Raw genomic sequence first — 60,948 nt, forward strand, 5'->3', positions numbered from 1 at the left:
TCTAGTGGTATGGCTGCTCGTTGGAGTTAGCTGTCATCAGCTGCCTCCACTTATCGTCTCTTCTGCTCGGCTATTTAGGTCTGGCTCTTTCTTCAGCCAGTGCCACTTGTAAATGGTTCCTGGTTGGATTTACATCTCTTTGGATTTCCCTGTTATCCTGACCAGTTCAGCTAAGTTTTTGCTTGCTCTTTTTTGTCCATAGATTGTGGACTTATCCATTCTGTGCTTTCTATGTTTGTCCAGCTTATCAGTGTGAATTCTGTCTTGCTGGAAGCTCTGGGAGGCAGATTTGCCCTCCACACCTTTAGTCAGGTGTGGAGATTTTTTGTAAACTCTGCGTGGATTTTTGTAGTGTTTTATACTGACCGCACAGTATTCCATCCTGTCCTATCTATTTAGCTAGACTGGCCTCCTGTGCTCATCCTGATTTCATTCTGTGTATGTCTTTTCCCTCTCCACTCACAGTCATTATTTGTGGGGGGCTAATCTATCCTTTGGGGATTTTCTCTGAGGCAAGATAGTTTTCCTGCTTCTTTCTTTAGGGGTAGTTAGCTCTTAGGCTGTGACGAGATGCCTAGGGAGAGTTAGAAGCATTCCACGGCTACTTCTAGTGTTGTGTTGAGCTTAGGGACTGCGGTCAGTACAGTTACCACTTCCTTCAGAGCTCGTTCCATGTTGCTCCTAGACCACCGTATCATAACAGGGACCCCCCTGTGTCTTCTCCCCGCAACACCCCCTGCCACGGGATGTTGCCTGGTTCCAACCCAGTCAGCTTCTGACTAACTTCCTCCCCAGCCCCTAGTTTTACCAGTGTGAGGAGTGGCCCAGTAAATAAAGCCTTTTGCTCCCCCTAGTGGCCGGAGTGTGAAGTGTAATGTGTTCTGGTGATACCTGGTCAGGAGAACTCTTTAGTGCCATCGGACGTACCGCTACTTGCCTTGGGGCCATACTACAACGACCAGGTCTCTGGGGCGCTGCACTCCCCCTGGTTAAATCCAGTACTCCTGGACTGGGAAGAAGAACAACAATATAATACAGTGAAAGACATACAAAATTTTTGGATGCTAAGAACAAATAAATAGAAAAGGTGCTTCCCTTTAAGGGAGGTAAGGACACTTGAACATTACAAACAAAAATAACAGTAAAATATTTTTTTAAATAACATTATGACTATAAATAACTCTCTGTACCCAGCCGGGTATTCTACTAAGTGCAAAATTTTCGAACATTAAACTAACTCTTCCTTTAAGGGCGTATAAGCTGAACCCACTAAAGGCCTACTATCAAGTACTACAACAACTCAACTTTCTTTTCCGTTCTCACTTCACCAATGCAGGACCGCCTAGCTCCTTGGCTGAGCCTACTGCCATTGTGCCGACCATCTTTCTACGTTTCCCAGGAGGACTCTCTCTCTAACCCCTACAGGCTCACTTCAGCGTTCCTGTCCTCAATCTTTATTAACATTATCAAAACTTTCTAAATCCTTCAACATTATTAACGTTTTAGTAAAACAATCATCAAACATTCCCTATAAGAGGGACCCAAGTCTCTGGTGCAGATTCTCTTTACAGCAAGCAAGTCCTTCTGCAGCAAGTCTTCGCAAAGTCTTCGCAAAGTCTTCTTCGACTTAACTAACCCGGATATTAACCCGGATATTAACTGGGAAACAGAAACCTGTGAAACCCGGATATTAACTAACCCGGATATTAACTGGGAAACAGAAACCTGTGAAACCCATAAAGGCAACAGGTTTCTGCTAATAACCAAGAAAAATTATCTTTCACAATTGGTGCAGAATCCAACCAGAGGAGCAGCACTTTTAGACCTAATACTATCTAATAGACCTGACAGAATAACAAATCTGCAGGTGGTCGGGCATCTAGGAAATAGCGACCACAATATTGTACAGTTTCACCTGTCTTTCACTAGGGGGACTTGTCAGGGAGTCACAAAAACACTGAACTTTAGGAAGGCAAAGTTTGACCAGCTTAGAGATGCCCTTAATCTGGTAGACTGGGACAATATCCTCAGAAATAAGAATACAGATAATAAATGGGAAATGTTTAAGAACATCCTAAATAGGCAGTGTAAGCGGTTTATACCTTGTGGGAATAAAAGGACTAGAAATAGGAAAAACCCAATGTGGCTAAACAAAGAAGTAAGACAGGCAATTAACAGTAAAAAGAAAGCATTTGCACTACTAAAGCAGGATGGCACCATTGAAGCTCTAAAAAACTATAGAGAGAAAAATACTTTATCTAAAAAACTAATTAAAGCTGCCAAAAAGGAAACAGAGAAGCACATTGCTAAGGAGAGTAAAACTAATCCCAAACTGTTCTTCAACTATATCAATAGTAAAAGAATAAAAACTGAAAATGTAGGCCCCTTAAAAAATAGTGAGGAAAGAATGGTTGTAGATGACGAGGAAAAAGCTAACATATTAAACACCTTCTTCTCCACGGTATTCACGGTGGAAAATGAAATGCTCGGTGAAATCCCAAGAAACAATGAAAACCCTATATTAAGGGTCACCAATCTAACCCAAGAAGAGGTGCGAAACCGGCTAAATAAGATTAAAATAGATAAATCTCCGGGTCCGGATGGCATACACCCACGAGTACTAAGAGAACTAAGTAATGTAATAGATAAACCATTATTTCTTATTTTTAGGGACTCTATAGCGACAGGGTCTGTTCCGCAGGATTGGCGCATAGCAAATGTGGTGCCAATATTCAAAAAGGGCTCTAAAAGTGAACCTGGAAATTATAGGCCAGTAAGTCTAACCTCTATTGTTGGTAAAATATTTGAAGGGTTTCTGAGGGATGTTATTCTGGATTATCTCAATGAGAATAACTGTTTAACTCCATATCAGCATGGGTTTATGAGAAATCGCTCCTGTCAAACCAATCTAATCAGTTTTTATGAAGAGGTAAGCTATAGGCTGGACCACGGTGAGTCATTGGACGTGGTATATCTCGATTTTTCCAAAGCGTTTGATACCGTGCCGCACAAGAGGTTGGTACACAAAATGAGAATGCTTGGTCTGGGGGAAAATGTGTGTAAATGGGTTAGTAACTGGCTTAGTGATAGAAAGCAGAGGGTGGTTATAAATGGTATAGTCTCTAACTGGGTCGCTGTGACCAGTGGGGTACCGCAGGGGTCAGTATTGGGACCTGTTCTCTTCAACATATTCATTAATGATCTGGTAGAAGGTTTACACAGTAAAATATCGATATTTGCAGATGATACAAAACTATGTAAAGCAGTTAATACAAGAGAAGATAGTATTCTGCTACAGATGGATCTGGATAAGTTGGAAACTTGGGCTGAAAGGTGGCAGATGAGGTTTAACAATGATAAATGTAAGGTTATACACATGGGAAGAAGGAATCAATATCACCATTACACACTGAATGGGAAACCACTGGGTAAATCTGACAGGGAGAAGGACTTGGGGATCCTAGTTAATGATAAACTTACCTGGAGCAGCCAGTGCCAGGCAGCAGCTGCCAAGGCAAACAGGATCATGGGGTGTATTAAAAGAGGTCTGGATACACATGATGAGAGCATTATACTGCCTCTGTACAAATCCCTAGTTAGACCGCACATGGAGTACTGTGTCCAGTTTTGGTCACCGATGCTCAGGAAGGATATAATGGAACTAGAGAGAGTATAAAGGAGGGCAACAAAATTAATAAAGGGGATGGGAGAACTACAATACCCAGATAGATTAGCGAAATTAGGATTATTTAGTCTTGAAAAAAGACGACTGAGGGGCGATCTAATAACCATGTATAAGTATATAAGGGGACAATACAAATATCTCGCTGAGGATCAGTTTATACCAAGGAAGGTGACGGGCACAAGGGGGCATTCTTTGCGTCTGGAGGAGAGAAGGTTTTTCCACCAACATAGAAGAGGATTCTTTACTGTTAGGGCAGTGAGAATCTGGAATTGTTTGCCTGAGGAGGTGGTGATGGCGAACTCAGTCGAGGGGTTCAAGAGAGGCCTGGATGTCTTCCTGGAGCAGAACAATATTGTATCATACAATTAGGTTCTGTAGAAGGACGTAGATCTGGGGATTTATTATGATGGAATATAGGCTGAACTGGATGGACAAATGTCTTTTTTCGGCCTTACTAACTATGTTACTATGTTACTATGTATGACTTTTAATACCAGTAGGGGGCACCTTTAAGAAGGAGCAACTATTTACAAAGCCAGTTTGTGAATCATTCACCGTCCATGATTCGGCAGTCTTTAGAACAATGATGAACAGTAGAAAAACAAACAATAGAAAACAATAGGGATCCCAGGTCAACAAAGGGATCCCTAGGAGTTAACCCTGGACGGGTTGGAAGTAGCAGCAGGTAACAGTTAACTATTTACATATGTTGAGGTCTTCGAGGTTTAGTGTTGTGGAGGTTGTGGCCTTACCTCACAGACCACACCTTTCCGTTGGGCACTGGTGGCATCCGCAGCTGTTCGCGGGACCGGGCTCACTTGGTGATCAGGCACAGGGGCTCCTTCCTCTGGAGCTCCAGCTTCTACCTGTAGTGCCGCGCACAACTGGACACGTCTGGCCACCCAGCCGGCTTCTCTCCGCCATCGGGTACACGTCACCGCATCGCCTGGCCTCAGTTCACGAGTCTCCTCCCTCGTCCCATAGCGGGGTTCCACTTCCCTCCGATCCACACGGACCTGCAGGGGTTCTCCGATCTCTTGGATCACCCCCATCTCCTCTCTGGGGTTGTAGAAGACCACCACTCCCCAGTGCGATGGCGGGACCTTCTCCTATGCAGTGAGGTCTATTACCTCCTCAGGCCGCGGCTGTTTTCTCCAAGCCGCCACTAGGCGTCGCTGGTGCTCCATCATCGGCAGGATCCTTAAGTCCCGCTCCTGTGGGACACAGCTTCCTGGTCGGGTGTAAAGTTCCGACGCAGCCGGTGCGGGAAGAGGAGGAGACACAGGGGACAGACGGATCTCCATCGGGTGGCCCAACCGGGAACTCACTCGGGCACGGGCCTCCAGATAGCGTGCCAGCCGCCGAGCCTCAGCGGCGGCCACCCAGCCGTCAGGCATCCGGCCTCCGGGCTTCCCTTCGTGCAGCTGCACGGCAGTGAGGTCCTGCAGCGGCGGCGACTCCGGGGCCGCTGCGGGCGATAGAGGCCTGCGCCTGGCCGAGTCGTCTCCATGCGGTCGCCTGGGAGTCGCCATCTTTGTCCCTTCCTTCTGTGTCTTCTTCTCGGCCTCTCTTGCGAGGGTGGCTCCGTCCCCACTGTCCCCACCCTCCGTAGAGGATCAGAAGGCGGACCTCAGCAGCTGACGGGCCCGCCCTCAGGACACAACAATACTTAGATTGGGCGGCCATTATCGTTCGCGCTCTTCAGTTCTTTCACACCCACTTCCACGCCCTTCTTCTTCTCCTGCGCTCCTCGTGGCGCAGCAATGGCGGCTGTTTTGGCGGGAAGCTTGCGGCAGATAGCAATACACAGTCCTTGCAATAAATCACAGTCCAACACGTTTCAATCACAGTTCCAAGGCACACATGACCTGCTTCTCAGGCTTAAGTACGATCCTGTTCGTGACGCCAAGTTGGAGCGCCCCCAGACACAGGGCCACAAGTCACTCGGTACCGGTCCCTTCTCCTTCTGTTCTGCGGTTGTCACGGTGGTTGGACCCGGTCGTGACCCTGCTAAGGGGCGTCCAATGAAGATGGTAGTACAGTCTGTCAGTAGTTCGTGACGCCACCTGTGGTGTTCGGTCAGGGCGACCGACGCTGCTGTGGGGTCCGCTGGGGTGATGGAATGGCAGCTGGATGGTATACCTTCCCACAGGTGGAGTATGTCCCTAGGGCTTCCCAGTAAGGTGGATGGTGATGGTGTGAGGTGCAGGCAATAACGAGGACACAGGGTTGCAGTCTCTTTACCTTTTACTGAAGGCATCAGTACACTCAGTCCAGAGCACGTTCAACTGGGCTATCAGAGACCGGCCGGTCCGATGGGCACATCCAGAGTTTCCCTCGCAGATGGAAATCGTTGCCTACCAATAGCGCCTGTGTGTTGTAGTCCTACCCTGCTGAGCATTCGGAATAGTCCTCACAACTGCTGTTCTCTTTCATTCGTTCTCTACAGCTTTCTCTCTCTCTATCGTTCTTTGGTTCCAGATGTTGCTAGTTTCTAACGTCCCCCAGATAAAGTATGGCTAGGACGCCACCCGTTTGACGGGAAGGCTTGGAGGTCTTCCGGGACCCTAGAGATGCCCCTCTCCCAATGTTGCCCCCTATATCTTCGTAGGTGTAAAAGGTAGACAGCCAACCTATAACCAACTGTCCAGCGGAATTTGAAGTAAGGCTTGAAGTTACTCCTACGGTGATACGGCCACCGACTACGCGCCTCAGTAAGATGTTGCCTTCCTCTCTCGGCACGACTCTTACTGGCTCTCCTTTGTGCTGATCTCGTTTACACTGTTCCACAATATTCTTCCCCTCTTGTCTCTTCCTTAGGATACCGCCGCAAGGTGTGCAGGCGCGGTTCCATTACGTTCTGCTCTGTCGCTAGGCACCTGCCAGGTTCCCACGCCTGACAGGGACCCCCCTGTGTCTTCTCCCCGCAACACCCCCTGCCACGGGATGTTGCCTGGTTCCAACCCAGTCAGCTTCTGACTAACTTCCTCCCCAGCCCCTAGTTTTACCAGTGTGAGGAGTGGCCCAGTAAATAAAGCCTTTTGCTCCCCCTAGTGGCCGGAGTGTGAAGTGTAATGTGTTCTGGTGATACCTGGTCAGGAGAACTCTTTAGTGCCATCGGACGTACCGCTACTCGCCTTGGGGCCATACTGCAACGACCAGGTTTCTGGGGCGCTGCACTTACCGAGCCTCCCGTGGTCCGTCCGTCTTCTTTCCTGGGCACCGCTATCTTCCAAAATGGCCGGCAGATTCGTTTCAAGTGCATTTTGATCACTGTGACCTATCACAGTGATCAAAATAAAAAAAATACAAAGTGACCCCCCCCCCTTTGTCACCCCCATAGGTAGGGACAATAATAAAATAAATAATTTTTTTTTTTCTTCCACTAAGGTTGGGGTAAGAACTAGGATTAGGGTTAGGGTTTCGGTATGTGCACACGTATTCTGGTCCTCTGCGGATTTTTCCGCAGCGGATTTCATAAATCCGCAGTGCTAAACCGCTGCGGATTTATCGCGGATTCACCGCGTTTTTTCTGCGCATTTCGCTGCGGTTTTACAACTGCAGTTTACTATTGGAGCAGTTGTAAAACCGCTGTGGAATCCGCAGAAAGTGACATGCTGTGGAATGTAAACCGCTGCGTTTCCGTGCAGTTTTTCCGCGGCATGTGTACAGCGATTTTTGTTTCCCATAGGTTTACATTGAACTGTAAACTCGGGAAACTGCTGCGGATCCGCAGCGTTTTCCGCAGCGTGTGCACATACCTTTAGAATTAGGCCATGTGCACACGTTGCGAATTTGGCAGCAGTGTTCCATCAGGTTTACAATACCAAGTAAACTTATGGAAAACCAAATCCGCTGTGCCCATGGTGCGGAAAATACCGCGCGGAAACGCTGCGTTGTATTTTCCGCAGCATGTCAATTCTTTGTGCGGATTCCGCAGCGTTTTACACCTGTTCCTCAATAGGAATCCGCAGGTGAAATCCGCACAAAAAACACTGGAAATCCGTGGAAAATCCGCAGGTAAAACGCAGTGCCTTTTACCTGCAGATTTTTCAAAAATGGTGCTGAAAAATCTCACACGAATCCGCAACGTGGGCACATAGCCTTAGGGTTAGGGTTGGAATTAGGGTTGTGGTTAGGGTTGTGATTAGGGTTATGGCTACAGTTGGGATTAGGGTTAGGGGTGTGTTGGGGTTAGTGTTGGAGGTAGAATTGAGGGGTTTCCACTGTTTAGGCACATCAGGGGTCTCCAAACACAACATGGCGCCACCATTGATTCCAGCCAATCTTGTATTCAAAAAGTCAAATGGTGCTCCCTCACTTCCGAGCCCCGACGTGCGCCCAAACAGTGGTTTACCCCCACATATGGGGTACCAGCATACTCAGGACAAACTGCACAACAATTATTGGGGTCCAATTTCTCCTGTTACCTTTGTGAAAATAAAAAATTGCTTGCTAAAACATTTTTGAGGAAAGAAAAATGATTTTTTATTTTCACGCCTCTGTGTTGTAAACGTCTGTGAAGCACTTGGGGGTTCAAAGTGCTCACCACACATCTAGATAAGTTCCTTGGGGGGTCTAGTTTCCAAAATGGGGTCACTTGTGGGGGGTTTCTACTGTTTGGGCACACCATGGGCTCTGCAAACGCAACGTGACGCTCGCAAACCATTCCATCAAAGTCTGCATTTCAAAAGTCACTACTTCCCTTCTGAGCCCCGATGTGTACCCAAACAGTGGTTTACCCCCACACATGGGGTATCGGCGTACTCAGGAGAAACTGGACAACAATTATTGGGGTCAAATGTCTCCAGTTACCCTTTGGAAAATTAAAAAATTCTGGGCTAAAAAATTATTTTTGAGGAAAGAAAATGTATTATTTTCACTGCTCTGCGTTATAAACATCTGTGAAGCACTTAGGGGTTCAAAGTGCTCACCACACATCTAGATAAGTTACTTTGGTGGTCTAGTTTCCAAAATGGGGTCACTTGTGGGGAGTTTCTGCTGTTTAGGCACATCAGGGGCTCTGCAAACGCAACGTGACGCCCGCAGAGCATTCCATCAAAGTCTGCATTTCAAAACATCACTACTTCCCTTCCAAACCACGACGTGTGCCCAAACAGTGGTTTACCCCCAGACATGGGGTATCAGCGTACTCAGGAGAAACTGGACAACTTTTGGGGTCCAATTTCTCCTGTAACCCTTGGGAAAATAAAAAATTCTGGGCTAAAAAATTATATTTGAGAAAAGAAAACGTATTTATTATTTCCACGGCTCTGCATTATAAACTTCTGTGAAGCACTTGGGGGTTCAAAGTGCTCACCACACATCTATTTAAGTTCCTTTCGGGGTCTAGTTTCTAAAATGGGGTCACTTGTGGGGGGTTTCTACTGTTTAGCCACATCAGGGGCTCTGCAAACGCAATGTGACGCCCGCAGAGCATTCCATCAAAGTCTGCATTTCAAAACATCACTACTTCCCTTCCAAACCCCGACGTGTGCCCAAACAGTGGTTTACCCCCACATATGGGGTATCAGCGTACTCAGGAGAAACTGGACAACAACTTTTGGGGTCAAATTTCTCCTGTTACCCTTGGGAAAATAAAAAATTGCGGGCTAAAAAATCATTTTTGAGAAAATAAATTTTTTATTTTATTTTCATGGCTCTGCGTTATAAACTTCTGTGAAGCACTTGGGGGTTCAAAGTGCTCACCACACATCTAGATTAGTTCATTTGGGGGTCTAGTTTCCAAAATGAGGTCATCTGTGGGGGATCTGCAATGTTTAGGCACACAGGGGCTCTCCAAACGCGACATGGTGTCCGCTAATGATTGGAGCTAATTTTCCATTTAAAAAGCCAAATGGCGTGCCTTCCCTTCCGAGCCCTGCCGTGCACCCAAACAGTGGTTTACCCCCACATATGGGGTATCAGCGTACTCAGGACAAACTGGACAACAAAATTTGGGGTCCAATTTCTCCTATTACCCTTGGCAAAATAGGAAATTCCAGGCTAAAAAATAATTTTTGATGAAAGAAAAATTATTTTTTATTTTCATGGCTCTGCGTTATAAACTTCTGTGAAGCACCTGGGGGTTTAAAGTACTCAATATGCATCTCGATAAGTTCCTTGGGGGGTCTAGTTTCCAAAATGGGGTCACTTGTGGGGGAGCTCCAATGTTTAGGCACACAGGGGCTCTCCAAACGCGACATGGTGTTCGCTAACAATTGGAGCTAATTTTCCATTCAAAAAGTCAAATGGCGTGCCTTCCCTTCCGAGCCTTGCCGTGTGCACAAACAGTGGTTTACCCCCACATATGAAATATCGGCGTACTCGGGAGAAATTGCCCAACAAATTTTATGATCCATTTTATCCTATTGCACATGTGAAAATGAAAAAATTGAGGCGAAAAGAATTTTTTTTTGAAAAAAAAGTACTTTTTCATTTTTACGGATCAATTTGTGAAGCACCTGAGGGTTTAAAGTGCTCACTGTGCATCTAGATAAGTTCCTTGGGGCGTCTAGTTTCCAAAATGGGGTCACTTGTGGGGGAGCTCCAATCTTTAGACACACGGGGGGTCTCCAAATGCAACATGGTGTCCGCTAAAGAGTGGTGCCAATTTTTCATTCAAAAAGTTAATTGGCGCTCCTTCCCTTCCAAGCCCTGCCGTGCGCCCAAACAGTGGTTTACCCCCACATATGAGGTATCAGCGTACTCCTTACAAATTGGACAACAACTTTCGTGGTTCAGTTTCTCCTTTTACCATTGGGAAAATAAAAAAATTATTGCTGAAAAATCATTTTTGTGACTAAAAAGTTAAATGTTCATTTTTTCCTTCCATGTTGCTTCTGCTGCTGTGAAGCACCTGAAGGGTTAATAAACTTCTGGAATGTGGTTTTGTGCACCTTGAGGGGTGCAGTTTTTAGAATGGTGTCACTTTTGGGTGTTTTTAGCCATATAGACCCCTCAAACTGACTTCAAATGTGAGGTGGTCCCTAAAAAAAATGGTTTTGTAAATTTCGTTGTAAAAATGAGAAATCGCTGGTCAAATTTTAACCCTTATAACTTCCTAGCAAAAAAAAATTTTGTTTCCAAAATTGTGCTGGTGTAAAGTAGACATGTGGGAAATGTTATTTATTAACTATTTTGTGTCACATAACTCTCTGGTTTAACAGAATAAAAATTCAAAATGTGAAAATTGCGAAATTTTCAAAATTTTCGCCAAATTTCCGTTTTTAGCACAAATAAACGCAGAATCTATTGACCTAAATTTACCACTAACATGAAGCCCAATATGTCACGAAAAAACAATCTCAGAACCGCTAGGATCCATTGAAGCGTTCCTGAGTTATTACCTCATAAAGGGACACTGGTCAGAATTGCAAAAAACGGCAAGGTCATTAAGGTCAAAATAGGCTGGGTCATGAAGGGGTTAACCCCAGTGTATTCACATAAGGGCACCTCACTGCATTGTATGTTATTATTGTGATGATTATTTGTTGTTAAACCTGTAAAAAACAGAAAAGAAAAAATTGGCGAATAAGAAACCAACTTCGTCCTCGTATGGCTAAGTAAGCACCATTATATGTGCGGGCAGCTGAGGTTTGTCTGCCAGGGACGTATTTTCATTCCAGCAAATAATACAAAACCCGGCACTCAACTTTGTGGTGTGAAGAAACGAAAGATGACTTGCTATTCAGCGGTGGACGCCGCGATGACAGCACCCATATAGGCTGTAACTTTTCTCTCTGGATATCCAATACTATATTGGTAGCTACCTCCGGGCAGGCCATATAGCCACTTGAATCTATATATTGTCCCAGTAAACGTTACTGATGAAGGTCCAGTTGTGTGACCGAAACGTTTTCTGATTTGGGATAATAAATCTTTCGTTTCTTCACACCACAAAGTTGAGTGCCGGGTTTTGTATTATTTGCTGATTACGGTTTGGGAACCTACCCGTGCACCTCATACGGTTGTGCACACGTGTTTCTAACTACGTATTTTCATTCCAGTCCGGAACCCATTGTGCCTGACCTGATGTTGCCTGGCATGGCGGACGGATTTACATGGTGCACAGGTGAGGCGTTTAGGATTGAGGGCTAAAGGACCTGGTCCCTCATCCCACATGGAAATAACCATCTCTGTGCTTGCTCAGCATACGGTAGAGGCTAAAGGACCTCTGCTTACGTCATGCCCATGTGATTCAAAGAGGTCACCGGAAAGGGCGGGGTCTCGTCGCCGAGTGCAAGCCTGATACAGGGAGTCGCCTTCTGCTGTGCTCCTGCTGAGGCTGCGGCGCCACCACACTGAGGAGCTGAGAGACTCTTGGGGAGCAGATAAGGGGATGTTACTGCTGCAACCGCACTTCAGTGGATGAGGCCACGCCCCTTCCGGTGACATCACTCCCTCAAAAAAAATCAATTCCTTCCCAGACGCTACCTTCTACCCTGTGTTTAGATCACGTGTTCGTTGTAGCCGGAGCTCGGCAGCATGGCGGAGGATTCCACACCCCCGCAGCCGGGTGGCGGCAGGAAACGTCCACGGGAAACTAAGCCAGGCAAGTGCGACCCCGACTGCCTGCCCTGTCCTGCCGGTGGCCGCGGCGCTGCCGGGGATATGTGGCATCTACTGCAGTGTTTGTTCCTAGTGCGCTGCCATTGCACTGCACACAAGTGATACAGCACGGTTGTGTCCCCCATGGTCATAGGCTGTAATGTGTGGGGTCATCAGCAGGTCCGCTGTGTCCAGAGCAACTCGACCTATGGCTTGGCCTGTGGTCCGGGACTGCCGACCTGTCGCTGACCTTTATGGCTTGGCCTGCGGTCCGGGACTGCCGACCTGTCGCTGACCTTTATGGCTTGGCCTGCTGTCCGGGACTGCCGACCTGTTGCTGCCTGTATGGCTTGGCCTGTGGTCCGGGGCTGCCGACCTGTCGCTGCCTGTATGGCTTGGCCTGCGGTCCGGGGCTGCCGACCTGTTGCTGCCTGTATGGCTTGGCCTGTGGTCCGGGGCTGCCGACCTGTCGCTGCCTGTATGGCTTGGCCTGTGGTCCGGGGCTGCCGACCTGTCGCTGCCTGTATGGCTTGGCCTGTGGTCCGGGGCTGCCGACCTGTTGCTGCCTGTATGGCTTGGCCTGTGGTCTGGGGCTGCCGACCTGTCGCTGCACGTATGGCTTGGCCTGTGGTCCGGGGCTGCCGACCTGTCGCTGCACGTATGGCTTGGCCTGTGGTCCGGGGCTGCCGACCTGTCGCTGCCTGTATGGCTTGGCCTGCGGTCCGGGGCTGCCGACCTGTCGCTGCCTGTATGGCTTGGCCTGTGGTCCGGGGCTGCCGACCTGTTGCTGCCTGTATGGCTTGGCCTGTGGTCCGGGGCTGCCGACCTGTCGCTGCCTGTATGGCTTGGCCTGCGGTCCGGGGCTGCCGACCTGTTGCTGCCTGTATGGCTTGGCCTGTGGTCCGGGGCTGCCGACCTGTTGCTGCCTGTATGGCTTGGCCTGTGGTCCGGGGCTGCCGACCTGTCGCTGCCTGTATGGCTTGGCCTGTGGTCCGGGGCTGCCGACCTGTTGCTGCCTGTATGGCTTGGCCTGTGGTCTGGGGCTGCCGACCTGTCGCTGCACGTATGGCTTGGCCTGTGGTCCGGGGCTGCCGACCTGTCGCTGCACGTATGGCTTGGCCTGTGGTCCGGGGCTGCCGACCTGTCGCTGCACGTATGGCTTGGCCTGTGGTCCGGGGCTGCCGACCTGTCGCTGCACGTATGGCTTGGCCTGTGGTCCGGGGCTGCCGACCTGTCGCTGCCTGTATGGCTTGGCCTGCGGTCCGGGGCTGCCGACCTGTTGCTGCCTGTATGGCTTGGCCTGTGGTCCGGGGCTGCCGACCTGTTGCTGCCTGTATGGCTTGGCCTGTGGTCCGGGGCTGCCGACCTGTCGCTGCACGTATGGCTTGGCCTGTGGTCCGGGGCTGCCGACCTGTTGCTGCCTGTATGGCTTGGCCTGTGGTCCGGGGCTGCCGACCTGTCGCTGACCTTTATGGCTTGGCCTGCGGTCCGGGGCTGCCGACCTGTTGCTGCCTGTATGGCTTGTCCTGCGGTCCGGGGCTGCCGACCTGTCGCTGCCAGACTCTGTTTTGTGTGGAGTAGTTATACAGTGATTCTTCTGGTTGCAGTGCAAAGGTTACGTTCCCATTTGCCATATAGCTCTGTGGAAAGTCTGCAGTGAAATCCACAGTGGCAAATGTCTAATTATTGCTCATTTCAATCTTTGCTGTGAGATCCGCAGTAACATCCGGTCTGCAGCACTACTCATTACTCTGCTGATTTTCTCTGCAGCACATGAATGCGATTTCATTCACATTAGTACTTCTGTAATAGGCTCAACACTCCGTAGCAGAAGATTTGTTGGGTTTCTGGGTCTGTAATGAGCCCCACTTACTATGTTAATTTAATGTACCTTGTTTTTTTTGTTTTGTTAATTTTCTGCAGCTGTGAATGAATCTGAACTACTTACAGTTCCTGATGGCTGGAAAGAAGAGCCTTTCACTAAAGAAGATAATCCAAAGGGGCTTCTGGAGGAGAGTAGCTTTGCCACGTTGTTCCCCAAATATAAAGAAGCCTACCTCAAGGAGTGTTGGCCCCTAGTCCAGAAAGCACTGAATGAGTATGTAAGTATCTGCAGAAATACCGATCTATGAACTGATGGCAGGGTCATAGTGTGACCGCTCTTATAAGGGAAGCATCAGTGCCAAGGAGTGGAAACAAATGTTTCTTTGGTGCTTAATATTGATGTGTCAGCTGTCAAGGTATAGTTGCCTATGAGCATTTGCATTTATGGGTTATCAAAATGTGCATTAACCCATTCCCGACAGGCGATGTACTAGTACTGCTCTGCGGGAACTGCGTTCCCGTAAACAGCAGTACTAGTACGGCGGCACGATCGTGCTGTGAGCGCCATGGCAATCACGGGCGTGTGTCAGCTGTATGTGACAGCTGACACCCCGCAGCAATGCCCACGATCGGTGCTAGCGCTGATTATGGGCATTTAACCCCTCTGATGCTGCTGTCAGTAGTGACAGCGGCTTAGAGAACAATCGCGCAGGGAGGGGGCTCCCCGCGCTCTCCAATCGGAACATTGCGATGCGATGGCTGCGGGGTCCTTCAGTGAGGTGGCTTTCAGCTGTTGCTGAGAGCAGGTGGCGGCAAGCCTCCTGCACTGCCTGTCAGATTGCTGATCTGACACAGTGCTATGCAAAGTGTCAGATCAGTGATCTGACATATAGTGATGTCCCAACCTGGTCTAGGGGGCTTGCTGTAGCCTGGTGACCCGCATGTTGTCATTTAGACATCGGGTCATCATGGCAACAGTCGGCCCCTGTGATGACTTCATGGGAGTGCCGATCATAGAGGAGTGGAGGCTCCCTCTCCCTGCCTTCTAATGGCGCTACAGCGCATAGCACTATGGACTGCGCTAACGCAATGTCCCAAAAGGGATCACGTTTGCCGATCCTGCTAGCACAGATGCCCGATCTGCGCTAGCGAGGAACGGACCTCGGACGCTGCAAGCATCGTCTTCGGTCCCTCCTAAACTAACGGGACATCGCTAGCGCGTGCCAAAAATGGCATGCGCTATCGATGCGCTAGAGATCCGTTAGAACATTGCAGTCAATGGGTGCGCGAACGGATCCGTTGCATGGCGTTAATTGCGATTATTTCGCCATGTAACTGAGTCCGCTAGCGTTAACCCATTAACGCAATGTGAACCTAGCCTAAATGTTGTTGACGCTATCCTTTGCAGCATTTAGGGGGTTAAATTGCACCTGGCAGCGAGTGCCGGTGTCAGCTGTAATAGCAATTGCACACCTGGCGGCAATTGCCAAGTACTTCCCAACCATGACATAGTGGGTACATCAGAGGTCGAGAAGGGGTTGAACCACTAAAAAACACAGATGGAAGGTTTCAAACAAATTTCTTGAGCATTTATAGCTCCATATTAGGCGTTCATTTGCCAAAAGGGTCTATATTTATTTTTTGTGAGGTATATTTAGAATTAATATGTTTGCGTGTGCGATGATAACAGGGTTTAGGATGCCGTTGAAAACTGACATGCAAATATTCTGTAAAGATGGAGGCTGGGCTTTCAGAATTTCCTCAGTTGTGCCCAGGGAATCCCAGTTAGACCCTGGATTTGCACCAGGCAGAGCATCTATAAAGTGTACTGATCCCACTATGAAAGGAGGTGATTATGTAGGACTTATAAAGGTCTACATGTATTTCACAGCCATTGAATAATATGTGATTTTTCTTTGTTTTCAGTTTGTGAAAGCAGAATTAGATTTAATTGAAGGCAGCATGACTGTTACCACTACCAAAAAGACATACGATCCTTATATTATTGTACGAGCGAGAGACTTGATAAAACTACTAGCCAGGAGTGTGCCCTTTGAACAGGTGAGTTATTTCTTCATCATTTATTCATACTTTCTAGTGATTAAATGAAAATATCTCCAATCCCACGTGAACTCTATAGGAAGGTAATAAATGTGTAGTTCCAACATGACAACCCCTGTATGGCATGAAGCCAGCCCAGCATTCAACAGATTTCTAAGGCTACGTTCACATTAGCGTTTTGCGTGTTTGCGTTGGGCGCAGCCGCGGCGACGCATGCGTCATGCGCCCCTATATTTAACATGGGGGGCGCATGGACATGCGTTGTGCTGCGTTTTGCGACGCATGCGTTTTTTTTGCCGCAAGCTTGGGGTGCAGAGGACGCAGCAAGTTGCATTATTTTTGCATCCAAATTTCGGCAAAAAGACGCATGCGTCGCAAAACGCAGCATTTTAGCGTGCGTTTTGTTGCGTTTTTGTGTGCGTTGCGTCTCCGACGCAACATCGCACAACGCAAATGTGAACATAGCCTTAGAGTCCGGCTTTTCTAACATTTGGCGGCATGATGTGATACCTTTTCCTATGATCAAGGGCTTCTTTTTTAAAGTTAGAGAATAATATGTCGTCGTACCTTCTATGTGGTACTTATGGCAAGAGGCACATTGTTTCTAGTTAATAAATGCTGTTCTGAGAAATTGAGCTGGCAATCGGCCCTATGTGTGCTATGAACACATCCGGCATCATCGCGTCCCAGAAAGGGGGCGGAGCTTAGCGCAGAGCGGGTTTGCTGCTCCGACGAAACCGCCGGCCATCCTGATTGTGGACACATACCCTTAAAACACCATGTGAGCCCTGCACCAAATCGGCTGGCATCACTGTCCCCGCTCTTGGACGCATGGAACATCAGGAGGAAGAGACCGCTGTGGCTGGTTGCTCACTTCCTCAGAATGTGAATTCATCCGAAGTTGGAGACCGTGGCACCAGCACTGATTGGGTGCAGGGCTCATAGAATTTTTCTCTTGAGGCATGTGATTCTTCTGTATGAAGGGGTTAAGGTCCGGTTCACAGTGGCCGGACTGACCCAAAGTTTCAACCTTCTAGGTGTTCAGGTCTGGAGTCTCACGGTTAGTCTGGGCATTGTGGTGCACATACAGATGTTCTCATTCCTCGTTTCTCTTTTCTCAGGCTGTGAGAGTCCTCCAAGATGACATGGCATGTGATATAATTAAAATTGGAACATTGGTTCAAAACAGAGAGAGATTTATTAAGAGGAGACAACGGCTTCTTGGACCAAAGGGATCAACTCTAAAGGTAACATTACATTGTACACATGTAAAGCCGGGTGCCCCCAAATCGGAAGTCGGCAGCGCTTTGGATCTAGCACATGTTCACTTTGTCTAAAAAGCTGCCGTCTATTGAACACGGGTAAATCAGCATGTGATCACTGAACCATGTGGATTCACTGCATCCAATACATTCTATGGGTGACATTTCTCTTGCTGAAACTAGTCCACAAGAGAAAGTGACATCCTGCGGTCTGGACTGACGCCCAGCATGGGGATAGTGGACATTGGATTTCTTGAAATCCCATCCAGTATGCTGTCACAGCTGGCCGCTGTGGGTTTGAAGCCCACTACAACTACGGATCGTGGGCACAGACCCTAAGAAAAGGAGAAGTCTGTTTGTGCCGTGAGGTCGCTCATGTACACCACTTATTTTTCTCTGTTCCTCAGGCTCTGGAGCTGCTCACAAACTGCTACATAATGGTCCAGGGGAATACCGTCTCTGCTCTGGGGCCCTTTAATGGCCTTAAAGAGGTAAACAGGGTTTTTTATGGTTATCAGCCAATGCAGTCCTGCCTGTGATAATGAGATGACTGCTGATTAACAACTGTAAAAGGACTGGATGACAGAGTGAAAACAGCAACATTTAGGGATATTTGTATTTATAATACGAAGTGTTAAAAGATATAGACAGTCATAGGTCAAAGTCTTTAAATACATGCAGTTGAAAGTGTTAGCAATAGGGTTTCCTTTTAACCTTTTGACTTCTACAGTTTCTGTATTGCTGTATTTAGCAGGAGACAGAATGAAATAACCATGAATCTGTTAGTAAAGCTGTGTGATGTCGGGGTTCATAACCACTGTCTTTTCCTGAACGATCTCCTAAGCCAGGGGTGGGCAATTCATTTTCCCAAGGGGGCCCCATGAGAGAACGTGACTGTTGTGAAGGGCCGAACCAATAAGCTGAAATTAATTCTGCTCAATATTAACATATTATTTTATATTAATATTATGACTTGATATTGAGCAGAATTAAGTATGCTGACATCCCCCTATATACCGTATAGAGTATGAGCCCTTACACAGCCCCCCTATATAACATATGAGCCACATTCAAACATCCCCTACACATGGGAGAAAAAAAGCCACATACTGACCTCGCTCCATTCCCCCAGTGCCCTTCCTTTGCTCCTGTCTCCAGTGCAATGGCCTCTCCCCAGTGCACGGCTGACGCAATGACGATTTCTCGCCAGCTCATTGGTGGAAAAAGGGGCCGGCGGTCCAAACTCTACCAATGTTTTGATAACGGTCTACCTCCTGGGGATGCGGATGGACGGTGGGAGGGCATGATGTGGCCGTGGGACACTGCCAGAGGGCCAGATGTGACCCCCGGGCTGCACTTTGCCCAGCTCTGTTCTAATCTGATATCTGCCCAGATCATAGTTCAACGTTCAACTGATCATAAATGAGCTTAGTAGATGTTCTGGAGGGAAGCGCTAAGGTTTACAGACTCTGCTAGCTAACAAGCTCACTGATGGATTTGTTACTTCATTTTGTAATTTGCTATGCACTGTGGTAGAATTTAGACGGTCCATTATTTTCTATAAAATTATACATTTTATGTTTTAGTTTTGATCTTGGAGTCTGCTCATATTGCCTCTGCTTATATTCATTTAATACATTTAATTAAATCTTATTGTAGGTTAGGAAAGTAGTTCTGGAAACTATGAAGAACATACATCCCATTTACAACATAAAGGTAAATCTACCTTGGTTCCCTTGTATTTACTGAAAGCAACCAGAATAAATGAACTCTGAAATCACATGGCGCAATTTATTGAAATTCTGAGAATTGGAGATCTCTAAAATAAAACTCTGCATCTAAAATTATATTCGAAATAAAAGAATCTTTTGACATCCAAATTTGCAAACTTATACATTTTCAGTCCAAATAATCAATTTGCAGTGAGTTGAATAGTAAGATTTCAAAATTCCAATCTCTTTAATGCAAACGAAGCATTAGTAATGTATAAGCGAGCTCAACCTACTGTACCAGACAAGTTTGTGCACACCTGTTCATGCAGTTTTTTTCCTGTTGCAATGTGCACAGTGTATCTACACTGATTCAGACTGAAGGCAGCAAAACTACAAACGAACATATATGGAGGCAAGACAGAAAGAATCAGGTGGATAACAACCCATGATATGTGTTTAAACCTTAGATTTCTCAATGTACACCCTGTTGTACTCTGATAACAGCTTTATGTACCCTCGGCATTATCTCATGCATACGCATCAGGTGTCGCCTGGTATGCCTAGTGTATGCTGTGTAAATCGGACCAAGATCAGAACACAGCGCGCAGGCTTGCGGTTGTTCTGAGCCAAGCGTGACACCTTGATGTATTGCTATGCAGCTGTCGTGCTCGGGTCAGGAGAGCCACCAGCCAGTACGTGCTCTGTGTTCTGATCTCTGGCCAATTTATACGGTATCTGACGGCGCCCTGAGAGGGGTTACCTTGAGGAATCTAAGGTTTAATGCACTTTCTTTTTTTGTTTCATGTGTGTTTCTTTGCTCCCTTCTACCATATGTGTAGTTTTGTGGTTTTAATGCCTTCAGTCTTAATCTACGATGTGCACACTCCAAAAAGGGCAAGGAAAGCCAATGCACAAACAGGTGTCAAACTTTTCTGACTCATACTATATACGACTAGGCCTAAATGGATGGTAATAGATTTCAGTGCTGTTGCTTCAGTTGTATGGCTTTTTCTCTATCTCTGTTGCTAAGCTGTGATGTCCTCTCACTATCCAGATTCACCCCAAAATGGCTACTGCTTCTCCAGCGTCTGCTTTCTGCAGGCTATCATGGTCTCTCTTAATGTGATTCATATTGATACATAGTTTCAGCTGGCTTTTCACATTGAAACTCTGCAGCTCTTCAGAGTAAAACAAATGTGGCTGCAATAGCGCAGCTAGTGTCACATGAATGCTCCCTGTGGTTCCGGGCCGCATGGTTCTGCTGGCAGGTTTCCTTCTAATATGGTATAGATGGTCTCTATACAAGATGTGCAAGATGTAAATTAGCAGTTACTTCTGTTGTAATTCTGTAACTGCAGAATGTATCAGTTAAAGGGGTTGTCCTGCTTCAAATATTATTAGCACATTGTCTCAGACATATCAAATAAATGGTGGCTTTACTCCTTCTTTACGGGATCAGTAATGCCCCTCTGCTGCTTAGACTGTTAGATGGAAGTAGTCGACAGCGCTGCAATCATCACTGAGCCCGGTGATGGCCGGTGGCATGAGCCGCTGAGTTCAGCCATGGGCTGCAGTGGTGATGTCACGTCTGCAGCCTGTCCTTGAACTTGACGCTTGTTCCAACTACCATAGCTGAGCTCAGTGATTGGCTGCAGCACTGTCAGTGTAACATCACTGCTTCATCCGGTCAACAAAGAATGGAGCAGTAGTTAGGAGGCAGCGCTGGACACAGGAAGGGTAAATAAAAGCTCGGTTTATTTTCTACGTCTCTGAGCCTTTGGGCTAACTATATTTTGAGATGGGACAACCTGTTTAACAAAAAAACCAGTTTACTGTGGTTCTCCAGGGAAGATCATTCATCTTAGGTCATGTCTTCAGGCTCTAATGATCAAACGAGAGTTGGCTAAAGACCCAGAATTGAGAACTAAAAGCTGGGATCGGTTCCTGCCCAAGTTCAAGCACAAGAATGTGAGCAAGAGGAAAGAACCGAAGAAAAAAAGGATCAAGAAAGAATATACACCATTCCCGCCACCGCAGCCTGAGAGCAAGGTATAACACTGCCCATCATAAACAGTTGTCAGAAATGTCACTAATTAAAGGGGTTTCCCCATAAACAAAGCCTAATTTTAATCAACATTTTTCATTAATAGATCTTTGAATAATTAAGTTTCACAATTGAATGTGTTTTGTGCTGAGATAATCTTATAAATCTGCCCCTGCTGTGTACTGTGTAATGGCAGTTCGCACACGGTCAGACACGATCTCCAGAATTGTTTGTTCATGTGGAATACAATAATTTACTAAAACAGATATGCCCAGAGAGCTGACAATCCCTTAAATGGTTTGCTTATTCGTCAGTGGGTACATTTGCAAAATGCTTGTAAAATAAGCAACTTGGAAATATTCTTATTATAAAATGCTCTTCATTTTGAATGATGGATTTTTGCTATATATTAACCCCTTTCCAACGTTGGGCATAATAGTACCTTTCTGGGCACATGATGGCTGATCTATATAGCTGACATGTGCTTACAATAGCATTGGGTGGAATCGGGAACCACCGGCAGCTATTAACTAGTTCAACCCTGCTATCAATCTCTGATAGTGGCATTTAACTCGCACATGATCACGGGTCACCGAGGGGTCGGCGTGACAGCCAGAGGTCTGCAGCAGACCTCAGTGGTTTTTATTGCCAGATTGCTGAGAGTGCCGCCCCGTGGTCGGCGCTCATAGTAAGTGATCATTTCTGCTACACACAGGCGATCTGATCATAGCCTGTGTGTAGCAGAGGCGATCAGAGTACTGCAGCTTCTAGGCTACTAAAGCATGCAAGAAAATAATAAATATAAAGTTCAGGTCACCCCCCTTTTGCCCCATTCAAAATAAAACACATATTTGGTATCGCTGCAATCAGAAACGCCCGATCTATCAATATAAAAAAAAAAGAATTAAACCGATCACTAAACTGCGTAATGAGAAAAGAATTGAAGCACCAGAATTACTTTTTTTTTTTTGGCGGCCGCTACATTGCAATAAAATGCAATAACGGGCGATCAAAAGATCGTATCTACACCTAAATTGTATCAATAAAAACATCAGCTTGGCGCACAAAATTTTAACCATAACCGAGCCCCAGATCACGAAAAATGGAGACGCTTCAGGTCTTGGAAAATGGCGTTTTTTTTTTTTGTTTTTTTCTTACAAATTTTGGAATTTTTTTTTTCCACCACTGAATTAAAAAAGAACCCTAGATAGACATGTTTGGTGTCTGTGAACTCTTAATGACCTGGAGAATCATAATGGCCGGTCAGTTTTAGCATTTAATGAACATGGTAAAAAAAATCAACGGTGGAATTGCACTTTTTTTTTGCAATTTCACCGCACTTGGAATTTTTTGCCCGACTTCCAGTACCCAATCTGTAAAAACCAATGGTGTCATTCAAAATTACAACTTGTCCTGCAACAAACAAGCCCTCACATGGCCATATTGACCGAAAAGAAATAAAAAAAGTTATGGCTCTGGGAAGAAGGGGAGCGAAGACCAGAAATTCAAAAACTGAAATACCCCTGGTTAAGGGATTAAGACAGACCATAAAAATTTTGATGGTAGTGCTTCTTTAATGGAAGGAAGTGGGGAGTGGTGCACTCTTAAAGATAGACCAAGTGAAGGCCTCATTCACACGAGTACTTTGAACCTGTATGACTTGGTCACTGAATATTGGGACCTGTTCTCTTCAACATATTCATTAATGATCTGGTAGAAGGTTTACACAGTAAAATATCGATATTTGCAGATGATACAAAACTATGTAAAGCAGTTAATACAAGAGAAGATAGTATTCTGCTACAGATGGATCTGGATAAGTTGGAAACTTGGGCTGAAAGGTGGCAGATGAGGTTTAACAATGATAAATGTAAGGTTATACACACGGGAAGAAGGAATCAATATCACCATTACACACTGAACGGGAAACCACTGGGTAAATCTGACAGGGAGAAGGACTTGGGGATCCTAGTTAATGATAAACTTACCTGGAGCAGCCAGTGCCAGGCAGCAGCTGCCAAGGCAAACAGGATCATGGGGTGCATTAAAAGAGGTCTGGATACACATGATGAGAGCATTATACTGCCTCTGTACAAATCCCTAGTTAGACCGCACATGGAGTACTGTGTCCAGTTTTGGGCACCGGTGCTCAGGAAGGATATAATGGAACTAGAGAGAGTACAAAGGAGGGCAACAAAATTAATAAAGGGGATGGGAGAACTACAATACCCAGATAGATTAGCGAAATTAGGATTATTTAGTCTAGAAAAAAGACGACTGAGGGGCGATCTAATTTCCATGTATCTATAATATAACGCTGGGAGCGTCACGCTGTCCGAAGCCTTTATAGACTGCGCAAACGCCGGCGCAGTCTGGGCCTCACAGAGTGACGCTCCCGGGAGATCGCGGTATGCGTTAACACTGAACCAACACCGCGATCTCCAACAGAGAAGCAGGGACCGCCAGGAGGGTGAGTATCGGCTATATTCACCTGTCCCGTTCCACCGCTGCGCGCCGCCATCTTCCCGGTCCTCGGCCTGTGACCTTCAGTTCAGAAGGCGCGATGACGCGCTTAATGCGTGCCGGCGCCGCCCTCTGACTGAACATTCACAGCCAGAGGACCGGGAAGATGGCGGCGCGCAGCGGTGGAACGGAGGACAGGTGAATATAGTAAGTGCTGGGGGGCCTGAGCTGGCGGCGATACCGGCACCTGACCCCCACAGTGCGCCGGTGTCCCCGCCTGCTCAGGCCCCCCAGCACTCGGCGCCGAGCGGGTCAGAGCAGAGTGTGGCAGGAGTAGCAGAGCAGAGTGTGGCAGAAGTAGCAGAGCAGAGTGTGGCAGAAGTAGCAGAGCAGAGTGTGGCAGGATAGGAGCAGCCCATGTCAGAATGGGGGCGCAGGATGGAACAGCGCATGACAGGATGGGGACGCAGGATGGGAGCAGCGCATGACAGGATGGGGACACAGGATGGAGCAGCACATACCAGGATGGAGACCATATCCCAATATAAATGCTCGCCACCCGGGCGTAGAACGGGTTCAATAGCTAGTATATAAGGGGACAATACAAATATCTCGCTGAGGATCTGTTTATACCAAGGAAGGTGACGGGCACAAGGGGGCATTCTTTGCGTCTGGAGGAGAGAAGGTTTTTCCACCAACATAGAAGATTCTTTACTGTTAGGGCAGTGAGAATCTGGAATTGCTTGCCTGAGGAGGTGGTGATGGCGAACTCAGTCGAGAGGGGTTCAAGAGAGGCCTGGATGTCTTCCTGGAGCAGAACAATATTGTATCATACAATTATTAGGTTCTGTAGAAGGACGTAGATCTGGGGATTTATTATGATGGAACATAGGCTGAACTGGATGGCCAAATGTCTTTTTTCGGCCTTACTAACTATGTTACTATGTTACTAATATGGTATTGCCCACAATGGATAAAAATCTGTTAAGAGGGAGCTCATCTGTCCTTCTAAAAACAGACATCATTGTTCTCGCTGACATGTAGAGAAGGCAGCACATAATAAAAAAAAAATGTATTGATGATCATTTTTATTATATTAATGATAATTTTCAACTGCTTACAGATTGATAAGGAGATTGAAAGTGGAGAATACTTCTTGAGAAAAAATGAGCTAAGAAAGAAGCAACTACAAGATGTGAAGGTATATGGAACTGTCCGTGTTTGCTGCAGGGTTTGCCCAGCCATATGGATTTTTTTGCTCAGGATTTTCTTTTTGTTGTTTCCAGATAAAACAAGCTGAAGCAGTTTCCAAGAGGCAAGAAGAGCGAAACAAAGCATTTATCCCTCCTGTGGAGAAACCTTTTAAAGAACGAAAGGAAGGTAAATGGGCGTTATGGAGTCTATTCTGCTGTCAGTGGAGCATGACGTGTTGGCTCTGTCTAGTGATGAGCGAATATACTCGTTACTCGAGATTTCCTGAGCACGCTCCGGGGGTCCTCAGAGTATTTTTTTAGTGCTCGGAGATTTAGTTTTCTTTGCCGCAGCTGGATGATTTACAGCTACTAGCCAGCATAAGTATATGTGGAGATTCCTTAGCAACCAGGCAACCCCCACATGTACTTAGCCTGGCTAGCAGCTGTAAATCATTCAGCTGAGTGGATGAAAACTAAATCTCCGAGCACTAAAAAATACTCTGAGGACACCCGAGCATTCTCAAGAAATCTCGAGTAACGAGTATATTTGCTCATCACTAGCTCTGTCTTTACTGACATGTATCACAGCGCTCGGCTGATCTTTTTGCGTTCCTATTAGAATGGAGCTCGAAATGTGCCAGAATGTTTGTATTGATGCCATTTTGTGAGCGATGACCCTTTTCAGTGGCTTCTTGTATTTTTATTTGAGGGGTCGTGGCGACATAAAAATTTTTTTTTCTTTTTACTGATCGGGTTAACTTTATATTTTAATAAGCTCAGACTGTTATGGATGCAGGGATACCACATGTAAATTTATTTTTATCTTTTTAATATCTTGTTTTTGGAGGGAAAACTGAGGTGACACATACTTTTTTTTTGTTTCATATTCTTTATAATCTTTTATTTTACTGTTTTTGTACTTTAACCTGCGATTATCTGGTCGCTTGTGCTATATACAGCAATGTAAAAGTATTGTTGCATATAGCATAAATCATTTTTCTTTTTTAAGCCCAGCCATACGCTGTTTTGATAGAGCTCTGTGATGACATTCATGGAGGTCTTTCGACAGACTCCACCTATCCAACAATTCATCAGCACACTGCGCTGTTAATGTCGCTGTCCAAGATCAAGAATAGCGTTTCAACAAGTTAAGACTAGTGATGAGTGAGTGTACTCATTGCTCGGGTGGTCTCCGAGTATTTATGACTGTTCGGAGATTTAGTTTTCATCGCCTCAGCAGCATGATTTACAGCTACTAGCCAGCTTGATTACATGTGGGGGATTCCCTAGCAATCAGGCAAACCCCCACATGTACTCAGCCTGGCTAATTGCTGTAAATCATTCAGCTGCTGTGATGAAAACTAAGTCTCCGAACACTAACAAATACTTGGAGGTCACCTGAGCGTGCTCGGGAAAACGAAAGCAACGAGTACTCGCTCATTACTAGTTAAGACATGGGCAAATTGTGGCTGTGTGCCACAGCCATTATCTGCCAGGTATAGGCGGGCACATCCTAAGAGTCTGCTTCATACACCCATTCCTGACTTGTCATACATGTACTGTGAATGTCATAAGGGGGATTAAGCAAAAGGAGGGAAAAAAGGCACTAGTAATAGGGATAATGTGTAAGTAATTCTGTTTTAAACATGAGTCGCTCCTTGACTGACCACCTGCCCTACCTACACGTTTAGATGAGATCTGTGCTACATATTATGCTCCTTAATATGAGAATACAAATAACTAATGTAATGTGATATTTTAGTTGCGATTTCCACGAAGATTGATGTGAATGCCATTAAAGAAAAGGTGAAAAAAGCTAAAAGCAAGAAACTTGGTGCCCTCCCAGAGGAAGTGAAACAGAAACTGTTGGACTCGGACAAGAAGAAAAAAAAGAAAAAGAAATGAATCTATTGTCTTGGATCTGTGAACTGATATCCTGCAATCTGATTCCTCTTCTTCATCTAATGGGAGATTTTTTTTCCCCTTTTATTCAATTTCTTCAAAGAAGATGGAAGACTCACGGGCCTCTGCGTTTCATTCTGTTGCACACATCATGACTTTACAGTTTATATTTAATACCATTTAACTTTCAACCAAGTCTATTTTTTATGTTTTTTTCCACTTAGATTATATTTGTAAAGCATGCGATTTTTACCAGATGTCCAATTAAATCGCATGTTCATATTTTGAGCACCGTTTTACACTTTATTTATAGTATACAAAAATGAGGAATGCTGTAAATACATTGCTTTATTTTCTGTGTACTGATCCTAAATTACCGCTTATATTCTAGGTGAGCAATGCATTCACAAGGAATGTTGGGAGAGCCAAAGGGGTTCTGTGAGAATAATGTATTGATGACCTATCCTTAGTCGGATTCCCTTTTTTACCCTTCGCCATGACAGCACCCACTGGAGAGATAGGGATCCGCCCCAAGGAACAGGAAACCTACAGAGAGATAAAAGGGGGCGGTCCCCCTCTCCTCCTCAGTTTAGGTTTCCTGTTCCCAGGGGACAGGATCGCTGGATTCTCCAGGAAAATCTACAGGATCATACCTGGGCCACAAGCATCCGCCTGTGCGGTCTCTGCGGGAACGGCAGGGGATGCGGTCCTGAAGCAGCGTCGGGGGAGACTCCGTTAGACGGCTCCCCCCTCGTCTGTCCGGCATGAGGGATGGCTGGGTCCATAGGGGCCGCCCGAATCCGATGCGACGCTGCGGGAGTGCGGCCGAAGGAGGCGCCGGACGCGGACCGGCTTATTAGAGGTCCGCGATTCATGGCTCTGCAGCAGCGGCAGCCGGCACACCGCTCCCAGATGCAGGCCGGAATAATGGCGGCCGCACATGCGGGGAGTGGTGGAAGATTCCCCTTACTGACCCGGAGGTGTTGGAGTACTTCCGGGTCACTCACACAGCGGTGAGGGAAAGCGCGGTTTCGCGCAGGCGCAGTACACCGCTGTGTGAAGAAAAAAAAAGGACCGGATCTTGGCATATAAAAGGGGGATGGTTGCAAACGCACAGGCGATGCAACATGTCGTCCCCAGGCAAGTCAGTGGACCCAGCAGATGAGCCATCCAGCAGGAGGTCCTCGGATGCCAGCCGCAGAAGCGAAGCCACAGATTCCAGATCCAGGAAGACGCTTCAACAACCTGATCCGGTACCGTACAGCTTCACTGGGTGAGTGTTAAAACCCCTCTGCCTATAAAGCTGACACTCTTTTCCACAATATCTTCTTCACCCAGGCCAAAAGGAGACAAAAGTCTAAGCACAAACAGTGTGCATTATGTGACGAGCCTCTCCCAGATGCCCACCCCAAAAAACTCTGCAACCAGTGTATCACCGAAACAATGCAGGGTCCATCTATGTCGGTTACAGATATATGGGCCATAATTAGGGAAGAGTTACAGGCCATTACACAAGCCAGTGCACCCCCTAAAAAATCCAGTAAAGAGAAGGCAGTATCCAGCTCTGAGTCCGATGAGGAAGGCGTTATCCACTCAGACTCCTCACATTCATCATCCTCTTCCTCAGCACAATCTGACATTGGTGGTCGGGCCTGTTTCCCCCTTGATGGGGTTGACAACCTAGTAAAGTCCATCAGGAATACAATAGGTTGTGAGGATACAAAAGACGACCAAACTGCACAAGACATCATGTTTGCAGGGTTGGCAGAGAGGAAGAGAATAGCCTTTCCAGTAATTCCGGCTGTCAAGGCACTAATAAGGAGGGAGTGGGAAAAGCAGGACCAGAGGGGTTTTCTCCCATCAGCCTCCAAAAGGAAGTACCCCTTTAGTGACGAGGAATTAAATATATGGACCAAAATTCCTAAAGTGGACGCAGCTGTGGCCTCCACTTCCAAACAGTCAGCCTTACCAGTCGAGGATGCAGGCCTACTTTCTGATCCTCTAGATTGGAAAGCGGAGTCGTCACTGAAAAGGTCATGGGAAGCTTCCACGGGCATATTTAAGCCAACGATTGCCAGCACGTGCACAGCTAGATCCATGCTTGTTTGGATCGATCAGTTAGATCAACAGATCGAACAGGGGATCTCCAGACAAAAATTACGGGATGCGATACCACTAATTAGAGGAACAGCAGCATTCATGACCGATGCGTCAGCTGACTCTCTACGCCTTGCAGCGAGGTCAGCAGGCCTAGTAAATAATGCCAGACGTGCGTTGTGGATGAAGAGTTGGAAGGGGGATACACATTCGAAAGCCAAGATCTGTGGTATCCCGTGTGAGGGTGAGTTTCTGTTTGGGAAAGCTTTAGATGAGATCCTCAGTAAAGCAAAAGAGAGGAAAAAAGCCTTCCCTGACCCCTCAATTCCTTTCTATAGGAAGACCTTTAGGAGGAGACCGTTCGGGAAAAGAACACAAAATGAAAGATCGTCGCGGTGGGCCACAAGAGAGGGAAAACAGAGCGGCACTATGTTTAAAGGCCCCCCCTTCCGTAGAGACAACAAATATTAAAGTACCAGTTACCCCAGTAGGGGGCAGGTTAAAATTTTTCTTTCCCCAATGGCAAAAGATTACGTCAAATTCCTGGGTTCTGAATATTATTAAAGAAGGAATGAAAATAGAATTCCTCCAAATTCCCCATGATTCTTTTGTTTTAACAGCCCTTTCCTCACCAATTCAACAAAGGGCCCTTGAACTGGAAATCCAAAGTCTCATAGTTAAAAATGTCTTAGTTAGGGTGCCGAAGGGACAAGAGGGTAGAGGGTTCTACTCTCCGTTATTTTTAATCCCTAAACCCGATGGTTCCTTTAGAACAATTATAAATCTTAAAAAACTCAATACGTTTATTAAAAATTATACGTTTAAAATGGAATCTATTAGATCTGCCATTAAACTCCTTTATCCAAATTGTAAAATGGGCGGCATTGATTTAAAAGATGCCTACTATCATCTCCCTATTCATAGCAGATATCAAAAATACATTCATCATTTCCAGTACACAGCCTTGCTCTTTGGTCTCTCCACAGCTCCAAGGATTTTCACCAAAGTTATGTTAGAAGTGATGGCCTACCTCCGCCAAAAAGACACCTTAATCATCCCCTATTTGGATGATTTTTTTAGTTGTTGGAAATTCGTCCCTTCAGTGTGCTGAGCGGTTAGCTGACACTGTCTCATCCCTAAAAGACCTGGGCTGGATCATCAACTCCGAAAAGTCCAGACTCATCCCACTTTCTCTCCAGACATTCCTAGGTTTCAATCTAGACTCCACAAAACAAAAATGTCTACTCCCACAAGTAAAGATATCACTAATAGAGGAGAAGGTAGCGGCGGCCATTCACAAACCCCAAATGTCCTTGAGGGCAGGAATGTCCTTACTAGGATCCCTTTCCTCCTGTACTCCAGCCGTTCAGTGGGCACAACTTCATACCCGAACATTGCAACACCAGATACTTCGGGAACAGAGGAAATTTTTAGGGCACCTCGAATCAAAAATAACATTATCAGAAAAAGTATTATCTTCTTTGTTGTGGTGGTTAGATAGCAAAAACTTAACGGAAGGTGTCCCTTGGGTGATAACACCATCCCATACGGTAGCCACTGATGTTAGTCCCCACGGGTGGGGCGCACACATTGGGGTTAAATTCTGCCAGGGAATATGGATTAAGAAGGAGATTTTATATTCATCAAATTTGAAAGAATTGAATGCAGTAAACTATGCACTGCATCAATTTCTCCCACAGCTACGAGGAAACCACGTCAGAGTCTGTTCAGACAACACTACGACGGTGGCGTATTTAAACAAACAAGGCGGCACACGATCAGACGCTCTAATGTCTTCCGCAAAGAATACCTTAACCCTGGCCGAAAATCGTCTATTGTCCCTCTCTGCGGTCCACATCAAAGTAGAGAACAATCAACAAGCAGACTTTCTAAGTCGACACACTCTACATCAAGGAAAATGGTGTCTAAATCCTCACATATTCCACAAAGTAACATTATTATGGGGCAGACCCCAGATAGATCTGTTTGCTACGAAACAGAACAGACAGGTCCAGAAATTTGCATCTCGGTTCCGTGCAGACCACCCGGACATTCTAGATGCTCTTCAAACACCCTGGCAATTCAAGCTGGCATATGCCTTCCCTCCGATAATTCTGCTTCCACAAGTAATACAGAAGATCAGGGAAGAACAGGCCAGGATAATATTGATAGCACCATTCTGGCCCAAAAGACCATGGTTCTTGTGCCTGCAGTCAATGTCGTTAAGTAAATAAGGCAGCACACTGCAGCGCTAAAACATATAAACACGAAATTTGAACTGCATTACTGCACTAGAAATATGAAAAATGAGAGCTTTTAGCGCATAAAAATGGCCAATTTTATGTGTACCTGGTAGCCCCTTTACGGCATCTCTCTTATACCAGGTCCTAAACTTGCCTTACCTCGCTGAGAATAAACGTCTCCATCTGAATGGGTGCATGTGAAACACCTTCTTAGACTAAAATTCTTTCTCTATGTGGAGGGGTATTGGACCTGCTGTAATTAAAACACCTAAAGCTAGGAGGCGGAGTGCACGATCAGAAGGCTAAAGAATACATTTCAAAAACCTGACCGGCACATCCAAACATAGACTGAGTGTGAACAGGTGCTGAACCTAGAGTCGCCAACTCGTATATAGTTAAGTAAATAAGAGATGCCGTAAAGGGGCTACCAGGTACACATAAAATTGGCCATTTTTATGCGCTAAAAGCTCTCATTTTTCATATTTCTAGTGCAGTAATGCAGTTCAAATTTCGTGTTTTCAAGTTTACATGTTTTAGCGCTGCAGTGTGCTGCCTTATTTACTTAACTATATACAAGTTGGCGACTCTAGGTTCAGCACCTGTTCACACTTAGTCTATGTTTGGATGTGCCGGTCAGGTTTTTGAAATGTATTCTTTAGCCTTCTGATCGTGCACTCCGCCTCCTAGCTTCAGGTGTTTTAATTACAGCAGGTCCAATACCCCTCCACATAGAGAGAGAATTTTAGTCTAAGAAGAGGTTTCACATGCACCCATTCAGATGGAGACGTTTATTCTCAGCGAGGTAAGGCAAGGTTAGGACCTGGTATAAGAGAGATGCTGTAAAGGGGCTACCAGGTACACATAAAATTGGCCATTTTTATGCGCTAAAAGCTCTCATTTTTCATATTTCTAGTGCAGTAATGCAGTTCAAATTTCGTGTTTTCAAGTTTACATGTTTTAGCGCTGCAGTGTGCTGCCTTATTTACTTAACTATATACAAGTTGGCGACTATAGGTTCAGCACCTGTTCACACTTAGTCTATGTTTGGATGTGCCGGTCAGGTTTTTGAAATGCAGTCAATGTCGGTGACAGATCCATGGGTCCTTCCCTCAATCCCAGACCTTCTCTCTCAGGGACCTTTCTTCCACCCCCAAGTGGACAGCCTCCACTTGACGGCCTGGAATTTGAAAGGCAGATATTAAATTCCAGGGGGTTTTCAAAAGGCCTCATTGATACTCTCCTGCTTAGCAGGAAACCATCTACAACAAAAATTTATACCAAAATATGGAAAAAGTTTCTTCAGTTCCATACAGGTTCAAACCCCTCTGAAGTTCCAATAAAATCTATCCTAGAGTTTCTACAGAAAGGGAAAGAGCTAGGTCTGTCACTTAACACACTAAAAGTTCAGGTGTCCGCTCTGGGAGCCCTCTAAGGCCATAATATTGCTGGTAATAAGTGGGTATCCCAATTCATCACAGCTTGTGAACGGGTTACTCCTGTCCACATACCTAGAATAGCTCCTTGGGACTTAAACCTAGTTCTAGACTCTCTAAAGGAACCTCCATTTGAGCCTATAGACACAATATCCCTGAAACACTTATCACTAAAGACAGCCTTCTTAGTAGCCTTAACATCGGCTAGAAGAGTCAGCGACATTCAGGCCTTGTCGATAGATCAACCTTACCTTCTCACATTTCATGACAGACTAGTTTTAAAACCAGACCCCTTATACCTTCCTAAGGTAGCAGGGAAATTCCACAGGTCACAAGAAATTCACCTTCCTACTTTCTTTAAAGGGACACTGTCACCTGAATTTGGAGGGAACAATTTTCAGCCACGGAGGCGGGGTTTGGGGGTTTTTGAATCACCCTTTCCTTACCCGCTGGCTGCAATATTGGATTGAAGTTCATTCTCTGTCCTCCGTAGTACACGCCTGCGCTGTGCAAGATTGCCTTGTGCAGGCGTGTACTATGGAGGACAGAGAATGAACTTCAATCCAATATTGCAGCCAGCGTGCAGCCAACGGGCAAGGAAAGGGTGAATCAAAAACCCCCAAACCCCGCCTCCATGGCTGAAGATTGTTCCCTCCAAATTCAGGTGACAGTGTCCCTTTAAAGACCCCTCTACTCCTGAAGAACAAAAATTTCACACTCTAAATGTCAGGAGAGTAGTTTTGCAATATATTGAGAAAACTAGTAGTTGGAGGCAGAGTAGGGGTCTGTTCATATCCTTCCAGGACAAAAAGAAAGGGTATGGAGTCACAAGAGCAACATTATCCAGGTGGATAAGGGACGCTATCCGGTTGGCCTACTCCATGAAAAATGAAGAACCTCCAGAGGGCATCAAAGCACATTCCACCAGAGCCATGGCTTCCTCCTGGGCCGAAAAAGGGAACGTTCCAATTGAGGACATATGTAAGGCCGCTACATGGTTGGCTCCTTCCACTTTCTATAATCACTACAGGCTTAATATTTCATCAGACTCTGACCTACACTTTGGCAGGACTATCCTCAGCACGGTGGTCCCCCCCTAGGTGTTGGTCTCTGGAAATCTCTCCAGTGGGTGCTGTCATGGCGAAGGGTAAATAACCGGATTACTTACGGTAATGCTCTTTTAATGAGTCCATGACAGCACCCAGTCACATCCCTCCCTAATAAATAAAAGCCAATGTAATTACTTCTATGAAGTTTTTAACCGGATAATATGTTGCAAATATTTGACTAACACTCGCGGTCCTCCGGGTACTCTGAAATTAAACTGAGGAGGAGAGGGGGACCGCCCCCTTTTATCTCTCTGTAGGTTTCCTGTTCCTTGGGGCGGATCCCTATCTCTCCAGTGGGTGCTGTCATGGACTCATTAAAAGAGCATTACCGTAAGTAATCCGGTTATTTTTTTTTTCTCTGGCCGCATGTAAACGGTGTACGGTGCCAGAAGAGCTTTGTTCAATACGCTGTTTACTGTACGTTTCTCTGTGTTGCTTTTTGTATTCTATTGAATGGAGAGAAGGTGAAGTGCCTGGTAGCGGCCACATAACAATGCATGTAGCCACACTCTTCAGCTCTACATGTCTTTACATCTCACAGATAACAGCTGATCATTGGGGGCATGCTGGTTTCCCATGGGTAGGTCATCAATATTTTCAAGCAGGACAACCTCTTTTAAAGGGAATCTGTCACCCTCTGGGACACTTTTAATTGTTATGCTATAGAATAGTTCAAGTAGTCATACCTATATGCCTCAATACCGAGGTCTTGTTGAGAAATTCTCTTTTAATCCTGGATGTTAATGAGTTCCGGGGCGTGCGGTGCCTGGAACAAAACTCTGCCTCCGGTGTCCATTTGTGTACAACCACCTGATGGGAGTCATCAGCATCACAGTGTACTGGTGGTCCTGGAATCCTCCACCCTGTAATAGCGCTATTATATGTACCTACTCTGCCCTTCTGGGGCATTGGTACTGGCGAGTCACTTTACTACTTCACTTCAGTAGTAGTGACTCACCTGTGCAGAAGAACAATGAAGCCAATGCCCATAGAAGGGCAGAATCGGTACATATCGCGCTATTACAGGGTGCCTGTGTGGGATTTCCAGGGCCACCAGTACACGTCACAGGGCACTGTGACGCAAATGAATACTGGAGGCAGAGTTTTCTTCCAGGCTCTGCATGCGAAGCCTGGAAGAACTCCTTAACATGCAGGATTAAAAGATGATTTCTCAACAAGACCGCAGATATAAGGCATACATGTGTGACTATGTGCACAATTCTATCATCTGTATGGCCAAACGAATAGCTTAAAAACATCCCTGAGTGGTGACAGACTCCTTCCTTTTAGAAGTCTGCAGGATTGTGACTGTATCTGTCGACTACTAATATGTCATTTTGGATTAGCACAGAAATACACAAGGTTACCAAATAATTCTATATGCAAGCTTCAAAGGGGTGATTGCCTGACCGCAATTTCTATATAAACAAGATTAAAGAAATGGCAGTCAGCCTGGACTCATAAGTAGAGATGAGTGAATATGTTCGGGTCCATCCTTATTGGGCAAGCTACAGCACTTACCAAATAAGCTGCAGAGGGAACCCGGCTTCCTGGATCGCTCCCGATAATCAGCTATTCGGTGCCGCAGCTACATGTGTCCTGGCTGTGACAGTCACAACAAACAGGCTCTCCAGGCATGTGCTGTCTAGCAGCCACGACACATGCAGCTGATCAGCCGGCGCACTCCATGTATCCGGGTTCCCTCTACAGCTTATTCGGTAAGCGGTATAGCTTGCCCAGTAAGGAGGGAGCCGAAGATATTCACTCATCTCTACTCATAAGGCCATCAAAACCAATGAGATATATGTACAAACAGGGGCCTGTAAAAGGTTTGGCACCCCTTGTCGAAATTACTGTTATTGTGAGCAGTTAAGCAAGTTTAAGATGACACATTTCCTTTAGAATTTTAGTAAAAAAAAACAAAAAACTTTTTTTCCCATTTTAAAATTTGCAAAAAGGAAAATGGGCTGATGCAAAAGTTTGGTCACCCTTGGAGATTTGTGTGCTCATAACTTTGACCAAGGATCCTGTTAGGGTTATAGCTTGTTCACTATCATCAGTATGAAAGGCCAGGTGAAGCAAATTTCCCAGCTTTATAAAAACCCAGTCAACTCTAACCTTGTGCCAAAAAACAGCAGCAATGGGTTCTTCTAAGCAGCTGCCTGGCACTCCGAAAATGGTGGAGGCCCACAAAGCAGCAGAAGACTATAAGAAGATAGCAATGTGTTATCAAGTTGCCCTTTCCTCTGTTCGAAATGTAATTAAGAAATGGCAGTTAACAGGGAAATGTCAGTGAGGGCGGCTCGTAGGTTTGCTAGAGAGGCACATCAGAACCCCTGCTTGGCTGCAAAAGACCTTCAGAAAGATTTAGCAGACTCTGGAGTTGTGGTACATTGTTTAACCCCTTAAAGGGAAGGTACCGCGTTTGTAGGTCATTAATAAATCACTGAAATGTAGCATCACATGCTGCTATAAGCAAGTTTGAAATGCATGTGAAACAGATTTCATGTGTTATATGAGTTTAAAGAATGCATTGGGGGCTGACATCTTGGTTTTGCAGCAGTAGCAGGGCCCCATCAGTGTCAGATTACGGCACCCTATGGACATAGGGTCAGCGCCGGTCTATTATCTCCTATCTGTAACATTGCAACGGAAAATGCTCCCCCTAGTGGTAAATATGTATATTTGTAGAAATGTTTGCAAACATTGCATTAATACATTTTAATTACCATTTTAAGCTTAATTTCACAAAAAAAAAAATACAAGAAAACTGGTGGCACCTTCCCTTTAAGCCGCAAGGGTGGTTTGCACGTTAATGACCGTGTCAATTTTTACAATTCTGACCACTGTCCCTTTATGAGGTTATAACTCTGGAACGCTTCAACGGATCTTGGCGATTCTGACACTGTTTTCTCGTGACATATTGTACTTCATGATAGTGGTTAAATTTCTTCGATATAACTTGCGTTTAAAAATGAAAAAAAAATGGAAATTTGGCGAAAATTTTGCAATTTTCCAACTTTGAATTTTTATACCCTTAAATCAGAGATATGTCATGTAAAATAATTAATAAGTAACATTTCCCACATGTCTACTTTACATCAGCACAATTTTGGAACCAAAATTTTTTTTTGTTAGGGAGTTATAAGGGTTAAAAGTTGACAAGCAATTTCTCATTTTGACAACACCGATATTTTTTAGGGACCACATCTCATTTGAAGTCATTTTGAGGGGTGTATATGATAGAAAATAACCAAGTGTGACACCATTCTAGAAACTGCACCCCTCAAGGTGCTCAAAACCACATTCAAGAAGTTTCTTACCCCTTCAGGTGTTTTACAGGAATTTTTGGAATGTTTTAAAATAAAAATGAACATTTAACTTTTTTTCACACAAAATTTACTTCAGCTCCAATTTGTTTTATTTTCCCAAGGGTAAGAGAAGAAATTGGACCCCAAAAGTTGTTGTGCCATTTGTTCTGAATACGCCGATACTCCACATATGGGGGTAAACCACTGTTTGGGCGCATGGTAGAGCTCGGAAGGGAAGGAGCGCCGTTTGACTTTTCAATGCAAAATTGACTGGAATTGAGATGGGACGCCATGTTGCGTTTGGAGAGCCCCTGATGTGCCTAAACATTGAAACCCCCCCACAAGTGACACCATTTTGGAAAGTAGACCCCCTAAGGAACTTGTCTAGCTGTATTTTGACAGCTTTGAACTCCCAAGTGTTTCACTACAGCTTTTAACGCAGAGCCGTGAAAATAAAAAAATCATTTTTTTCCACAAAAATTATTTTTTAGCCCCCAGTTTTGTATTTTCCCAAGGGTAACAGGAGAAATTCGACCCCAAAAGTTGTTATCCAATTTGTCCGGAGTACGCTGATACCCCATATGTGGGGGGGAACCACCGTTTGTGCGCATGGCAGAGCTCGGAAGGGAAGGAGCGCCATTTGGAATGCAGACTTGGATGGATTGGTCTGCAGGCGTCACGTTGCATTTGCAGAGCCCCTGATGCACCTAAACAGTAGAAACCCCCCAGAAGTGACACCATTTTGGAAAGTAGACCCCCTAAGGAACTTATCTAGATGTTTTGACAGCTTTGAACCCCCAAGTGTTTCACTACAGTTTATAACGCAGTCGTGAAAATAAAAATTAATTTTTTTCCCACAAGTTTTTTTTTTTAGCCCCCCCAGTTTTTATTTTCCCAAGGGTAACAAGAGAAATTGGACCTCAATAGTTGTTGTCCAATTTGTCCTGAGTATGCTGATACCCCATATGTTGGGGTAAACCCCTGTTTGGGCGCACGGGAGAGCTCGGAAGGGAAGAACCACTGTTTTACTTTTTCAACGCAGAATTGGCTGCAATTGAGATCGGACGCCATGTCGCGTTTGGAGAGCCCCTGATGTGCCTAAACAGTGGAAACCCCCAATTCTAACTGAAACCCTAACCCCAACACACCCATAATCCCAACCATAACCCTAACCACAGCCCTAACCCTAATCCCAAACCTAACTTTAGCCCCAACCCTAACCCTAATGGGAAAATGGAAATGAATACATTTTTTTAATTTTTCCCTAACTAAGGGGGTGATGAAGGGGGGTTTGATTTACTATTATAGCGGGTTTTTATGATTGGCAGCCGTCACACACTAAGGCTACGTTCACATTAGCGTTCCGCTAATGTGTGTCGCTGTTGCGTCGGCGACGCAGCGGCGACGCGCCCCTATGTTTAACATAGGGGACGCGTGCGTTTTTTTGGTCGCGTTTTTCGACACGTGCGTCGTTTCCGACGCTAGCGTCGGACGCAAGAAAATGCAACAAGTTGCATTTTTTGTGCGTCCGACGCTAGCGTCGGAAACGACGCACGTGTCGAAAAACGCAGCGTTTTTGCGCGCGTTTTTTGTGCGTCGCGCGTTGCGTCGCCGACGCACCGGCGCGCAACGCTAATGTGAACGTAGCCTTAAGGACACTTTTTATTGCAAAAAATATTTTTTGCTTTACCACATTTTGAGACCTATAATTTTTCCATGTTTTGGTCCACAGTCATGTGAGGTCTTTTTTGCGGGACGAGTTGACGTTTTTATTGGTAACGTTTTTGGGCACGTGACATTTTTCTGATCGCTTTTTATTCCGATTTTTGTGAGGCATAATGACCAAAAACCAGCTATTCATGAATTTCTTTTGGAAGGGGGGGGGGGGGAGGGGACGTTTATACCATTCCGCGTTTGGTAAAATGGAAAAAGCAGTTTTATTCTTCGGGTGAGTACATTTACAGCAATACCTCATTTAAATTTTTTTTTTTTATGTTTTGGCGCTTTTTATACGATAACCATTTTATAGAAAAAATTATTATTTTTGCATCACTTTATTCTGAGGACCATAACTTTTTTATTTTTTCACTGATGATGCTGTATGGCGGCTCGTTTTTTGCGGGACAAGATGACGTTTTCAGTGGTACCATGGTTATTTATATCCGTCTTTTTGATTGCGTCTTATTCCACTTTTTGTTCGGTGGTATGATAAAGCGTTTTTTTGCCTTTTTTTTACGGTGTTCACTGAAGGGGTTAACTAGTGGGACAGTTTTATAGGCCGGGTCGTTACGGACGCGGCGATACTTAATGTGTACTTTTATTGTTTTTATTTAGGTAAAGAAATGTATTTATGGGAACAATATATATATTGTTTTCTTTATCTAGGAATTTTTTTTTTTTTTTTTTTTTTTACACCTCTAAAATTTTTTTTTTTTTTTTTACTTTGTCCCAGGGGGGACATCACTGTATAGTGACAGATCGCTGATCTGACACTTTGCAGAGCACTGTGTCAGATCAGCGATCTGGCGTGCCCTGCTGCTGGGTTACCTGCTCTGGACCCGGAAGTACTCCCTGCAGGACCCGGAAGTGGCCATTTTGGATCCGGGGCCTGCAGGGAGGAGACGCTCGGTACAAGGGGAGCACATCGCCTTGTACCGATCGTCTCAGGGAAGCCCGCACAGAGCCCCCTCCCTGCGCGATGCTTCCCTATGCCCCCGGAACACTGCGATCAAGTTTGATCGCGGTGTGCCGGGGGTTAATGTGCTGGGAGCGGTCCGTGACCGCTCCTGGCACATAGTGCCGGTTGTCAGCTGCGATAGCTGACACCCGGCCGAACGCGTATGACGTACTATCCCGTCCCTGGGAATTAAGTCCCAGATCACCTTGACGGGATGGTACGTCATATGGGATTAAGGGGTTAAATGTTAAGAGGCACCTACACAAATATGGCCTTCATGGAAGAAACCCTCCCCTGCATCCTCACCATAAAATTTAGCATCTGAAGTATGCAAAAGACCATTGAAAACAGTCCTGTGCATCAATTTGGGTAAAATATAACTCTCTGGCTACAATGATCAAAAAGTATGGCTGTAGAAAAAAGGTAACAGAATTTCAGGAAAAGAGCATCTCGACAACCATTAAGCATAGGAGTGGGTCAATCATGCTTTGTGGTTGTGTTGCAGCCTATGGCACGGGGAACATTTCACGGGTAGAGGGAAAAATGAATTCAATGAACTTTCAACAAATCCTTGATGCGCAAACATGATCTGTGAAAAAGCTGAAGTTGAAAAGAGGATGTAATCTACAAATGGATAATGATTAGTGATGAGCGAGTGCACTCGTTGCTCGGGTTTTCCCCCAGCACGCTCTGGTGACTGAGTATTTATGACTGCTCGGAGATTTAGTTTTCATCACCTCAGCTGAATGATTGACAGCTATTAGCCTGCTTGATTACCTGTGGGGATTCCCTAGCAACCAGGCAACCCCCACATGTACTCAGCCTGGCTAATAGCTGTAAATCATTCAGCTGAGGTGATGAAAACTAAATCTCCGAGCAGTCATAAATACTCGTTCACCAGAGCGTGCTGGGGGAAAACCCGAGCCACGAGTACACTCGCTCATCACGAACAATGATCCTGAACACGTGTCATAATCCAAAATAGGCTATCTGAAATGGTGCAAGCTGAAGGTTTTACAATGGCCCTGGCAGTCCCCTGATCTGAACATTATTGAAAATCTGTGGCTTGATCTCAAAATAGCAGTTCATGCATGACGACCCAGGAATCTAACAGAACTGGACGAGTTTTCCGAGGAAGAATGGATGAAAATCCCTTAGGCTGGCCTCACACTAGCGAGTTTTACGGACGTAAGAGAGGTGCAGAAAATACGGATTGCACACGGTACAATGCATCTCTATGGCCAAGCTTCTACCTGCCGTATTTTACGGATCCGTATTATACGGGTTTCTACGGCCGTAGAAAATCGCAGCATGCTGCGTTTGTCACCGTATTGCGCAAAAAAAATCGCCAATGAAAGTCTATGGGGGCGAGAAATATACGGATTACACAAGGACCAACAGTGTGACTTGCGTGAAATACGCCAGACATCGCCAGGTGCAAGGAATTGAGACAAGCCCTCAATCATGAATCTCAGACATGCTAATTAGCTCAAAAAGCCACACAGACATCCCGGAAGTCTGGTGCTCGCCTCCACAGAGTTCCAAGCAGCATAGCATCCATCATTAACGTGGATATGCTCCTCATCCTGGTCCAAGAAAGGCCAGAAATATGGGACCAGCGGGATCCCAACTACTCCAACCGGGCCAGGAAAGAGGCAGCTTGGACGGCCATCTGTGGGCTCCTATTCCCCAATTATGCCCAACGGCCACGTGCGGAGCAGACAAGTCTATGTAAGTACACTCATGTATTCACAAGATTGAACTTTACAAGATGCTTTCCCTACATGATTACTTGAGCAATCATTTTTATCTTTATATGTCATTTATGGCCATTTTTGGCATTTTCTAAAGCTGAGTAACATGCCAAAGTGTTTCTGGACATAGTTAATCTTGATCTTGCCCTGCTAAATATTTTCTTGGCCTCATACCCCGTCCAGAGGGTTGTTGTCCCTTGTCTTATTTTGACATAATTTCGCACATTAGGCTCATTATTGCACAAGGCATTTTCCTTTCCTATCCTATCCTACCTAATGTATGTTTGCAAGAACAGGGTTCTCTCCCCTCTCTACCAGTCTGTTACTGTCAAGTTATTAACTGTGGGCGATATATAGACCTCTGCATGTAACCCCTTTATCATCTGCATCACCATGGAAATTATGGTGCTATAACAAATTTTTACACAAAAATACAAAATATGACTGACAACTGGAATAAGCTATGTTCAGAATGATATTGAACAATATTTCTGACCATGTAATTGCAGTGGACGATGTTATGACACGATGGCGCAGCATCCAGGACCAATACCGGCGGGAAAGACAGCAGCGGGCTAGAAGTGGGTCAGCAGCCCCACTGAAGAAGAGGAAGTACATATATTATGACCGTCTTTCCTTTTTGGATGTCAGTATGGATCTTAGGCAGTAAGTAAAAACCACTCAACACATTTATAATGAAAATAAATCTTAGTCTGTTTTGTGGTTTAGGGTTATTACATTACGAATTACATGTAATGATGTGTCAATATAGTGCAAACAATAATGTAAACAAGCATAAATTCCAAAAGGGTCCTGGAGGAGAGAGGACCCTGGCCGCCAAGCATCCCAAGCTTCAACAAGGGATGGGTGAGAATGTAGTATGCAAGTTTAGAGATGCTCAGGCAGTGTTTTGTGGGATGGGTTGTTACTGCATGTTATCTGATTGTTTGAAGAGGTGGGTCTTCATGGTTTTGGTCTAGCTTGAAATGGTATGCCACATTATGATGTGTTGTGATAGTGTTTGGTATATTTGTGGGGATCCACAAGACAAATCTTGTATATTCTTGTGTGAATATGAGATAAGAGGGGAGTAGAGAAGGAGATGTTGTGCTGATCTGAGGTTGTGTTTTTTTTCTGGTACTATTGCTCACAGATGTGTAATTAAACAATGGCAACAAAATAATTACCTTTTATTGTTTTATTAACAGAACACAGTCTAACCTCACAGAGAGGGAAACCGGATCTGAATCTGAGGCTCTCATAGATCCTGTAAGTGTGGAGGAAGAGGTTGCAGGACCATCTTTGGCTTCATCAGCATCCATCCTTGAGGACCCATCAGCATCATCATCACTGCAGGCAGCAGCAAGTGAGGAAGATGCAGCACCACCACCCTCAGCAGCACATGATGCGGAAAGGCTTGATGAACATGGCCAGAGCAGCAGCCCTACAGGCCCACTGGTGTCCTCCCCACAGGCAGCTGGGGCTTTACGTAGAGGCCGCCGAAGGAGAGAGCTGCAAGCCACAAGGAGTGATGTGGACGCTGGGGTCCTCAATTATTTGGCCAGGGCAGCCACGGATGATGGAGAGGAGGCCTTTGCCCGCAGCCTTGCCCGTTACCTTAGACCCCTTCCCCGTGAGGTGAGGCTACGTGTGAGAGGGTGTATGCAAATCCTGATTGATTTAAGCACCCCTCCAAATAACCCCTATGAGGTTTTTGAATATCTGGAGCGAAGGCAGCTTGGCCAAACCAACCTCTTGCGCCTTCAATTCCCTCAACAGGAGCACAATCAATCAGGATTTGCAGCACCTACTCCACGTATGCCTCCACCTCAACCCCTCCCACCCCCAAATCTACAAAGGCCATCAGACTACCAAATGGCAGGCTACAACCCCCAGTCCCAATATGGCCACTTTTCCAGACCCAGTGATGTTGGCTGGTCCCAACCTGGGTTTGGACAACATGGCCATTTTGGGTTGGGGTATGATGCAAGGCAATCTGTACGTCAGCATGATGCACAGAGACAATTGGCTTATGGTCACCACACAACTGGCCAATATGGACAAGGCCAGTATTCTGGCCCACAAGCCACTGCATCCTCACAGGATGAACTCCCATCGGCCCAACAAAGGCCCCCTGACCAGGACCCAGAGCTGTCAACATCTCCCCCACCAACTTACAGGGATCTGTAATTGTTTTGTGTTTTTGCTGTTTTTTTTTTTTATTTTGGTAGCTAGCTACCATGTTAATTTTGTGTTTGGCCACCATTTCCACTTTGTCGTGGATCCTTGTTAGAAAGCAACCCCCAAAAAATGGTTATACAAACCATATGCCTAAAATATGGTTTAAAGATAAAAAAAAAGGGTTGCTATGTTAGTAAAAAGTTATCACCAAAGCCAATTGATGTTTGTGGATTAATCATTTTTGCATCACACACATATTCTGAAAACAAAAACATATGGTCAGTAAGGAAACAAAACACACACAGTACTGTTTCAGTGGATGAAAATAGTATATTTCTCAAACATAGCTTTAAAATAATGAAATCACAACTGAGAAACAGCATAATCTTGCCAGGGAGTAGAACCCTGAGGAGAAACAAAAAAATTGGTCAATACATCCCTAACTTTTATGCCAGAAAGGGGATGGCGCGGAGGAGGGCCATGTGGTGTTGGCCTAATTACACTGCGCAACATGTGTTCATCATTACCATCTGAGAAGCAATCATGTATGCGGGTATAGTTGTGCAAAATTACTGATGCTTTGATTACTTCATTTACTGTAGCCTCACTGAGCTGTATGGCAGTCCGTAGGACACGCCATTTGGCCACCAGAATACCAAAGGCGCACTCCACCAGTCTGCGCGCCCTAGAAAGGCGCAAATTAAATATCCTCCGACGGTGGTCCAGGTTGCGCCGGGGATAAGGCCTCATGACGTGTCTGGTGAGTTGGAAGGCCTCATCTCCAACCAAAAAAAAGGCAGTGCTTCTGCAGTGGAGCCTGGGAGTTGTTGTGTTGGTGGGAGGTCTAACTGGTTGTCACTTAGCCGCCGACCCATTATAGACGAATTGAAGACCCTAGAGTCTCCAGTTCGGCCTTTGGCCCCAATGTCTACAATTATAAACCTGTAGTTACTGTCAACTACAGCTAACAGAACTACAGAGAAAAACTGCTTATAGTTGTAGAATTGGGAGCCAGAGTTCGGCGGCTTACGTACCCTAATATGTTTCCCATCCACCGCTCCAATGCAGTTTGGGAAGTCACAATTGACCTGGAACCCACGGGCTATTTTGAGCCAATCAGCCTGTTTTGGCTCAGGCATCACAAGGTCCTTGAGTCTATCCCATATTTGGTGACAGGTTAACCGCACAATGCCAGAAATGGTGGAGCGGCCAATCAAAAATTCAAGGTGGAGACCCGCACAGGACAATCCAGTGGACAGGAATCTGTAAGTGAAAAAAAAAAAAAAAAGGTATGTTTCAAGAGTGAACACAAAACATGGATAAGCACAATCATATTTGCATTTGTCTGATACTAGATTAACGCTGGAAAGGGAAAAATGTCCTTAAGGGGCTTAACTATAACAGTTACGTCACTTTGTCACATCTGCTTGGGACATAATGTACACATATTCCGGCAAAAAACAGATTAAAACAAAAAAAAACAAAAAGAAAAAAGATCATCAACATACAGTATGTGAGGATTTAGAATACATAACGTAACGTGAGGAGAAGACGCTCCTCAGCGGAGATGGCTTTGCGCATCCTTGTGTCCTGAAATGTTATTCCTGGGCGTAATATCTCCAACAATCTGTCAAATGTTTGGATTGTCATGCGACAGTAGAGATAAAACTTTTCAGGATGTTCCCGCAGAGCTGTATATAGCCGATGAAAATGGCCTTTAGTGAGGCGTTTAGTCAGAAGAGGATGCACCCACATTCTTCTGCTCCTCCTTCGCGGATCCACAATCACAGGGTATGGGTGCCCAAACCGACGAGACAATAGCCAGTTAAACAAAACCCGCTGTGTTGGGGTGAACTGCAGGTGGTCAGACATGGTACAAATGTTACCAGAACACTACAACAGTTGAAAAACCACAAAATGGCCATATGGGAGTGAGCCACCTGTTGTAGAGGCCTTAAATAGGGTTGATGAGGGTAATTTAAATCAATTTCACCCTCCAAAACCGTTAAATGTCCATTTTGTCAGGTTGCGTGAAAAATACGCATTACGGTGGGCATACGGATTACATACGCAACATTACATGCGCAAAATACGCGACCACACCTTGCCTACGGAGTTCTTACGGATCACCGTATTTCTAATTTTGAGGCACATTACGGCCGTAAAATACGGACCGTATTTTTCAACGCTGAGTGTGAGGCCGGCCTTAAACAAGAACTAAAAGACTCCTGGGTAGCTACAAAACGTGTTTACACGCTGTAAGGCCGGGATCATACATACGCAAGATGCGGCAGAGTCTCGCAGGTGAAAACTCAGCTCTGGCGCTGGCACTCCGGAACGGAGCGTGCAGCCGCACAGCTATACATGGAGCTGCACGGTCCCCTCCGGAGTGCCGGTGCCAGAGCTGGGTTTTCACCTGCGAGACCTGGCCGGATCTCGCGTATGTGTGATCCCGGCCTAATACTTGCAAAAGGGGGTGATAATAGGTAGTAACCATGCAGGGTGTCCAAACATTTGCATCAGCCCATTTTCCTTTTTGTAATTTTTTAAATTTAAAAGATGACAATATAAATATATTTTCTGCCCAAAATACAAAGGATATGCGTCATCTTTAACTTTATTCCTTTAACTTGCTTACTTTACTGTTTGCAAAAACAGTAATTTTGACCAAGGGTGCCCAAACTTTTACATACCACTGTAGTTTTGGATCGGAGTAATTCGCTTCTGTCGTACGCCTCTTTAGCCATCACTCATGGGGTCCCAATGTGAGAAGAAAGTTAAATATAAAACACAAAATGTACATTTTTTCTTCTTTAGGTGCACTATATATGAAGGCGGCTACCCCCAATGAGGTTATAGTGACGCCGCTCTGCTGCTGGCTTATTACTATTCATCTATACCAACAACAGACAGGACAGGGTACTGGGGGGAAGTATTCAGGGGAGATATTCAGGGACAGCACTGCCCTGAGTGAAAATAGCTTACATTATGGGACTAAATAGATAGGAATTTAAGAGAAAAATTATTTTCCGTCAGCCCTCTCTTTTAAAGTATAGCTCAGGTGCAGTGAGCCTTCAAGTGTCCCAGCCGGTTTCAGAAAACTATACCATAGTTACGTGTCATAACTTGGCATGCGCAGCCACATCTCCCGACAGTGGATGAGAGACAGGGCCGCGTTTGTTCTACTTCTGTCAGACAACTGTGACATAGTCTGTGGATATGCAATGAATGTCTGAGCTGTAAATACTGCTTTAAAGGAGAGACAGCCTTGCAATTTAGTATTTGGTAGTATGAGTTCTCAGTCTTATGTCTGTGATACTAAACTTCCTTTCAAAAATTCTAGTCCTTATATTTTATTGGGTCCAACAGAATTTCTTAGGATCTTTTGAAACTTGATCTATTTCCACGTTGTGTCTTCAAGTATGGATGGCATGGTCTGCCCACTTGTCTCTGACCTTAACTTGAGACTCATATATGCCTACAAGGTTGAGTTCAGGTTGGGAGACCAGTGGTTGGTCCGTAGTCTACTCTGCTTTGCTACATCATAGAACAGCAGACTGAGTGAAATAGACAGGAGGTGTGTGAAAGTGGTGCGAGGTGGTACTGGGTGCGCGAGATACAGGCGTTCGAGGAGGTGCAGGGTGCGTGAGATATGAAAGTACGAGGGGGTGCAGGGTGTATGAGCCTGTCTCTAATCTTCCCTTCATCTCTAAACTCCTGAAACGCTTGTTCTGATCCGCTATCTCTCAGATCACTCTATTCTTGACCCTTTACAGTCTGGTTTCCGCTCTTTACATTTTACTGAAACTGCCCTCATTAAAGTCTCTAACGATATATTAACAGTTGAATCCAATGGTCACTGCTCACTGCTGATTCTCCTGGATCTCTCTGCTGCATTTGACACTGTGGATCACCAGCTCCTCCTCACTATGCTCCGCTCTGTCGGCCTCTAGGACACCGTTCTATCCTGGTTCTCCTCCCACCTCACTGACCGCACCTTCATTGTATCTTTTTCCGGCTCTTGCTCCTCTCCTTGACCCCTTACTATCGATGATCGTCAGGGCTCAGCCCGAGGCCCCCCTCCTCTTCTCTCTATACACAGCTCTCATTGGACAATCAATAGATTTGGGTTCCAGTATAATCCGATGACAACACCCAATTAAACACTTCTTCCCTTGACATCATCCCCCACCAATCTCTCCAAACCTGAACTACTCGTGTTTCCTCCCTCTACTAACCTAACTACCTGACAATGACATTACCTTGGAGGGTTCAATCATAACTCCCATGCAGCATGCCCCCTACGTTGGGGTTCTATTTGACACTCAACTTTATTTCTTACATACAATCGCTCACTCATGTCAACTGCATCTTAAAAACATCTCAAGAATCTGACATTTTCTCACCCTTGAAACTGTGAAAACACTGTTGCTCTTAAAGGGACACTGTCACCTGAATTTGGAGGGAACAATCTTTTGCCATGGAGGCGGGGTTTTGGGGTTTTTGGTTCACCCTTTCCTTACCCGCTGGCTGCATGCTGGCTGCAATATTGGATTGAAGTTCATTCTCTGTCCTCCGTAGTACATGCCTGCACAAGGCAATCTTGCCTTGCGCAGGCGTGTACTATGGAGGACCGAGAATGAACTTCAATCCAATATTGCAGCCAGCATGCAGCCAGCGGGTAAGGAAAGGGTGAATTAAACACCCCAAAACCCCGCCTCCATGGCTAAAGATTGTTCCCTCCAAATTCAGGTGACAGTGTCCCTTTAATAATTCTTGTCTGGACTGCTGCAACTCTCTCCTGATCGGTCTCCCGCTAAATAAACTTTCTTATTTTCAAACCATCCTGAATGGGGCAGCCAAGGTTGTGTTTCTGTCCAGCCACTTCACCGATACTTGCACCTTGTGCCAGTCCTTACACTAGAATACAAACATCTCTCACCCACAAAGGCCTCCATAGTTCTGCACCACCCTATATCTCCTCTCTCATCTGTCTATCATCCTACACGTGTACTCCATTCTGAAACTGACTTAAAGCTAGCATCCTCCATAATCCAAACATCGCACCTCTGTTTCCAAGACTTCTCCCGTGCTGCTCCAGTTGTCTGGAATGCACTACCCCACAATATCCTACTGATACCTAGCACCTACCTTTTTAAAACACATCTCTATAAACAAGCCTATCACCTCAACTCACTAACCTAACTCTCCCCTGTTCCCTCCTGTTCATGTCTCCACATCTTCCATGCACAGGATAACTGCACTTGACAATTACACATAAACCTACGGGATGAGGATTGGATAATGCAGCTTCAAATGAAAAGAAATCCCTATTCATTATAATTGCTGGGCCTGAAATAACCTGCACTTTTCACCTATTGTGTTCCCCTATTACCTTGTAGATTGCAAGCTTGTGAGCAGGGACCCCACTCCTAGTGATCCTGTTTAAACTGTGTTACCTTGTATTGAATTTACTGTATCTATATGTCATTGCTTAATTGTAAAGTGCTGCGAAATATGTTAGTGCTATATAAATAAAATTATTATAGAGTGGTGAGGAGTGCATGCAAGGGGAAGCAGGGTGCGTGAGGGAGGGATGTGGGGGGTGCAGAGTGCGTGAGGGAGGGATGTGGGGGGTGCAGAGTGCGTGAGAGAGGGATGTGAGGGGTGCAGGGTGCTTGATTGAGATGGAGAGGGTGCAGACTGAGGTGTGTGGGGGTACAGGTTGTGAGAAAGGGTGCAGGGTATGTTGGTGTGGGGTGTATAAGTTAGTGACCTAGAGGGCTGAAGACTGAGGTGTGTGACTAGAAAAATTACCACGTGGAAAATTGCTCACATGGACAAAATAAGTTATCACCTCTCTTCCCACCCCCATCCTCGAACTGTAATATGTTATACAGCTCCGGAGCCTGTGTACAGTGTGATCTTGGCTATACCAATATAACCGGTCAGGGGACAATGTTATATCGCTCCGTGTACAGCGGCCCTGGCTGTACAGGTATGTGCCCAATTTTCTGTGTGTGAATACAGCCTTAGCCCTCTTGATTAAACTTATTTTGTCCATGTGCACAATTTTCCTGTGGGCATTCATGGCTGCAGGCTTTCTTCTGAGTGAATTTTTCATGGAAATGTGTGGGGGTACAGACTGCGATATGGGGCTCACTGAAGCCTCCAGAGAGTATTGTTGGAGCCATAATCCAGAAGTTGAAAGAACATCATTTCACCATAAACCGTCCATGACCCGATGCTCCCTACAAGATTTCAGATATCCAGTAGCCTCAGTTCCCTTGGAAAACAACCCAGGACCTGGACAGTTTGACTCCCCACCCCGCCATTCCAAGTTCTTCTCCGGCAAAGTTTTCATCAGACGTGCCCGCACTGCTTATGCTTGGTACGTCAGCCAGGACAGTAAAGTAATGAATCCTTGGAGTGCACACACCATGAGAGTCTTCACGATGCTAGTGAAAAGGGAGTAGGACTCCAGTACACATGCAAGGACTTATTCACTGCACTCAATTCACTTCAAGCAAAAGTGGTCTTTTATCCTTTGTCGCAATCAAGAAGCAACATCTTCCTTTTGAATACATTACCTATACCTATGTAAATAAATGAAAATCATCACTTTTGCTTCAACCCAAGTGAGTGCGCAGTGAATTATTCCTTGGATGCCATGGCAGAGGAGCAGCATGTCTAAGGCCAGTCTCACACGTCCAGATAATTCCGGTACTGGAAAAATCGGTACCGGAATTATCCGTGTCCGTGTGGTTACGTTGAACATCAGTGTGGCACACGTACGGCAGCCGTGTGCCAACTGAGGACCACACGGACCGTGCAGGAGACAGCGCTAGAGTTAAGCGCTGTCCCCTGCATGCGGTGCTGAAGCCGGTATTCATCCCTTCTTCCCAGCAGCGTTTGCTGGAAAGAAGGAATGAATAATCTTTTTTTTTCATTTTTGTTTTTAAAATAAAGTTGCCGGTAATCTGCCCCCTCCCACCCCCTGTGCGCCCCCCCTTATGGCATTAAAATACTTACCCAGCTCCCTCGGCGCTTACATCCTCTCAGCGTCACTGCTTGTCCTGTGTGAGCAGTCACGTGGTGCCGCTTATTACAGTAATGAATATGCGGCTCCACCCCTATGGGAGGTGGAGCCGCATATTCATCACTGTAATGCACGGCACCACGTGACCGCTCATACAGGACAAGCAGCGACGCTGAGAGGATGTAAGCGCCGAGGGAGCTGGGTAAGTATTTTAATGCCAGCAGGGGGGGCGCACAGGGGGTGGGAGGGGGCAGATTACAGGCAACTTTATTTTAAAAACAAAAATTAAAAAAAATTATTAATTCCTTCTTTCCAGCAAACGCTGCTGGGAAGGGATGAATGGGGCTTCAGCACCACACGCGGGGGGGACAGCGCTTACAGTAGCGCTGTCTCCTGCACGGCACACGGACTGCACAGACAACATCCGTGTGCGGTACGTGTTTTACACGGACCCATTGACTTTAATGGGTCCGTGTGATCCGTGCGCTCTCACGAACACTGACATGTCTCCGTGTTTTCCAAACGGACACACGGTCCGTGAAAACACGCTGACAAGTGCAGAGACACATTGATTTTAATGTGTCTACGTGAGTCAGTGTCTCCGGTACATGAGGAAACTCACCTCACGTACCGGAGCCACTGACGTGTGAAACCGGCCTAAACCATTACTAATAACGGCCTAAAGAAGCCTTCGTTCAGCTGTGTTGTGGTCTGTGATGCAGGTCTACAATTTTGTCCCTGGTGCCCTTAGACAGCGGTTTGGTCTTGGCCATGGTGGAGAGGTTGGAGTGTGTGTGCGGACAGGTGTCTTTTATAGAGGTAACAAGTTCAAACAGGTGTAATTAATACAGGTAATGAGTGCAGAGTAGGAGCGCTTCTTAAAGATAAACTAACAGGTCTGTGAGAGCTAGAATTCTTGCTGGTTGGAAGGTGATCAAATACTTATTTTATGCAATAAAATGCAATTTATTTAAAAATCATACACTGTGATTTTATGGTTTTTATTTTTAGATTTTGTCTCATAGTTGAAGTGTACCTACGATAAAAATTACAGACCTCTCCATTCTTTGTAGGTGGGAAAACTTGCAAAATCGGTAGTGTACTACTTATTTCTCCTTCGCCTCATTGGGGGACACAGGACTGTGGGTGTATGCTTCTGCCGCCAGGAGGCTGACACTAAGTAAACGTGAAAAAAAAGTTAGCTACTCCTCCGTGGCATACACCCTGACACTGGCTACCGGAGAATCCAGTTTATGCTTAGTGTCTCAAGGAGGCACAACTCTGGGTACTGACCTTTTGGACTCTGTTTTCAACATCTATGGATTGAGGGGGCGACGGACCCTTTTGAGGGTCCGATCTCCCCAAAACCATCAACGGGCAAGCACATGTGATCCCTCCACGTTTCCTTTCCCGCTAGGTGGGATTCTTCACCGGACTTGGCCCTGACTACCCTAAGGTATTTAGACCCTGGGCTGTACAGGTGCCCTTAGATGTCCATGTGTCCCCCCCGATTCCTACACCTCTGCTCTGGTGATAGATGGGGTGATGGACGGTCCCTCTCCTTATCCTGGCAGATAATGGAGATAGGGTTCCTGCACCATCATTTGCTTCCCCCCTCGCTGGATGTACACTGGGGCAGGGGGGCTCCGACAGGGCGCACTATGTATCTTTTTTATGCGTTTTTACCTGGCGCTGCAGGCGTCTTGGGTCGGTTAGCAGGGGCTCTGCAGTGTTGCGGTACTTTCTGAGTCAGTAGCCTGCGCCACGGCTGTGGTTGTGCTGTCGGAGCTGCGGTATTGCGGTGCCGCCGGCACCGTTTTCCATTTTCGGCGGCCGGCTCTGTGGCGCTATGGTGCGGCAGTTCCCAGGCTCTGCCTGGTCTCCAGCAGGCGTGGGGACAACTTCCGGGTAGCTCATGGCCCGGACTTCCGCCCAGCAAACCGCGCTGTTAGGCTCCGACCCCTCTGGTGTGTCCACTTCCGGTTCTGCCTTTCCTCTCTCTGGGGGGAAAAAAATTGAGGCCCCGGCTTCAGGCCTACTACAGGCCGCAGCGCAGCATGGCGGTTCCGCCCCCAGAAGTCGGCTGGTGATAAAGGCAGCATCATTTGGCTCTGCAGCGTGTGGTCGGATCCATCGCTGTAATCATGGGGACACAGGACTGGGGTAAGTGCTTCTCTCTCCAGCTGGCAGAAGCATTATTTTTGTCCCAGTCTCAGGCCCTGGGTATAGCTTTACGGATCACTATGTCTAGAAGAGTTAAATCTCACACGGTCCTATATACCGGTTGTGTAGCTTGTCGTGCCCCATTCCCGCATGGCCAGAGTAATCGCTTCTGCGAGGCCTGTGACTCTGAACGCGCCCAGGAGCCCCCCCCCTGCCAGCTCCCCTGCAATCCCTCCAACTCGTGCCCCTCAAACAGAGGCTGGGGCAGTTCCGCCGGAATGGGTTACGTCCTTGTCACAATCCATGGCGTCCCTAACTGAAGCAATCAAATCCTTTCAGACCCCGGCAGTCAGGGCCAGCAGTCCATCTGTCTCGGAGAGGGCTTCGGGGTCTCAGGAGCCTTCGGCCTGCAGGGGCCGCGCTCGCACTAGACAGACGCGTGGAAAGCGGATTCGCACAGCGTCGCCCAGGCACTCAGGTGCTTCTTCATCCTGGAGCTCTGTATCTCGTTCTCCTTCCCCAGCAGAGAGCGGGGAAGTTCAGACAAACTATGAGCCATGAGTCAGAAGGGTCCCTTCATTTTGAGAATCCTGGATTTCAGGAGTCGGTAGATAGCCTGATTGACAGCCTCAATCAGTCCCTGGGGATAGAGGACAAGCTCGCCTCATCCTCAGATCATAAGGTCTCATTTAAGCGGGCCAAACGGGCCCATAAGGTGTTTTCCTCTCACCCTGAATTTGAGGACCTGATTCGGCATAACCGGGAGCACGCGGACAAGCGTTTTTCGGGGCAAAGAGCTCTGAAGGCTAGGTATCCCTTTGCTACTGAACTTTGTAGTAAATGGGCAGAGAATCCTGCTGTGGATCCTCCGGTGTCCCGTTTAGCCCCTAACACGTTGCTATCTCTCCCTAATGGATCGGCAATTAAGGATCCTACGGATCGTGTTATAGATAGCTTGGCTCGCTCTGTTTTCGAGGCTTCAAGTTCGGCACTTTTCCCTTCTTTCGTGGCAACTTGGGTTGCCAAGGCTATGATGTCTTGGTCAGAGTCTTTAACAAAGGCTCTTCAAGAAGGTGATTTGTCAGCAGAATTGACGGAAATGTCATCTCAGATAGCACTGGCTGGTAGTTATTTGATTAATGCATCCTTAGATGCTGCAGATTGTGCCTCTTCGGCTGCGGCTAATGCTATTAGAAGGGCTCTCTGGTTAAGAACATGGCGTGCTGACTACCTCTTAAAAATCACTTACAACTCTACCGTATCAGGGAGGTCGCTTGTTCGGAGAAAAGCTGAATCAGCTGATTTCGGACTCCACAGGAGGGAAGAGAAAGTTTCTCCCTCAGCAGAGGATTAGACAGCCTTTTCGCCGCCAATTTCAAGCCCGTTTCAGACCCTTTCGCAATGCTAGATGGGCCCCAGCATCGGGTTCTGCTGCGCAGTCGACCCAATTAGGACGGAGACGTTCGGATCTCTTATACGGCCAACCAGGGGGGAAGAATGCGTTCCCAGTCAACTAGATCCAGAGGATCTAGGACTCAAAGGTTTTTGGCCAAGTGACTGGAGGCCTCCTCAGAGTACCTCCAACAGAGTAGGCGGACGTCTACTTTTGTTTCACCAGGTCTGGCGTCAAGTGATCGACGACCGGTGGGTGGGAGAGCTCGTATCTTCAGGTTACAAGATAGAGCCTCCTCCCCGATTCTTCCTATCCCATCTTCCCAGGTCCGAGTCCCTCCGACAAGACCTGTACAATTCCATAGAGTCCCTTAGTCTCAGCAGTCATTTCTCCTGTTCCAAGGGAGGAAAGGTTTCAGGGCTTTTATTCCAATCTTTTTGTAGTACCCAAGAAGGACAGAACGGTAAGGCCTATCCTAGATCTAAAACAGGTTTGTCAGTGTTCGTCACTTTTGGATGGAATCATTCCAGTCAGTCATCGCCTCGCTGGAAAAGGGAGAGTTCTTGGCCTCAATAGACATTCAGGATGCCTACCTACATATTCCCATTTTTCCTCAAAGATTCCTCCGGTTTGCCTTAAACAATCTACACTTCCAGGTCACGGCCTTACCCTTGGGGGTGGCCTCCGCTCCCAGAGTGTTCACAAAAGTCATGGCAGTTGTGTCCATTCTGCACTCCCGGGGCATAGTTGTCTTGCCATACCTAGACGAACTGCTAATCAAAGGGCCAACTTTTCAATCTTGCAGGGAAAATGTCTGCTTCACTCTAGACACCCTTTCTCGTCTAGGCTGGCTAATAAATTTAAGGAAGTCATCCCTTCAACCATCTCGGAGGATCTCATTTCTAGGCATGATCTTCGACACCTCTCAAGCCCTATCAATCCTTCCCCAGGACAAGGTCATAGCCCTTCGGCGGGAAGTGAGGAATCTTCAGCAACCGTACTCTCATATGATCCGGTCCTGCATGAGGGTGTTAGGAAAGATGGTTGCAACTATAGAGGCAGTTCCATTTGCACAGCTTCATCTTCGACCTCTCCAACAGGCAATCCTAACAGTGTGGAACAGAAACCCACTCTCCCTCAACCGCAGATTTCGGTTGTCTCTCCAGGTCAGGCAGGCCCTCTCTTGGTGGCTAAACGGCTCATCCCTACTCAGGGGGAAGCCCTTTCCCCCAACCAATTGGCTAGTGGTTACAACAGATGCCAGTCTCCTGGGTTGGGGAGCAGTGTTCTATCACCACACAGCTCAGGGGCGCTGGTCTCATCGGGAATCAGTCCTCCCCATCAATCTTTTAGAGATTCGAGCGGTTCAGCTAGCCTTGCAACATTTCCACCATCTTCTGGCGGGTCACCCTGTCCGAATTCAATCGGACAACACCACAGTGGTGGCCTACATAAATCACCAGGGGGGCACCCGCAGCAAGGCAGCCATGCAGGAAGTAACAGATACTGTTTTGGGCAGAGAGAAATCACTCAGTAATTTCAGCAGTCCACATTCCGGGCGAAGAAAACTGGGCGGCAGATTTCCTAAGCCGTCAGGGTCTAGCTTCTGGGGAATGGTCTCTCCATCCCGAGGTATTTCTGCAAATATGCCATCGTTGGGGGACTCCAGACATGGATCTAATGGCGTCCAAGGGCAATGCCAAGGTACCTAGATTTGTCTCTCGGTACAGAGATCCACAGGCAATCGCCGTGGATGCACTAGTACTGTCTTGGAACCAATTTCATCTCCCTTATCTGTTCCCTCCTCTGGCGCTGCTCGTGAGGGTAATCAAGAAAATCAAGTCAGAGAGAGTACCTGCTATTCTGATCGCCCCGGATTGGCCACGACGGACCTGGTATGCAGACCTAGTACGGCTTCTCGCCAGGGTTCTATGGCGGCTCCCTGATCGGCCAGATCTTCTATCTCAAGGGCCGATCTACCACCAGAACTCAGGGGTCCTACGTTTGACGGCCTGGCCATTTAATCTTGGGTTTTAACTCAGGCAGGGTTCTCCCAAGAGGTAGCAAATACCATAATCATTGCACGTAAAACTGTTTTGGCCAGAATCTACCATCACACTTGGAAAGTTTTTCTTTCTTGGTGTAGAGAGCGTGGGCTGCCTCCTCTGCGTTTTTCCGTCCCAAACATTCTAGCCTTTCTTCAAGCAGGCCTTGCTCCAAGTACTCTAAAAAGGCAGATTTCGGCCTTATTGGTCCTTTTTCAGCGCAGGATTGCTACTAACCATCAGGTCAAGACTTTTTTTTTCCAGGGAGTCGCTCATAAGGTCCCTCCTTAGAAGACTCCTTTGGAAGCTTGGGACCTTAATTTGGTCTTAAAGGGACTCTGTCACCTGAATTTGGAGGGATCTTCAGCCATAGGGGCGGGGTTTTCGGGTGTTTGATTCACCCTTTCCTCACCCACTGGCTGCATGCTGGCTGCAATATTGGATTGAAGTTCATTCTCTGTCCTCTGTAGTACATGCCTGCACAAGGCAGTGGGGGCTTCCTGGGCCATTCGGCACCAGGTCTCAGCAGAACAGGTTTGCAAGGCTGCGACCTGGTCTAGTTTGCATACTTTTGTCAAACATTATAATGTCCACTCCCAGATCTCTGCAGATGCAAGTCTGGGTAGAAGGATTCTTCAAGCGGCGGTGGTGCACTTCTAGAAAATCGTTATCTGGATAATTATTACTGGTGAGTTAATTTCCCTCCCAGGGACTGCTTTAGGACATCCCACAGTCCTGTGTCCCCCAATGAGGCGAAGGAGAAATAGGGATTTTTGTGTTACTCATCGTAAAATCCTTTTCTCCGAGACGCTCATTGGGGGACACAGCTCCCTCCGTGGTAGCCTGATGGCTGCTTTGGCTATATCTGATTTTATTAGTCAGTAGGATCTTTTCTAGACATAAGTTTTCTGTATTTATGCTGTTATATTATTCCTTGTGTTTTGTTCTCCTACTGCTTTTGCACCAAACTGGATTCTCCAGTAGCCAGTGTCAGGGTGTATGCGACGGAGGAGGAGCTAACTTTTTTTCACGTTTACTTAGTGTCAGCCTCCTGGCGGCAGAAGCATACACCCACAGTCCTGTGTCCCCCAATGAGTGTCTCGGAGAAAAGGATTTTACGGTAACACAAAAATCCCTATTTTCCCCGCTGAACCGGATCTGGACTATATGAAATTTGTGGGAAAACAGGAGAGCTTCATCTAGCACCCATTTTTGGCCTAGCTGCCCTGGCTTAGTCACACATCCATGGGTTGCAGTCCAAGTACAGATGGTAATACACGGACAGGATGCGGGGGCTCCTGACCCAAAGCCAACAGCCTGATCTATGCTTGAGGTTTCGAGTTCAGATTATGAGATCCATGCCCAGTCCGTGCATCACATAGCACGACACACAGCTCAACGAAGGCAGCCTTAGGGCATTATTAGTAACTAGATGGTGGGCCGATTTTAATGCATCGGGTATTCTAGAATATGCATGTCCACGTAGTATATTGCCCAGCCACGTAGTATATTGATGATTTTTTTTTATTATTTTTAACATTAGATCTTTTTGAATATCCGTGACAGGACAGACAGAAGTGACCCTTAGACAATTATACAGTAGATGCTTTTGATCACTTGCTTCATCTGAAAACCCCAGACCTCATTTCAAGGCCTGATTATGAAATCCTAGATCTCCACTCACCACTTGATGGCATGGATTGCGTGAGCAAAATATTGTCTATGTAGCAATTTTCCTTTCTTTAAAAAAAGCGTTAAATCTTAATGAACATCTGGAAAACCTGTCAGTTTATTGATTTTCTGCAAAATATGTTAGAGGAAGATCATACTACAAATACTCTACAAGTCCACATATAAGCCATGGGGCTTTTTCGTATCACAAGCTTATTGACCATTCTCCCACTAGTGTTAACATGTCCCTCTCTGCGAGATACATTACCCCTGGAATCACACTCAGACGCCTCTCACCCAGCCAAATCAGATCTCACACTTTGCACTGACGAGGGGCAGTACCCAGAAACAGTGTCTGCATGTTGAGATTCTGGTTTGGCTTTTATCCTAAGTCACGTGACATAGCTTATTTAAGGGTCGACATTGACTTTTAGGATTGCTACTTACAATAGGTGGCACTAGAGTTCTAAGCCTCTTCCTCTCTGAAGAGACAATTTGCATATTTTCCAGAGGAGCATTGTGGCTTTAATTCTCCTAATCTCAGCATGCTTAACATGTCACTCTCCACAAGGAGAAAGGATACTTCTTGGATCCCGGTCACACGCCTATCACTCAGCCAAACCAGATCTCCGCTTTGCACTGACGAGGGGCAGTACCCCAAAACACAGTGTCTGCAAATTGAGATTATGGTTTGGCTTTTATCCTAAGTCATGTGACAAGGCTCGTTAAAGGGTCAACATTGACTGTTAGAACTTCTGCAAGGAAAAATGGTAAATTGCAGTGAATCAACCTATCACTACAAATCTTCCCAGTAATGCTGAAAATGCTTTTCTGACCTGCAGACCTGAAGAGACCGAATGATTTACATAGGACTACATACACAGATCTCCAAAATATTATTTGGAAAATTCCTGTTGAGTTCCTTCTAAAACTGTGTACAAGCGTACCTAAAAGAATTGATGCTTTGATGCTGTTTTGAAGGTAAAGAGTTGTCACACTAAATACGGATCTGATTTAGTTTTCCTTTAGTTCATTCACTTTACATTTTTTTCATAATGAAAATAAACTTAAAACTTTACAGTATTCTTAGTTTGCTTTTTTTCCGCACACCTGCCTAAAACCTTTGCACAGTACAGTATATAGACTTCTCACAAAATGTTAGGGATATTTCGCTTTCAGGTGAAATATATGGAAAACATGAAGCCAACAGTGGTGGGTATACTGTTAGTCAATTATTAGGTGTCTTGGTTTCATGATGTCAAAGTGTGAACAGCATGATGAAGAGGACCGTTTAATACCAATTCCAAATCGAACCCCAAAATGTATTGGGCGATTCACGGATCAAACACATGTTACAAATTTTGCCATTAATCTCCTTGTTAGAGAAAAGCAAGTTGTGCAAAAAGTACTGAAACATTGAACAGTTGAATATATGCATCCAAAAGTTTAGAGAAGGTCACATGAAGTTCACCAGAAAAGGTTAAGAGTGAATTTTAGGTTCATGCTGACATTTTGCCCGAAAGCCTTGTGAGTAGTATATTTAGTTTCGGTACGACTTTAGATTGTATCCTAAATGCTCTATAATCCACGTGTGAAGAGGCTTCAACTTTTAATCTCTTTCAAAGCAGATCATTTCTCTAGTGAAGATCAAAGTGAGTGGTTCTTGTGTTATCAACTAAAGGATGTACCTGGTATAGCATATATTTATACACAGAACACAGCTCCATTGCTGCGGGTGCTTACACATTCATCAAGCTTGTATCAGAAAGTGCACGTGTTAAAAGCACCACCCAGTTCCAAGAAACATATATATCATTAGCCTCAGTGCTTACCCATTGTAAGTCCAAAAGGTGCAGTGGTCCGCCCTATGACCCCTGACGCGCGTTTCGCGGTTGATGGCTTTCTCAAAGGGGAGGTAAACTACTCCTGGAACTACCCGTCTTTTTATAGCCATGTAACCCACTGATTGGGAGGTGGCGCATGCGCCTGCGTCCCCCACACACACAAAGCCGCCTCCCATCGACGTCATTGCACAGTGCACATGCGGGTGAAAATACACCCGGTGACGTCAGAGGCATGCGCACTGTGCATTCCTGTCGCCCGAGGTACGCTGTGCGGGATGGATCGCAGTGCGCACGCGCACTATCAGCGGCCATTACATAGACAGAGGAAAGAAATCCCGGAATATAGGGGTGTTGGTAAGTGAAAATGAACACAATGTCAGTGGTCCCCCTCTAAATGTGCAGAGGAAGGAGATCGCTGACCCGATATTCACAAAAAATGGTGAAAAAAAAGGAAACAGAGACAGTCATAAAGTGACCATACATAAGTAGAATTTAAATAGCCAAAGAAAGCCGCTTTAGAGCGCTGAGAACACAGTGTCATATAAAAAATACTTCAATTGAACGAGCATATATTAGAGAGGTGGTCCAAAAAAGGACTATAAAGTGCAGATTTAAATACATTAAAATCACTGCTAATATGCCGCATACTCAATATCCAAACACAGTAATAGAGTGAAAACTAATAAAGTGACATAGTGCATCTTTGCTAAGAAAAAAGAGGGGACTCTCTACCAATATTGGTAGTGACTATTTCAATAAAGCTCTATGAAGATAGAAATTTCTTTTTGGGCGGCCGCCGATAATTTCTCCTTGTCCTCCCAATTCGGGTTCCTCAAAGGACGGGAATAGTCTTCTATGTCCCATACATATTCACTACAAAACGAAAAATACACTAAAAGGACAAACAGGACAAAAAGTTAAAATACAGCAACATGGGAACAGTTAGTGGGATTATCCCGAAATAAAAGGTATATATATATCTTAAACCCCTATAGACTGTGGAAGGAACAGGACATCTGAAGGTCCCAGCTTTCATACTATACAAAATAGTCACAAAAAGGGTGCGAAAGTCAATTTTTCATTTAACCCCTTTGGGGATAGGGTATCCAGGATTGTAATCCACCTGCACTCACGCTGAGCGAGAACCTGTTTAAGATTCCCACCTCTCACCCCACCGTGAATGCAGTCAATACCCCTGATTTTCAAACCACGGGGATCGGATCCATGGAATTCCCTGAAGTGTTTAGGTAAAGTTTTAAGAGTAGATATATCTAACTCATCCTTGGCAGCCT

At 45.9% G+C, this 60,948-nt stretch overlaps 2 protein-coding genes across 2 annotated transcripts; both read left to right on the forward strand.

Moving 5' to 3' along the window:
- The first annotated feature begins 11,899 nt into the window (after positions 1-11,899).
- Positions 11,900-26,984, forward strand: KRR1 (KRR1 small subunit processome component homolog). Its single transcript, XM_069764573.1, has 10 exons — positions 11,900-12,239; positions 14,159-14,337; positions 15,986-16,120; positions 17,242-17,367; positions 17,790-17,873; positions 19,042-19,098; positions 20,973-21,143; positions 24,725-24,802; positions 24,888-24,981; positions 26,557-26,984. Exons 1-10 carry the CDS (start codon positions 12,173-12,175, stop codon positions 26,697-26,699), a joined length of 1,134 nt encoding a protein of 377 aa, XP_069620674.1. The 5' UTR covers positions 11,900-12,172; the 3' UTR covers positions 26,700-26,984.
- Positions 26,985-41,776: 14,792 nt separating this feature from the next.
- LOC138674066 (uncharacterized) lies at positions 41,777-43,619 on the forward strand. Its single transcript, XM_069762016.1, has 2 exons — positions 41,777-41,986; positions 42,529-43,619. Exons 1-2 carry the CDS (start codon positions 41,784-41,786, stop codon positions 43,508-43,510), a joined length of 1,185 nt encoding a protein of 394 aa, XP_069618117.1. The 5' UTR covers positions 41,777-41,783; the 3' UTR covers positions 43,511-43,619.
- Positions 43,620-60,948: the final 17,329 nt, after the last annotated feature.

This window comes from Ranitomeya imitator, chromosome 4, assembly GCF_032444005.1.
Source record: "Ranitomeya imitator isolate aRanImi1 chromosome 4, aRanImi1.pri, whole genome shotgun sequence".
Classification (NCBI taxonomy): domain Eukaryota; kingdom Metazoa; phylum Chordata; class Amphibia; order Anura; family Dendrobatidae; genus Ranitomeya; species Ranitomeya imitator.

Excerpts from the sequence above, each read along its gene's own strand:
- KRR1 (XM_069764573.1), top strand. The coding sequence starts at position 12,173 with ATGGCGGAGGATTCCACACCCCCGCAGCCGGGTGGCGGCAGGAAACGT. Across the intron at positions 21,144-24,724 it reads CACCGCAGCCTGAGAGCAAG|ATTGATAAGGAGATTGAAAG; the intron begins GTATAACACTGC and ends AACTGCTTACAG. Across the intron at positions 24,982-26,556 it reads TTTTAAAGAACGAAAGGAAG|TTGCGATTTCCACGAAGATT; the intron begins GTAAATGGGCGT and ends GTGATATTTTAG.
- LOC138674066 (XM_069762016.1), top strand. The coding sequence starts at position 41,784 with ATGTTCAGAATGATATTGAACAATATTTCTGACCATGTAATTGCAGTG. Across the intron at positions 41,987-42,528 it reads GTCAGTATGGATCTTAGGCA|AACACAGTCTAACCTCACAG; the intron begins GTAAGTAAAAAC and ends TTTTATTAACAG.